This window comes from Muscardinus avellanarius (assembly GCF_963383645.1).
Source record: "Muscardinus avellanarius genome assembly, chromosome: 10".
NCBI lineage: Eukaryota > Metazoa > Chordata > Mammalia > Rodentia > Gliridae > Muscardinus > Muscardinus avellanarius.
This window is the reverse complement of record NC_137796.1, coordinates 81144369-81215733: the sequence shown is the minus strand read 5'-3', so window position 1 is coordinate 81215733 and position 71365 is coordinate 81144369. Positions and strand designations below refer to the sequence as shown.

The window sequence follows — 71365 nt, the reverse complement described above, 5'->3', positions numbered from 1 at the left end:
AGATCTCCTATCCCCACCTGCGGCAGCCACACCCCACGGTGATACAAGAATGGATGTTTTTCCATCTTGTTTCAGGTATGTTTTGTTATGGTCATCCTCTCTAATAAGGGGGTTTGTGTGTGTGGTGGAGATATTGAATCTTCCTAAGGTAAAATAAAAGGAACTTTCCATTGACTAAATAAGTAAATCAAGTAAAGACCAGAGCAGATAGTGTACAGATAGGACAAAAATGGTGACAACGGCCCCAGATGGTCTGAAGCCTGGGAAAGCTGGCCAAGGTGCCCTCTGCACTTGAGAGGCTGAGACAGGAGGATCACAGGTCCGAGCTCAGCCTCGGCCATTTAGCAAGCCCCTCAGCAACTTAGCGAGACTCTGCTTTAAAGTTAAAAATAAAAGGGCTGGGGGCTTGGAGGTAGAATGCCCTTGGTTCCATCCCCAGGATGCCCCCCATATAAAACAAGCAACCAACCAAACACTGTCATCACCTCCCGCAGTGTTCAATGAAGCGGGGCCAGGGCAGGAGGGGGCCGAAGGCCGGGGTAGAGTGAACATCTGGGAGAGGGCAGAGGGTGAAGGACGCAGAGCTGGCGCTGGCCGAGCTGGGGACAGTGGTCCTGCTCCTGGAAGAAGCATGGCCGGGCAGCTGGCCCGGTTGTCCTGTCTGGGTGAGCCATGACAGACCACCAAGCTGGGCCGATGGACAGTAGCCAAGGTGGCAAGGAGCCTCGAAGACGCCGCCTGGTTAGAAACGACCAGAAGAGGTGAGCTGACCGAGTGGACAAGAAATGCCTTCAGATGCCTCAGTGTGTGACCCAGAAAGGGCGTCTTGGGCCAGATAAGCCCCAGCCAGGGCAGAAGCAGACCAGCGGCAGAGACCTGTGATCTGAGGGTGGGAGGGACCCCTGGCTCCCTGGGACATTGCTGAGCTCCTGAGATTCCTGTCTTATCACTTATCCCCATTCCACAGGCAAGAAAACGGAAGCTTGGAGCAGACAGAAAGGGTAGAGCTGATAGGTGTGTGTGTGTGTGTGTGTGTGTGTGTGTGTGTGTGTGTGTGTGTGTTAGGGTTTTTAACCCAAGGGTGTTTTACCTTTAAGTTATTCCCTCAGCCCTATTTTTTATTTTTATTTGAAGCAGGGTCTCACTAAATTGCAGAGAGCCTCACTGAATTGCTGAGGCTGGTGCTTAACCTTGGATCCTCCTGTTTCAGCCTCCCATGTACTGGGGGGGGGGATGGAATCCAGGGGCATTTTATCTGCAAGATACACTCCCAGACCTGTGTTATTTTTTATTTAGAAACAAGGCCTTGCTAAGTTGCTGAGACTGGCTTTGAACCTGCAGTTCTCCTGTCTTAGCCTCTCAAGAACTGGGATTACAAGAGTGTACCACCACGCCCAACTAGAGCTGATATTTGAACTGTGTCCTGTCTGGATTCAGTAGCACCTTCCACAGCCCTGGAAGTCACCCCAGCCCTGAGAAGCAGCAGGACCACCCACAGCTCTGAGGTGCGGCATTAATGAGGGCGGATCTGTGGACTAATCACAAGACTGGAGCCAGGGGAGCCGGCTGGGGGCTTTCTGTGGATGTCCAGGGAAAGCATGAGGAAAGTCTGGATCTAGGGAGGGGGTAGGGAAAATCCAGTTCCATTCTTTCTGTTAGATATCCCTGAAGAACCTGCAGGAGAGGAGGATGCAGAATCTAAGGTGTCCCCGTCAAGATGCCCATCCCTACCTGCTGCAGTCTAAATGTGTCCCTCAAAGCTCATGGGTTGGAAATTACATACATACATATACATATATACATATACAAAACATATATATTACACACATCTATATGTATATGAAATTACATATATATAAATTACACACACATATGTATATATAATTGAACCTAGGGCCATTCTAACTCTGAGCTATACCCCCAGCCTTTTTATTTTTTTGAAATGGTTTGCTATGTTGTTGAAGGTCTTACTAAGCTGCCGAGGCTGGCCTAAAACCTGCTATCCTCCTGTCTCGGCCTCCCAAGTAATGGGATTACAGGTGTGCACCGCCACAACTGCTTATTGAAATTTGCTTTTATTTTGGTTTGGTTTGGGAATTGAACCCAGGGGCATTCTACCTATGAGCACACTACCAGCCCTTTTTAATTTTTTGTTTTGAAACAGGGTCTTCTTAGATTACTGAAAGTCTTGCTATATTGCTGAGGCTGTCCTCAAACCTGCAATTCACCTGTCTCAGCCTCCCAAGTACTGGGATTACAAGTATGTGCCACCATGCCCAAATTTACTATACCTTTTAAAAAACAGAAAATAACTGCCGGGCGTGGTGGCGCACGCTTGTAATCCCCGCGCTTGGGAGGCGGAGACAGGAGGATCGCGCAGGTTCAAAGTCAGCCACGCTGGCTTAAGAGACCCTGTTTCCAAATTTTAAAAAAAGTACAAAATAGGTCTGGGAGTGTAGCCCGGAGATATAAGGGCTTCCAGGAACCCCAGTACCACACACACACAAAAAAAAATAGAAAATAAGTGTGAACAAGGAAGCGGACACGTCACTTACCAATGGTGGAAACATAAATGGTACAAACACTGTGGAAATATTTGGTAGTTCCTCAAAAGCTAAACATAGAGTTACAATATGACTCAGCAATTCTGATACAAGATATATCCCCAAATAAATGGAAAACGTGCTCACACAGATATTTGCGTGCTACTATTGATAACCAAATGTGAAAATAAACTGCCAATCAACTGATAAATGGATAAACAGTGGTATATATACACAATAAAATATTATTCAGCCATAAAAAAGGAATAAAATACTGATAGATGCTACAATGTGGGTGAATTTTGAAAACATTACAGTAATTGCCAGAAGTCAGCCAGTAAAGCCACACAGTAGGCAATTCTACATGTAAGAAATGGTCAGGAGTTGGGCGTGGTGGTGCACGCTTGTAATCCCCACATTTGGGAGGCTGAGACCGGAGGATCGCGGTTCCTGGACAGCCTCAGCTACTTAGTGAGTCACTCCATAACTTAGTGAGACCCTGCTTAAAAATAAAGAATAAAAAATAGGGCAGGGGGTGTAGCTCAGAGGTCAAATGCCCCTGGGTTCCATCCCCAGACCCACAAAAGAAAGAAAGAAAGAAAGAAAGAAAGAAAGAAAGAAAGAAAGAAAGAAAGAAAGAAAGAAAGAAAGGAAAGAAGGAAGGGAGGGTCAGGATAGGCAAATCTATAGAGACTTAAGGTAGATTAGTGGTTGCCAGGGGCTAGGGGAAGGGAGGACTTGGGGACAGGCTGTCTTTTGGGGTTATGGAATTTGATCATAATATATTCACAGGTTGTGAACAGACTGCTTAATTTATACTTTAGAGGGGATAAAATGATGATTTTTTTTTTCTTTTTGCGGGTCTGGGGATGGAACCCAGGGGCATTCGACCTCTGAGCTACACTCCCTGCCCTATTTTTTATTCTTTATTTTGAAACCAGGTCTCACTGAGTTGCAGAGGGTTTCACTAGGTAGCTGAGGCTGTCTGCGAACCGTGATCCTCCAGTCTCAGCCTCCTGAATACTGGGATTACAAGTGTGCACCACCACGCCTGGCTCTAAAATGATGAATTTTGTGGATTTTTTCTCAGTTATAAAAAGAAATAGAGAAAACAGTAAAGACACAAAGGTTTTTCAAATATTGGTTCAATCAGTGGGGACATTCTGGCTTTAGTAAGAGCCATGTCCATTATCAAAGACCTGGCTCACCTCCCCCAGGTGACCTTTCATCCAACAGCCTGGTGTATCAGATGGCCACCTGGACGGCACAGGAAGGTGGGGAGCAGAGGGATTTCCCCCAGTCCTTCCCTGTGAGCTGGCGGAGGAGGAAGTTCCATCGGGGGTTCTTGCTCTAGCACCTCTCTCTCTCTCTCTCTCTCTCTCTCTCTCTCTCTCTCTCTCTCTCTCTCTCTCTCTCTCTCTCTCCCTCTCCAGTACTGGGAGCATTCTACTTCCAACCTATACCCCCAGCCCTATGTTGTTGGGTTTTTTTTAGTACTGAGGATGGAACCCAGGGGCATTTTACCTCCGAGCTACACTCCCAGCCCTATCTTTTATTTTTTATTTTGAAACAGGGTCTCACTGAGTTGCGGAGGGCCTCACTAAGTAGTAGCTGAGGCTGGCTGTGAACCAAACCATGATCCTCCTGTCTCAGGCCTCCCAGATGCTGGGATTACAAGTGTGTGCCACCACACCTGTCTTCTTTATTTTGAAACGTCATCTCACTAAGTTGTGGAGGGCCTCGCTCAGTATCTGAGGCTGGCCACGAACCCATGATCCTCTGTCTCAGCTCCCCAAGTACTGGGATTCCAGGCATGTGCCACCAGTCTCGGCTCCATTCTCTCTGTCTTGAGTCCCTGGTGAACCCCCTTACCCTCTCTGGCTCCGATATCAAAATCCACTCTGCAGAGGGGCCAGGAAAGGCACTTGCTCTTCCCATGGTGACTGATACTAGCTCTCCTCTGGTAGGCCTTTGCAAATGAGGGCACCGGGGCAGTTTTCTCACTAATGGGGAAGGGAGGATGGGGAGGGCGAACCCAGGAACGTGGGCTTGGAAGCCGAGGCATCCAGACGTACATCATGGCTGTCTACATGGCTTTTGCAGAGTAAGTCTGGAAGCAATGACCCAATAGGAAGGAGCTTGCCTGGCCAAACATTTCTCCAAAAAGAAATGGTTGAGCCAATTCTGGAGCGGGAAAAGTAGAGGTTGTGAATTGTTTCTTTTAAAGTGTGTGTGGTACTGGGGATTAAACTCAGGGCATTCTGCCTCCATGTTGCATCACTAGTCCTTTTAATTTTTAATTTTTACTCTGAAACATGACCTCACAAGATTGCTGAGCGTCTCACTAAACTGATGAGGCTGGCCTCAAAGCTGCGATCCTCCCGTCTCAGCTTCCCAAGTACCGAGATTACAGGCCTGCATCACCAGACCTGGCTGGGACATCTTTTTGTCACAGAAAGCAAGAAAGTGCTCATAGAAGATGATGTGGAGACACAGGGAGAAGATGTTCATCTGAACACCAAGGAAAGAGACCTGGACCCGACCCTTCATCTCTGCCCTTCGAAGGGACCATCACCGCCAACACCCTGAGCTCAGCCTCCTGGCCCCCAGGACTGTGAGATTTCTGGTGCTGATGCCACTCAGTTGGGGTTGCTTTGCTCTGGAAGCCCCTGTGAACTGACACAGGACAAGAGGGGAAGATCTACACTCTCAGCAGAATGCCAGCTGATAAACACAGGACATGAATTAGATTACCCGTGGGTGCTAAAATTAGGGGGTAAAAGTATGATGAGGAACAGGGTACTTACAAAGTCTCCCAGTGTCTCCCCACAAATTGCGTGTTAGTAACAAAGAGAAAATAGTACCTTAGAGCCAGGCGTGGGGGTGCATACCTGCCATCCCAGTACTTGGGAGGCTGAGACAGGAGAATTGCAGGTTCGAGGACAGAAGACCATGTTTCTTACCCAAAAAATGGGTTGGAGGTGTAGCTCAAAGGTAGAATGCCACTGGGTTCAATCCTCAGTACCACAAAAATAAATAAATAAGTAATAAGAGACTAAGAATGCAAGAACAACAACAACAACAACAACAACAACAACAAAATGTAGCCAGGCATGGTAGCACACACATATAATCCCAGTACTTGGGTGACTGAGTCAGGGGGATCACAAGCTTGAGACCAGCCTCAGCAGTTTAGAGTGACTCTCAGCATCCGAGTGAGACTTTATTTAAAAACAAAAGATAAGCCGGGCATGGTGGCGCACACCTGTCATCCCAGCGCTTGGGAGGCTGAGACAGGAGGATCGCACAGGTTCGAAGCCAGCCTCAGCTACTTAGTGAGGCTCTCAGCAACTTAGTGAGACCCTGTTTTTAAATAAAGTATAAAATAGGTCTGGGAGTATAGCCCGGAGGTAGAAAAGCCCCTGGGTTCCAACCCCAGTACCACAAAAATAAATAAATAAATAAATAAATAAATAAATAAAAACAAAAGATAAAAAGAGCTGAGGATATAGCTTGGAAGTAGGACACCCCTGGGTTCAACCCTGGTACCACATGCATGCACGCACACACAGCTACGATTTTTTGGAGTATTCCTAGTGGAGTTTGAAATTGGATTAAAGGCCAATCCACAGCCCCATAGAGACGTGTGTGTGTTGGGGGTACGACCCGCTTCAAGTGGTCTCGTGTGGTTGTGAGAATCTGAGGAAATGCTGGATGTGACACCTTTTAGTAAACTTTAAGACCAGCGCACAGGTACGTCTGCACCGCCTAGCGGAATCAGAGCCTTAAACAGAGGTGCAGATATTAAGGTCACTGGGGTCTTTCTGGGTCCCTGAAATCAGACTTTAAGTCAGTCTTCCTTACTGGCTGTGTGCATGTGCCTGTGCATGCATGTGTGCGTGCATGCGTGTGTGTGTGTGTGTGTGTGTGTGTGTGTGTGTGTGTGAAGCCGGGGATTGAACCTGTAGGTATTCTATCTCTGAGCTATACCCCTAGCTCTTCTTATTTTTTTATTTTGAAGCAGGGTCTCACCAAGTTGCTGAGGCTGGCCTCAGCCTTGTGATCCTCCTATCTCAGCCTCTCAAGTACTAGACTTACAGGCATGCACCACTGCTCCTGGCTCCTAAGTACACTTTGGGAAGGAAAATGACTTGAAGGATAGTACCAAAAATATTGGGGTTGTCCTTTTCTTGAGACTTGGGGCTGGATGGAAGAAAGCTGTCTTAAGGTCCTGCTTAGTGTAGATGAAAGTAGATATGCTTTGAGAGGTTAAAGATTTCCCCCTCCTTACCTGACTAGTCTAATACAGATAACTGACAATCACCCTTTAAATAATCCCCCTTTGTTAAAATAAAAATGTCTTTCTTAGTAGGGATAACAAATCCTACACACAAGCCAGGGACTCATACCTGTAATCCCAACTACTCAGGAGACTGAAGCAGGAGGATTGCAAGTTTGAAACCAGCTTGGGAAACTTAGCAAGATCCTTCCTCAAAGAAAATTAAATAAAAATAAATAAAAAGTAGTAGAGTACTTGCCTAGCATGCACGAAGCCCTGCATTCAGTACCCCGAAAAGAAAAAAAAAGCCCCAAGCAAACTAACAGACAGACAAAAAACAAAATCTCACACACATACCAACTAATAAAATCTAACCCAACGAATTCTTGTTCCCCCAGAAGTCCATGCTAACAGATCAGCTTCCCTTCGGCTCTTCCCTGCAAGCCCTGCCTGGCTCCTCTGACCTGGTCCTCTTATCATCCCCACTGCTCCAGGGAGGAAAATGAGGTTCGGAGGTTGCAATGGCATGCCCGAGGTCTCTAGGCCATGATGGAGCAGGCTGGGCCCCCGACTTCCCAGGGCCACGCACCGGTGGGCACACGGCTGGTGGCGCCATCCACGTCCTCGCTGGCTCTTCCATCCACCCCTTCCTTCCCACTTCCCCTACCACACTGTGGCCCAGCCTCCCCCAGCTCCCTCCTGCCCCAGCCTCCTCAGGTAGGGCGACAGACACTTCACAAAGATGCCAGGAGGGCAGCTGGGGCCGGGGCTGGAAGCAGAGGGGATTCAGAAGAGCATTCTGGGGGTGTCATGGCTAACTGTGGCATCCTCCTTCCTCACTACCAAGTGCATGCACACACACACACACACACACACACACACACACACACACACACACACTCACACTCCCAGGGTAGTCCTGGAAGCTACTTACCTAGAGGTGGCCGAGTGACGGCCTTAGCTTGGAACATAGAAACGCTCTCTCCTGACTTATCAGAACTGGGGTGGCCCGGAAGTATGGGAGGAGAGGAGGGGCCTCCCGAGGAGGGAAGGGAACCTGCTATACATCTTGCTTCCTTGGTCTGGATAGTCAGGAGCCCAAGGTTCAGGAGGACATTCAGGAGTCAGGGCTGCCTGGCAAGAGGCAGACATGGGCAGGGATGCAGGGCAGTCGATGCAGGGCAGCACAGTAAGCCATCGAGGGGATGGACTTCTGCCCACACACCCTGGGTCCTGGAAGGGGTGTGGCCCCAGGTGACGGCAGAAGGTGACAGGTGGCGGCTCTGGATCATCTCACCCTTTAGTCTCTGGATGGAAGAACTTTTGAGAGCTCAGCTGGAACAGAACGAGGGGGCAGAGATCGTGATTGAACCCAGGGTCACGGCTGGCCCCGCCGGGATGGTGAGCTGGGAGGCTGCAGCCTGAAGGGACCCAGGGGACCCTCTTGTACATCTCAGCATCACTGCTTGGTGCCTCCTCGATGCTGGGGCCCAAAGGGAACTCAAGGGAGGCAGAAGGAAGACAGTTGTGGTGGACAAAGCCATCCAGAGGCAGATCTGACCACCTCCGATGACATGGGAGCCCCGCCAAGGGAGAAAGATGTGCAGATATCCCGTAGGCAATCCAAATTGCAGATGAAGCCTGGCCATCCCTGGCTGTCTGGAACCCAGTAAGGATCCATTGTAGACTCCATGCCATAAGAGCTTAGAGTCCCCTTGGGGAAAACAAACACAGAAACAAGGCATCACAAAACAACACGAGAAGATCTGGGGAGCAGGGACTCTGGAGGCAGTTAGGCCTGGGCTCAGTTCTTGTCGCTCCTGACCTTGGCTTTGTCATCCAAGAAGTAGAGATAAAGCCCCCGACTTCCTAGAAGTGTCAAGAGGAGCTTGGACGGCTGTATATCATGTTCCTGGCTCAGCGCCTCGGTGCACTAAATGTTAATGAGGGGCAGGCATTGCTCATGCCAGATACCTGCCTGGTACAAAGGGCTGTTCAGGTGTGCTTTTGAGACGACAGGGAGGAGATCCCAGGAGTCAAAGGGGTCAAGGAATTCCAGGTCAAGGGAAAGAGAGCAGTCTGGTGAGCAGGGGATGTGGCTGAGCCTTGGAAAGTGATGAGAGAAGGTGAGGTCGGGGGACTGTGGGCAGGGAGCAGGGCGATCTATCACGAAGTGTCCCATGCCTCTTGCCCTGAATGCAGCCTCTTCTAGGTTTTTAGGATACCACCACCAATGATGGTCAGCAAGTGCCTTAGCAGGGCTCTGTTGATGGGTAAGGTTTTTTATTGTGCTGGTAAATATTTAACAAGTAATCTCTGCCGGGAAAGGTCTGATGGGTAGCGTGTGCCAATTTCCATGGTTTCAATTACAGGTGGTACACACCTGTAATCCCAGAACTTAGGAGGCTGAGACAGGAGGATCACAGGCTCAAGGCCAGCCTCCGCAACTTATCAAGACCCTCAGCAACTTGGTGAAATCCTGTTTAAAAAAAAAAAATAAGCCAGGTGTGGTGGTGCACACTTGTAATCCCAGCATTTGGGAGGCTAAGACCGGAGAATCGTGGTTTGCGGACAGCCTCAGCTATTTAGTGAGGCTCTCTGCAACTTAGTGAGACCCTGTTTCAAATTAGAAAATTTTAAAAAATAGGGCAGCGGGTGTAGCTCGGAAGTCGAATTCCCCTGGGTTCCATCCCCAGACCCACAAAAAATAAAATAAAATAAAAAAATAAATAAAAAAATAAATAAATAAATAAATGGCCTGGGGGTGTAGCTCAGAGGCAGAATGCCCCTGGGCTCAATCCCCAGTACCAAAAAAAAAAAAAAAAAAAAAGTCAATATTTCCATGCCAACTTCAACTTACCATGTTGATGTTCCTGAATTGGAGTTGAAAGACATGGGCATAGTTGGCTCTCAGACCCGTGTGAGCTGGCTCCAGAACCCCCGAGTGGTGCCTGGGATCAGGTGTTTGGGAGCTCAAGGTTCTTAAGTTCCTGGGAGGCTGAAGAACAGAACAGGAAAAGAGTGGTGTTGAGAGGGAGGTGGTAAGATAGTTGCTAGCCTGTAGCTCACGGGGGGCAGGTGGGTGCAGGAGGTGAGGAGGTGCCTACGGCTGTGCACAGGGGTCTTCCCCATGCGCCACAGCTCAGGACCCAGCCCTAAGGAGGCGAGGTGCTCCAGCACATAGCGGACGGGCGGGCAGCCCTAACTACCGCCCTTCTTTCTTCCCTAGAATCTAAGTTTCATCCGTCTCCCTGTTGAAATGGCTCCGGCTTGGAGGCCCAGGAAGGACCAGATTCTGCTGAGCCACAGATTTGGGGGCTGAGGACCTCACTAAATGGAGAAGTGAAAGGATTTTCTTCCTGAAGGACCCACACAGCTGGATTTCTTTCCTAAGATAGAAAACCTGGCGGAAGGAGCCCTGTTTGCAGAGGCCCAGCCCCCTGCTTGGCTATCCAAGACACGGAGGGCTGCATCTGGCCGCAGACACACTCCGCTCATTTGCTTGATCCCAAGACTCGTGGGATTAGTTGTCACAGTTGGGAATCTTGTGGTTCCATAGTTCCAAAAGGCAGTGTGTGTCAGGGAAGCCCTGTGCACTGGAGACCTGGCAGGAGCTGAAGCCCGCACTCCGACTCTACTCTGTGTGTGTGCAGTGGTGAGGTGTGGTGAGGTGTGGTGTGGTGTGTGTGTGTGTGTGGTGTCCTGGGGATGGAACCCAGGTGCATTCTACCTCCAAGCAATATCCCTAGCCCTTTTTATTATTTTTTTTATTTTGAAACAGGGTCTCACTGAATTGTGGAGGGCCTCACAAGTTGCTGAGGCTGGCCATGAACCTGCGATCCTCCTGTCTCAGCCTTCCCAGTACTGGGATTACAAGTATACACCACCATGCCCAGCTTGTTTGCTTGAACCCAGGGGCATTCTACCTCTGAGTTACTCCTAGCCCTTCTTTTATATTTTTATTTTGAAACACGTTCTTGTTAAATTGTTGAGGGTCTCAGTAAATTGCTGAGGCTGGCCTCGAACTTGGGATTCTCTTGTCTCAGCCTGCCAAGTACTGGGATTACAGGCGTGTGTCAGCACACCAGGCTCTGAACACTCTTCAGGAGGGTGTGAATTGAGACGGCAGTTTCCTCCCCTATGCACTGGTACTAGTGGCATCTGCTGGCCCCACCTTATTGAACTGGTGGTTGGCTCGGATGACGGAGTCACGGTGTGCTTTGTAAAGTGCAAAGCATCTTGAAGAGGTGAGCTATGGAAGGGGAGTTATGCCCTGTCCACCCAAGACTCCTGGGAGCCAGCTCCTGCTCATTTGCTCAGCAGCTCTGGCCACAAAGGAAATCACTGGGTGAGCTGGTTGGCTAAAAGTTACCCAGTAAATTTGGGCCCCTGGGGAAGGTAGAGTCCTATGAAATCTCCTCGCCTAGAATTTCTTTCTTCTCTCTCTCTCTCTCTCTCTCTCTCTCTCTCTCTCTCTCTCTCTCTCTTTTTTTTTTTCGTGGTACTGGGGGTGGAACCCAGGGGCTTTTCTACCTCCGAGTTATACTCCCAGACCTATTTCATACTTTATTTGGAAACAGGGTCTCACTAAGTTGCTGAGAGCCTCACTAAGTAGCTGAGGCTGGCTTTGAACCTGTGTGATCCTCCTGTCTCAGCCTCCCAAGCGCAGGGGTTACAAGCGTGTGCCACCACGCCTGGCTTTAGAATTTCATTTAGTTAATCTAGTGACTCTTCTGCTACATATTTTTTCATTCTCTTTTTAGTGGTTACTCTAGGGAATATAATATACATAATTTTAACGTGTGTGTGTGTGTGCGTGTGTGTCCTCACCTCCCTTTAAAATAAATATGCACATAATCCCCCCAAAAATAAGAAAGAAGACAGGGCAAATAAAGATTGCATACATTTCTGGTATACAACATAATATTTTGAAATATGTCTATATTGTGGGATGACTAAATCAAGATGATTAACACACATTGCTTCACATACTCATTTTCTTTTTCTCTCTCTTTTTTTTTTTTTTTTGGTGGTACTGGGGTTCCTGGAAGCCCTTCTACCTCCGGGCTACACTCCCAGACCTATTTTCTATTTTTGAAACAGGGTCTCTTAAGCCAGCATGGTTGGCTTCGAACCTGCGCGATCCTCCTGTCCCCGCCTCCCAAGCGCGGGGATTACAAGTGTGCGCCTCCACGCCCGGCCTCATTTTCTTTTCTTTCTTTTTTTTTTTATTGGTGCACTGTATTCATACATCATAGTGGGATACAAACTTTTGTAGACATACATGCACACATCGCCCAGTCAGCCCCCACCTGATCCCCACCCCATTCTCTCCCCATCCCTCCCTCCCATGCTTGGCTTAGTGGTTGACATCTAGTATTATAGCAATTTATCCAAAATTAAAAATGATAATCTCACATAACAGTTTCATTTGTCTGATACCAAGCTTTTGATGACTTAAAGATAACATTTCAATATTTCTTTTTACTTTCTTTCATACCAGAGAATATTTTTTTTCTATTTTTTTTTAGGTGAAACTATCAAATATTTATATATTTATTTTTCAGAAAAAAACTCTATCCTAATATGGAATATGGACTCTAGATACCCAAAACGATCTTGAAAAAGAACAAAGCTAGAAGATATATATTTTCTGATTTCAAACCATATAAAGCTACAATAATTGAAACAGTGTAGTACTGTTCTAAAGGCAGATATATAAACCATTGGAGTTAAATAAAAGCCTAGAGCTAAATTCTTCCCTATATTGTCAAGTTATTTTTGACAAGGTTTCCACGAACATTTGGTGGTAGAAATAATAATCTTTTAACTAAATATTGTTGAAACATAATAATTACATGGAAAAGAATAAAGTTGGACCCTTACCTAATCCCATATACAAATATTAACTCAAAATAGATAAAAGACCTAAATATAAATCTTAAGACTATAAACTTTTAGGAGAAAATCTGGGTCATAAAACCTCACAACACTGAAATTGGCAGTGATTTCTTGGATATGATTTAAATGGCACAGGCAACAAAAGAGTATATAAACTCCCTAAAAAAAAAAAAATATTGTATATCCAAAGACAATGTAAACAGAGTTAACAGTTACTAATAGAATGGGATAAAATATTTCCAAATGCTATATCTGAAGGTATATTAATATTCCAACTAGAAATCCTAAAAATTAACAACAATAAAGGCAAACAATACCATTTAGAGATAGGTAAAAGACTAACATAAATAATGAATCTCCACAGATAACCAATCTTAGTTGACTGTTGGATGGAAAATCTTGTTTCTCTGGTTCTGGTGTGTGTTACCTATTTCTTCTTTGTAGTTAATCTCTTTGAGTATTTTCTCTAGCGCTGGTTTTGAAGACAAAAATTCCTTCAGTTTCTGTTTGTCATGGAAGCTTCTTATTTCTCCATCTAATTTGATAGAAAGTTTTGCTGGGTAGGAAATTTTTGGCTGGAAGTTGTTTTCTTTCAGAGTTTGGAATATGTTACTCCAAGCCCTTCTGGCTCTCATGACTTGGTTTGGGAAGTCTGGAGTGATTCTAATTGGTTTGCCTCTGAATGTCACTTGGCCCTTTGTTTTTGTTGCCTTAAAGATTCTCTGCTTGGCTTCCACATTGGTCATTTTGACAATTATGTGGCGTGGGGATCCTCTTCTCCGATCCTGTCTAAAGGGAGTTCTATAAGTTTCCTGGACCTGTGTATCAACCTCTTGCTCTATGTTTGGAAAATTTTCTGCTATTACTTCCTTGAAGAGATTGTTGATCCCTTTGGTTTCACTTTCTTTTCCCTCCTCTATTCCAACTATTCTTAGGTTAGCTCTCTTAAAATGGGCCCATATTTCTTCAATATCAGATTCCTGCTGTTGGATATTTTTTCCTAGATTAGAAACTATGCGTTCATTTTTGGAATGATCATCTTCTAAGAGCGAGATTCTGTTCTCCATGTGGTCTAATCGGTTGTTTGTGCTTTGAATTGAGGCCTTTACTTCATTAATTGCATCCTTTATCTCTTTTTGGCTCTCTCTGAGTTCTTTTTGAAGCACCTCTATTATTTCTACAGTTATTTTCCTGATTTGATCTTCTAGAAATCTCTGATTTTCTGTTTTATCGGGTTCTGATGTTATGGGGTTGTGGGCATTCATTGCTCCAGTATTATTCCTCTTTCCCATGATTTCGGAAGTTTGTGCCTTCTCTGGGTTCTTCCCTTGGGTCACTATGACTTCCCTTAAGGTGTTCTGGATCTCGAGTCAGTAGTATCTCAGACCCCACTACTCCTTTACTGGGTTGTATCACAGAGTCTCCGACCCAGAGAGTCGATAGAGGCTGCTTTAGACTGTGGGGGGTGCCAGGTTGCATGTTCTCCTATGGTGTGATATCTCTGCCACTGCCCCTCCCCCACTGGGTCAAGTCCCAGGGAGTACAGTACTGGGATTTCTCCTCTGTGGCCCGAAATTTGACTCACTGTTCTTGAGTATGCAGATGTAGCTGTACTGGATTCGGTGAATTCTCTGCTGCTGCCACCGGTGGCAATATGGCGCCACTGCTACGCCCTCGGCCGTGAGGCTGGCATATTTCTCCCTGGTTTTGATTTCCACTCTGAATCCCTGCAGCGTGTGCTGAGCTCAGCCACTGGGAGCTTTAGATTTTACCTGCAGTGAGAAATCCCGCCTGGCTGTTCCGCAGCGGCTCACCTCGGCTTGCTGTAGCCGTCCGGTGAATTTGCCGCTGCCGCGTTCTCGGGCGTGAGGCCGGTGTATCTCTTCTGTGACTCTGAGCTCTGTTCTCAGTCTGCTTTCTCTCTGGAGCCTGGTGATTTTTTTGTTTCTGGTGATGGTGTTTTCTGGCTGTGCTTTGAAGGGGATATTGAGACCCTGTCCCCTTCCTGTCTCTTTGCTTCCCAGCTGCCATGGGGTGAACAGGACCCCTCTGCCACACATTCCCACCATGATGTGCTGCCTCACCAACAGGCCCAAAGCAACAGGGCCAAGTGGCGCTGGACTGAAAACTCTGTAAGTGTGAGCCCAAATAAACCCTTTCCTTTATTTTTAATTATCTATCTATCTATCTATCTATCTATTGTATGTGTGTGTGCATGTGTGTGTGTGGTATTGGGGACTGAACCCAAGGACATTATTCTTCCTAACTACACCCCCTGTTTTTGAAACAGGACCATGCTAGGTTGCTCAAAGTCTCATTATGTTGCTAAGGCTGGCCTTGAATTTGCAATCCTTCAGTCTCAGCCTCCCTAGTACTGAGATTACAGGCAAGTGCTACCACGCCCAGCTAAACTTTTTCCTTTGTTGATTATCCCTCCCGTATTTTATTAGAGTAACACAAAGCTTTGTACCTTTTGACCAATGTCTGTCTTTCCACCATCTCCTCTACTCTCAACTTCTGGCAATCGCCATTCTATTCTCCACACGTGCAAGTTCAACTCTTTTAGATTTTACATATATGTGAGATCATGCGGTGTTTTTCTGCCTGTGCCTAGTTGACTTAACACAACATCCTCCAGGTTCATCTACGCTGTTGCAAAAGACAGAATTTCCTTTTCTTTTAATGCCGCATACAGCATCGTCGCACACCCTACAATACCGCATAGTATTTCGTAGGAGCTGCACGATTTCTTCATGCATCCATCCATTGTTAGGCAGTGAGGTCGCTCCCACATCTTGGTGACTATAAACAAGGCTACAGTTTCCACACGGGAGTGCAGATGTCTGTTTGACATAATGATTTCATTTTCTTTGGATGTAGAGCCTGAAGCTAGATGTTGTCGTTTTATTTTTAACTTCAAGAACCTCCTTACTGTTTCCCATAACGATCGTACTAATGGCCGTTGCATTCCCGTCCACATCATCATATCAGAGTTCTTTTTTCCTCCACATCTCACCAACATTTGTCATTTATATCAGCACTCTACCAGGTGTGAGGTAACACCTCATTGTGCATTTTTTTTTTTTTTTGGTAATACTGGGGATGGAACCCTTCTACCTCTGGGCTACACTCCCAGACCTATTTTATATTTTATTTGGAAATCGGGTCTCCCAAGCCAGCGCGGCTGGCTTTGAACCTGCGCGATCCTCCTGTCTCCACCTCCCAAGCACGGGGATTACAAGCGTGCACCACCACGCCCAGCTCCCATTGCACTTTTAATTTACATTTCCCTAATGACTAGTGATGAAGAGCATTTTTCATATATCTGTTGGCCGTATGTAGCACATAATTTATTTGTGAGGAGAGGCCCTAACATCTACTCTCAGCAATTTTCAAGTATATAATACATTGTTGTTAACTACAGGTAACATGTAGTATCTTCGATCTTTTGGTCTTTTTAACTAGGATTTTGCATCCTTTGACTAACGTATCCCCAATCCTCTCCCAGTCCCAGCCCGTCACTTTTTCTGTAACCTTTACACTGCTCCTGAAGGGGGTCTGCTCGAGCCAGGTGTGGTAGTCCATGTCTGTAATCTCAGTAGTTGGGAGGCTGAGACAGGAGGATCGCAAGTCGCTACAAGCCTTATCAACTTACTGAGACCCTGTTTCAAGATAAAAATAAGGGGAGCGCCGGGCATGGTCGCTTGTAATCCCTGCGCTTGGGAGGTGGAGAAAGGAGGATCACGCAGGTTCGAAGCCAGCCGCCATGCTAGCTTAAGAGACCCTGTTTCCAAATAAAAATATAAAAAGTAGGTCTGGGAGTATAGCCCGGAGGTAGAAGGGCTTCCAGGAACCCCAGTACCACCACCGAAAAAAAAAAAAAATCAAAACAAGAACAAACAAAAAGCAATAAAGTGATTAAAAATCTGAGTCATAGACACCATGAAAGCGCTGCTAATGTTCCAGTTTTTAAGGTGGGCAGAAGGTTCTCAGAGACTCGTTATTTCCTGAAAATTCACATGAGCAGGATGATGGCCTTGCAGTCTAGGCTACCATCACGGCTCACTTGAAGATGGGGACGCATTCTGAGAAACATGTCCTTAGATGATTCTGAGAAACATGTCCTTAGATGGTTCTGTCCTCATGAGAGCAATGTAGAGTACCTCTGCCCACATCAGTGTCCAGGTAGACTGCCCCTGATACCAGGGGGGGGGGGAGAGGGAGATCACGCAACCATAAGCTATTCAAAGTTGATGATGGTGTCATATGGCATACTGTGTTATAGTAAACTTTTTCTTCAATAAAGAGTAATCTCTTCAAAGGCTGAGACTGGAGGATGGCAGTTCGCGGACAACCTCAGTTACTTAGTGAGGCCCTTGGCAACTCAGTGAGACCCTTTTTCAAAAATAAAGAACAATAAATAGGGCTGGGGGTGTAGCTCGGAGGTAGAATGCCCCTGGGTTCCATCCCCAGTACTGCGAAGAAAGAAAAAAGGAATAATTTCTACAATAACGATTGAAAATATAGTGTAGTAAATACATAAACCAATAACATGGTTATTATCCTGATTAAGTATTATGTAAATAACTGTATTGCTATACTTTTATATGATTGGAAGCATAGTAGGTTTGTTTACACTGGGGCCAGTATGTAGTATGTGTGGTGCTCTGGGTTCGATTCCTGGTTCCAAAAATACAAAAAAAAACAAAAAAAAAAAAACAACTCCATTAAAAAATAAGCTAAGTAGGGCCGGGCGTGGTGGTGCACGCTAGTAATCACCGCGCTTGGGAGGCAGAGACAGGAGGATCGCGCGCAGGTTTGAAGCCAGCCGTGCTGGCTTAAGAGACCCTGTTTCCAAATAAAAATATGAAAAGTTGGTCTGGGAGTGTAGCCCGGAAGTAGAAGTGTTTCCAGGAACCCCAGTACCACCAAAAAATAAAAATAAAAATAAAAATAAATAAGCTAAGTACACTAGCAGCACCACAAACACATGTGCATCAACATCAGGACAGCTGTGCTATTACCAGGCGAATAAGAATCTTTCAACTTCTTTACAATTCTTTCCTCTTTCTTTCTTTCTTTCTTTCTTTCTTTCTTTCTTTCTTCTTTCTTTCTTTCTTTCTTATTTATTTCTTTTTCCTTTGGTACTGGGGATTGAACCCAGGGCATTTTACTTCCTCTGAGCTATACTCACAGACCTTTTTATTTTGAAACAGGGTCTCACTAAGTTGCAGAAGGCCTTGCTAAATTACTGAAGCTGGCTTCAAACTTGAGATCCTCCTGTGTCAGTTCAAATACTGGCTTCCACTATAATCTCATAGAACCCCTGCGGTGGAAGCTTCATTATGCTTCATATGACTGTATCCTCACGCACAGGGGTCCAACTGACAGGGACAGGAAGAGCAGAAGAGAAACCGTTGAACGTGGGCACTTGCTGGGCTTGGTGACACACACCTGTGATCCCAGAACTTGGGAGGCTGAGACAGGAGGATCACAGGTTTGAGGTCAGCCTCAGAGGCATACTGAGGCTCTCTGTAACTTAATGAGATCCTGTGGACATGTTGGTGCACATCTGTAATCCCTGTACTTGTGAAACAGATGTTTTCCTTCCTGGAGTTCTTGTCTGTGAAGTAAGAAGAATGACACTTGAAGACAACAGAAAGGTGAGCAGGGAGTTTATTGTAAAGAGAATGGGGAAGGGAAAAAGAGGCAGATTACCCGCGCGGGCAGTGGGGAAAGTGGTGTCCGGCAGCTGCCTTCTGGACACTACCTGGGAATAGCCCAAGCCAGGCACGTCGTTTGCAAACTGCTCTCTTCCAAAGACCACACGAACTATTGAAAAGAGGTGCAGGCCCCCCTAGGGGCCTCGCCTGGCCCTGATGTCCAGCGGTGTCTTCTGGTCCCTACCCAGGAGTTGCCAAGTACTAGCAATTACACACTGCTTTCTCTCAAAGCTAAGAGAGAGGGAGAGAGGAGAGAGGAGAGGAGAGGAGAGGAGAGAGAAAGAGAGAGAGAGAGAACTGAGGGAGAAGAGAGAGGGGGAGAGGGAGAGAGAGGGAGAGAGAGAGAGGATTAGAGAGAGGATTGAGGGAGAAGAGAGAGGGGGAGAGAGGGAGAGGGAGGGAGGGAGAGAGGGAGAGAGAGAGAGAAGAAAAAGAAGGAGGAGGAGGAGGAGGAGGAGGAGGAAGAGGAGAAGGAGGAGGAGGAGGAGGAGGAGGAGGAGGAGGAGGAGGAGGAGGAGGAGGAAGGAGGTTTTCATTTAGAGTGGCTTGTTGGGGTCCAGAAGCAGATTCCTGGGACTTAGTCTCCTTTTATCCATTAGGGCCCCCGATGCTGTTTCCTGGGATCTCCCGGGATGCTTATCTGCAGGAATAATGAGAGTTTCTTAAACATCTGGTCTCTCTCAGGAGGCTTTTGATCCTGTTAGCACTTGACATTCAGGAGGTCTGGTCCTTCAGGAGTTTGGGAATTCAGTTAGCATCTGTTGCCTCCCAGGAAATCAGGTCTTCCTACCTCTAGTCCCATCTGCCTATTTCTTTCTGCCTCCTCACTTGAGAGGCTGAGACAGGAGGATAGCACAGGTCCGAAGCCAGCCTCGCTACTCAGTGAGGCTCTCAGCAACTTAGTGAGACCCTGTTTCCAAATCAAGTATAAAATAGGTCTGGGAGTGTAGCCCAGAGGTAGAAAAGCCCCTGGGTTTCATCCCCAGTACCACAAAAAAATAAAATATAATAAAAGAAATTTTAAAAATAGTGCTGGGAATGTAGCTCAGAGATAGAATCCCCCTGGGTTCAATTCCCCACACCAAAAACAACAATAACAACAAAATTAAGAACAAAACCAACAACAACAAAATGTAACATGGCAACTTAGTGAAACCCTGTCTCAAAATGAAAAACAAATAAAAGGACTGGGGATGTACCTCGATGGTAGAGCAACCCTGGGATCAGTAGTGATAGAATAATCCTGTTACCACGCACAAAAAAGTAACATGTAATTTATGAAATGAACAACAATGACAAACATAACTATTTGTATGGGAGTGTGTGTGTGTGTGTGTGTGTGTGTGTGTGTGTGTGTGTGTGTGTTACTAGGGATGGAATCCAGGGGCATTCTACCTCCAAGCTACACCTCCAGCCTGAAACGTAGAAAAATAGAGTTAGGGAGTTGGCGAAGGAGGAAAGCACCAACCAGGTCATTAACAATGGCTTTAATCAAGAACTCGGCACCTTCGGGGAGTCAGCCGGACGTGGGGGAAGTGACCGACAAGCCAACAAGCCACACGTCCGGAGAGTCGTGTGTAGTCCTGGTCGGCCAGCTGAGTCACGTGGCGGAGCGGAAGTACCGATGTTTTATAGGCATGCCGACTCTCTCACAACATCTGCAGTCTCGCGACCTCTGGAGTACGTCTCGCAACGTTTGGAGGCTCAAGGCACCTGGATTCTTGTGATATCTCTGCTTCTGGCTTCCAGGGTTCCGCCTCCTGTCCCCGCTGCGGGGTCACGTGGGGGGACCCGACCTATCACAGCCCTATTTTATTCTTTTATTTTGAAACAGGGCCTCACCAAGTTGCAGAAGGCCCGACTAGGTTGCTGAAGCTGGCTATGAATCTGTGATTCTCCTGTCTCAGCTGCCCAAGTACTGGGATTACAAGCATGTGCCACCATGCCCAGCTTGTTTTGTTTTTATACTTTTTTTTGGTGCTGAGGATTGAACCCAGGGGCATTCTACCTCCAAGATATATTCTCAGCCCTATTTTTTTATTCTTTATTTTGAAACAGGGTCTCACAAAGTTGTGGAGGGCCTCACTAAGTTGTTGAGGCTGGCCATGAACCTGTGCTCCTCCTGTCTCAGCCTCCCAAGTACTGAGATTACAGACATGTGCTACTATACCCAACTCGTTTTTCTTTGTTTTTGATGTTGGAGATTGAACCCAGGGCCTTGTCCATGCTAAGCACATAATCTGTGTGCACCGTTGAGACACACCCCTAGATACCACCACCCCTATTTAAAAAAAAATAAAAACAGTATTAACAAGGCTGTGGGAAATGGTAGCCCTCCTTACAGTCCACTGCATTGCTGGCAGCGTTACCAGTCAAAGATGGGTTCTGCTAACCATTCAAAAGCCAATATCTGAGCTGGGTGAGCGGTGCACACCTGTGATGCCAGTACTTGGGACGCTGAGACAAGTGAATCACAGGTTCAAAGCCAACCTCAGCAACTTAGTGAGACCCTCAGCACGTTAGCAAGACCCTGTTTCATAATAATAAAAAAAAAAGAGCTGAGAGTGTAGCTTGGAGGTAGACTGTTCCTAGATTTAATACCGGATACAAAAGAAAAGGCCATTATCTGGAGACATGAATTGGTGGCACTCTGAAAAATGGAGCAGGTCATTGTCCTCAAAGCCCATCCAAAGGAACTCTGGAGTGCATAGCTTTTATAGGAAGAACAGGGGATAATGGGCAGGTGGGCTACTTGCTGAGCAGGGTCTTTCTCAAGCAGGTCTTGTGTTTTCTTTTCTCCTTGACATAACAATTAACTTTCATCTCCCATGCCACTCCCTATTTTTTTCCGATAAATGTATTATTTTTCTGCAAGTTAAACATTATTCTACCTTTAATTAAGGAACAAGATTAGAAAATACTTGGGCCACACTTTGATATTATCTGAAGACCATAGAGATCTCCTGAGTTCTAAATATCTAGACAAAAGTTACTTATTAATAAGTTTTACAGCTGCTATCTTTTTAGTTTCTTTCTCTAGAAGTAGCAAACCTAACAGTTAATCATTAAGATACAAAAGAAGGAAGATACAAACGGCACCTGGGCGTGCATGGGCGTGCATGGGCGTGCATGGGCATGCATGGGGGCCCCCACACTTGTAATCCTATTACTTGGGAGGCTGAGAAAAGGATGATTGCAGGTTGAAGGACAGCCTCAGCCATTTAGCGAGACTCTGTTTCCAAATAAAAGATAAAATAGGGCTGGGAGTATAGCCCAGAAGTAGAAGGCCCCTGGGTTCTACCCCCAGAATCTCTCTCTCACACACACACACACACACACACACACACACACACACACACACACACACACAGATATAAAAGGCATGTTTTGTCAGACAACACTAGGAGATAGTGCAAAACAAACAGTGTGGCTTGCGTAGGCAAGAAAAAAAGGGAACTATGTGCCACATATGGGGACGGGGGCGGTGGAAAGGAGACAAAGGGGACGAGAGGGGCTGTAGTTTTAAGTCTAAAAATTCCATGGTCACCCTTCCCTTCACCATGAAGGCCTGTTTTCTTTCGGGCCTGAATTCTTAAAAGGTCCAGTAAACCTTAGAGCACTCTAAGTCCCATTAATTGGTACACAGATATTTTGTTAGCTACAGAATGTAACATTTATTATTTATTTATTTATTTATTTATTTATTTATTGCAGTACCAGGGGCATTCTACCTCCAAGCTACACCCCCAGCACTATTTTTTAATCTTTATTTTGAAACAGGGTCTCACTGAGTTGCAAAGGGCCTCACTAAGTAGCTGAGGCTGGCTTTGAACTGTGATCCTTCTGTCTCAGCCTCCCAAGTGCTGGGATTATAAGCGTGTGCCACCACACCTGGTTTATTTGTATTAATTAATTTATTTATTTTTCAGTACTGGGGACTGGACCCAGGGGTGCTCTGCCACTGAGCTACACCCCCAGATCTTTCTTTTTCTTTTATTTGGAGACAGGATTTCACTAAATTGAACAGGTTGGCCTTATACCAGTGATCTTTCTGCCTCAGCCGTCCAAGAAGTTGGGATTACAGGTGTGTGCCACCATGCCTGGCTCTGCTATGATGACTTTTTTTTTTTTTTTTTCCGTACTGGAGATAGAACCCAGGGTCATTCTACCTCTGAGCTACACCCCCAGCCCTATTTTTTGTTCTTAATTTTGAAATAAGGGTCTCACTGAATTGCAAAGGGCCTCACAGAGTAGCTGAGGCTGTCTTCGAACTGCGATTCTCCTGTTTCAGCCTCCCAAATGCTGGGATTACAAGCGTGTGCCACCACGCACGGCTTTTATTTTATTTTATTCATTTTTTTTGTAGTACTAGGGATTAAACCGAGGGTGATTCTACCTCCAAACTACACCCCAGCCCAATTTTATTTTTACTTAAAACATTTTTTTTTTTTTTTTACTTTAAAACAGGGTAAAGCCGGGCGTGGTGGCGCACGCTTGTAATCCCCGCACTTGGGAGGCAGAGACAGGAGGATATATGCATATCTTAGCAGTCACTAATTATATACAAGAGTGTTGCACTTTACTATATGTAGGGTCCATCTTTCTTTATTTAAAAAGTAAAAACATCTTATTAATCATATTTACGCTTTTTTTGTGTGTGGTACTGGGGTTCCTGGAAGCCCTTCTACCTCCGGGCTACACTCCCACAGGCTACACTCCCAGACCTATTTTATACTTTTTTATGTGGAAACAGGGTCTCTTAAGCCAGTACGGCTGGCTTTGAACCTGCGCGATCCTCCTGTCTCCGCCTCCCAAGCCCGGGGATTACAAGCGTGCGCCACCACGCCCGGCTACTCTTTTTTTTTTTTTTGGTACGGGGGATGGAACCCAGGGGCATTCTACCTCTGAGCTACACCGCCAGCCCTAATTTTTATTCTTTATTTTGAAACAAGGTCTCACTGACTTGCAAATAGCCTCATTAAGTAGCTGAGGCTGTCTGTGAACCGTCGTCCTCCTGTCTCAGCCTCCCAAATGCTGGAATTACAAACGTGTGCCACCCACTCCCAGCATATATTTACTCTTTTGAATAGTATTATTTGCACATGGTTCAAAATTCACAAAACAGTATAGCCTCCCAGGCCTAATCCTCAGCCACTGCTCCTCTCCCTAAAAGATTCAATATTTTTCTATACTGAATAAGCCGTTTCCTCTTCCCCGCTTTTTTGTATCATTTTATTACTTATGGTAGCATACCATACCCACTGTTACAAACCTTTCTTCTCTCACTCAAAACATTCTGAGAGCATTCCATATGAGTGCCCAGCTTCCTTGGTGGTTTTTGGTTCCTTCGGTTTTGTGTTGATGAGTGCAGAGGATTCTTTTTTGAAGGGATACACCATCATTTCTTCATCAGTCCCACACTGATGGACATCTGGGTTGTTTACAGTCATTCATTACTGCAGTAAATGCTGCTGCGGATAGCTTCTAATGAACGCGGGGTTATTTGTGAGTTAGAATCCTAGGTGTAGATTGTTGGATCAAAGATGTGAAGCCGGGCGTGGTGGCATTTGCTTGTAATACCAGTACTTGGGAGGCTGAGACAGAAGAATCACAGGTTCAAGGACAGCTTCCGCATGTAGTGAGACTCTCATCAACCTAGCGAGACCCTGTTTCAAAATGAAAAATTAAACAGGGTTAGGGGGTGGAGCTTGGAGAAAGAATGCCCATGAATGAGTTCAATCCCCTGAATGGGCCTTGTGGCTCCCAGCTTACCCTCTCTAAGCCTCCCACAGCTCTTGAAATAACAGCCACATTGCGTGTCCCGCCAGCAGGGGCTTGCCTGCGCTCCTGGACTCCTGCCTGCCTCATCTCCCGTGCCTTGCTGAAGCCACGTGCTAGGGGAGAGCCAAGAGGTTACTTGAATGCAGGCCAGGAGGAATGGAGTTCACTGTGCTGTTTCTCCTTTAGGCCAGAGGAAGTGCATGGAGCTGTCCACCAGGGGGCAGTGAGGACACGGTGTAGGTATTGCGGAACAGCTAAAATGAACATTTTTGTCTTGGACTGGTAACCACTTGCATTATATTAAACTGAATTTTAAAAATTTGCTTAATGCAAAGAAATAAAAAATAAAATAAAAAGAATTGGAATCATTCTGAAATTCCTTCTGGCTGCAAAAGCGTATTTCCTCTGTGGGTCATTTTGAGTCATGGGTTTTTAATTATTATTGGTTTAATAATGCTAATAAAACCAAATATTGTGCTTTTTACTCGTGATGTTGCAGAAATATACTTACTGATCCAGAAAGATGACCAAGACATATTGCTAATGGAATAAATCTATTATGATTCCATTAAACATTAAAAATATAGGAGGCAATGCATCAAGGTGCCAACAACGAAGATTTGGTAAGTACAGATATTGTGTACTGTACTTTTCCTTCTTCCTTTCTTATTCCCCCCCCCCCCCCCCGTACTACGAATTAAATCCAGGGCCATTCTTTTTTTTTTTTTTTTTTTTTTGGTAGTACTGGGTGTGGAACCCAGAGGATTTCTACCTCCAGGCTATACTCTCAGACCCATTTTATACTTTATTTGGAAACAGGGTCTCACTAAGTTGCTGAGAGCCTCACTAAGTAGCTGAGGCTGGTTTCGAACCTGTGCGATCCTCCTGTCTCAGCCTCCCAAGCGCAGGGATTATAAGCATGCGCCACCATGCCTGGCTAAATCCAAAGTCATTCTACCTCTGAATTACATCCCCAGCCCTATTTTATTTTGAAACAGTGTCAATAATTTGTGAAGGGTCTTGATAAATGGCTGAGGCTGACCAGGAACCTGCGATCCTCCTGCCTCAGGCTCCCAAGTACTGAGATCACAGGAGTGTGCCACCACGCCCTGCCTCCTTTTTGGTTTTCTGTTTGCTCTTATTTTCTATATGATATTCATTGCTTTGGTAATAAAAAAAAAAAACCCTTAAAAAGTAAAAGAAAATCATCAGCCTTTGGGGTTGTTTTCCTGTTAGGAAATTCTAGAGCCCCATGCTGTGGGATTATATTAGTCAGCTTTGTATCACAATGACCAAAACACTTGACAAGAAGAACTCAGAGGAGGAAAGGTTCGTTCAGGCTCATGGTTTCAGGGCCTGGTCCATGGTCAGCTGGCTCCAAGGCAGAAACTTCATGGTGACAGTGTGTGGTAAAGGGAAGTGGCTCAGCTCACGGTGGCCAGAAAGCAGGAGAGGGAGAAAAGGGGTCAGAATCAGACACCACCCCAAGGCCACACCCAGCTTCTACCTCCTCCAGCCATGACCCCTACCTACAGTTACCATCAAGTAAATCCACTGAAACTACAAATCCATCAAACGGATTTGCCTACTAGTGAGGTTAGAGCCCTCGTGATTCAGTGACTGCATCTCTGAACGTCGCTGCATTGCCACATGAGGGGGAGAGGGATTCCGTATCTAAGCCACAACAGACACACATCTGGAGATCCAGGTACTCAAGAATCTGAGGCAGGAGAATCACTTCACAGGAGTTCAAGACTAGTCTGGGCAATCTAGTGAGACCCTGTTTTAAAAACAAACAAGCGCTGGGCGTGGTGGCGCACGCTTGTAATCCCCGCGCTTGGGAGGCGGAGACAGGAGGATCGCGCAGGTTCGGGCCAGCCGGGCTGGCATAAGAGACCCTGTTTCAAAAATATAAAATAGGTCTGGGAGTGTAGCCCGGAGGTAGAAGGGCTTCCAGGAACCCCAGTACCACCAAAATAAATAAATAAATAAATAAAATAAATAAATAAATAAAATAAAAACTAACAAATTAAAGCTGGGTATGGTGGCCCACACCTGGCATCCCAGTACTTGGGAAGCTGAGACAAGAGGACCACAGGTCCACGGACAGACTCAGCAACTTAGTGAGGCACTTAGCATCAGTGAAACCCTGTTTCCAAATAAAAAATAAAATAGGACTGGGGGTATGGCTTGGAGGTAGAATGCCCCTGGGTCCCATCCCTATCACCACACACACACACACACACATATACACAAAAACAACCATAGCTCCGTGGTGCACGCCTGTAATCCCAGTACTTGGGAGGCTGAGACAGGAAGATCACAGGGTCATGACCCTGCCTCAGCGACATAGCGAAGCCTTCCACAACTTACAGAAACCCTGTTTCCAAATAAAATAGAGCTGAGGTGTAGCTCAGAGGTAGAATGCCCCTGAGTTCAATCCCCAGTACCACACACACGTGCACACATACACACACACTAAATGAGACATGTAACACAATAGTTTTTCAGAACTAGACATCAGACTAGGAAGTACAGTGATTCTGAGAGACAGAAAGCTACTGAGAAGGACATATGAAAGGTCACGTTGTTCTGATTTCCTGGGTATGACACTAAAAGCACAACCAAAAAAGGAAAAAGAATCGCTAAATTGGATTTCATTAAAATAAGACAACCAAGGGAAGGAAAAGGCACATCTTGGAGGAAAGATTTGTGAGTCATCTGTCTGACAAAAGATTTGCACTCAAAACATGTAAAGAACTCGTGTGTGTGTGTGTGTGTGTGTGTGTGTGTGTGTAGAATATATGTATATGTTTTATTTGGAAACAAGGTCTCGCGTAATTGCTGAGAGCCTCACTAAGCTGCTGAGGCTGGCTTTGAACCTGCGATCCTCCTGTCTCAGCCTCCCAAATACTGAGATTACAAGTGTGTGCTACCATGCCTGGCATAAAGAACTCTTAAAACTCAATAATAAAAAAAGTTAAAGAGTAGATAAGAGATTTGAAAAAAATTCCTTCACCAAGGAATATAGAGAGACGAAAAATAAGTGATGCGTGCATTCCTCAAGTGTTCGGTGTTAATAGTCGTTAGGAATATGCAAATTCGAGCCACACTGAGATAGCACTACCTCTCTATCAGAAAGAATAATGCATTTTTTTTTTTTTGGTACTGGGGTTGAGGCCAGGGGCATTCTATCCCTGAGCTATATCCCCATTCCTTTTTTATTTTTGGTTTTGAAACAGAGTTTCACTAAGTTCCTAAGGGTCTCACTATGCTGCGAGGCTGTCCTTGAACCCGTGATCCTCCTATCTCAGCCTCCCAAGTACCGAGATGGTTATGTGCCTCCATGCCGGGCAGAAGGAATACAATTAAAAGGACTGACTGTGCCGAATGTTGGGGAGGCTGTGAAGCAGCCAGCACTCTAATACACTGTTGGTGGGAATTCCAAGCACTGGGGTTCAACCCAGGGGGCTTTTACCTCTGAGCTATACCCTTAGCCCTGTTTATTATTTATGTTGAAGTAACAAGATCTCACTAAATTGTTGAGTTCTCACTAAATTTCTGAGGCTATCCTCCAATCTGTGACCCTCCTGTCTCAGCCTCCCAAGTACTAGGATTACAGGTATGAATAACTGCACCAGGCTTAAACCTTCTAAGAAGAAGGGTTGGATGCTTTGTAAGTATCCTAGCACTAGCCGGGCGTGGTGGTGCACACTTGTAATCCCAGCGCTTGGGGGGCTGACACAGGGGGATCGCAGGTTCAAAGCCAGCCTCAGCAGCTTAGTGAGGCTCTCAGCAACTTAGCGAGACCCTGTTTCCAAATAAAGTATAAAATAGGTCTGGGAATATCGCCCAGAGGTAGAAAAGCCCCTGGGTTCCACCCCCAGTACCACCAAAAAAAAAAAAAAAAAAAAAAAAAAAAAATCCTAGCACATATGCCCACAGATAGTAAGCTAACATTTTTGCCATCTAGATGTTCCTCTCCGGTAGCGCCGCTCTTTCTTTTACATGATAAGTTACTGATCATAGCTGGGTATGTTGGTGCTTGTAATCCTAGTACTTAAGAAGCTAAGATAGGAAGATCGCAGGTTTGCAGCCAGCCTCAGCTACTGAGGCCCTCTGCAACTTAGGGAGACTTTGTTTCAATACATAAATAAATAAATAAGAATTGCTGTTCATCATGATTTTAGTTGGTGGTAGGTAGCTTATTTTACAGCTTGTAGTGAGGTGGTTCGGGTCTTTAACTTTCCAGGAAGAACCTTAAAGACATCATAATCCAAATATAAATTGCCCCCACTCCTATTACTAAAGCAGATGTAACAGGAACTTCCACCTCCCACCTCCATTTCTGTGCTTATACTGTGACTCAGTTGTAAATGCCAAGTTCCTGCTCTAACACCCCAAGTTGAGAAGTGGAAACCTGCTGTGTAGGTGGGTCCTGGACCATGCGGGGCCACAGTCAAAGTTCATGAGCCCCTGATCTGGCGGGAAGAACCATGAACCTGCCATTAGGCGAGCAGGTGTGGTTTTTCATTTTGCTATTCAATGGTCCTGTGGCCTTGCCAAATCTCTTTGCTTGTCTGGGTTTCTCCCTCTCCTCTCCTCTTCCCTCCCCTCCCCTCCCCTCCCATTCTCTCCCCTCCTCTCCCCTCCCCATCCCCTCTCATTCTCTCTCTTTCTCTTTCCCTCCCTCCCTCCCCCCCCTCTTCTTTTTTGCAGTACTAAGGATGGAACCCAGGGGCATTCGACCTCCAAGCTACACCCCCAGCCCTATTTTTTATTCTTTATTTTGAAACAGGGTCTCACTGAGTTGCAAAGAGCCTCACTAAGTAGCTGAGGCTGTCCGCGAATCGCGATCTTCCTGTCTCAGCCTCCCAAATGCTGGGATTACAAGCGTGCGCCACCACAGCCGGCTTTGGGTTTCTCTTAAAAATGAAGTTTCCAGGGATAGTGGTGCAGGCCTCTAATCCCAGCACTTGGGAGGTTGAGACAGGAGGGTCACAAGTTCAAGGCCAGCCTCAGCAATTTAGCAAGACCCCGTTTCCTAATTAAAAAAAAAAAAAATAAGGCTGGGGGTATACCTCAGAGGTAGAATGCCTCTGGGTTTAATCTCCAGGACTACAAAAACAAAACAAACTAACAAATGGAGTTGATGATTTCAATTTTCCAGAATTATATTATTATTATTATTATTATTATTATTATTATTATTATTATTATTATTTTGGTGGTACTGGGATGGAACCCAGGGGCCTTCTACCCCCAGGCTACACTCCCAGACCTATTTTTATATTTCATTTGGAAACAGGGTCTCTTAAGCCACCTGAGGCTGGCTTCGAACCTGTGTGATCCTCCTGTCTCAGGTTCCCAAGCACAGGGATTACAAGTGTGCACCACCACGCCCAGTTTTAAACTCCTCTTTAGAGCATGTTTAATTAATTAGTTAATTAATTAATTAATTAATTGCAGTACTGGGAATAAAACCCAGAGGCATTCTACCTCCGAGCTACACCCACAGCCCTATTTTTTTTTTATTCTTTATTTTGAAACAGGGTCTCACTAAGTTGCGGAGAGCCTCACTAAGTAGCTGAGGCTGTCCATGAACCGCGATCCTCCCGTCTCAGCCTCTCAAATGCTGGGAGTACAAGTGTGCGCCAACATGCCTGGCTATAGAATGTTTAGAAAAGCAACACTCTGGAGCTTTGGACCAGGGCCGGAAGACGAGGCCACCACCCTCTCCTTCCTTCCTTCCTTCCTTCCTTCCCAGCCCCAGATATGGGTGGCAGCAATTTAACTTCCTGTGCTATTTTCAGCTGCTCTACCAAACTCCTGATTCATATTTTGCTTCCCATTGAGTAAAATCTTAGTTATTTTTCATGCAGCCCACTGCGCATCAAGAACAGAATTAAATATGACTCATGGTAGCTAAGTGTGGTGGCACATGCTTGTAATCCCAGTACATGGAACGCTGACACAGGAGGATTGAAGGTTCGAAGCCAGCATTAGCAATTTAGCAAGATCCTGTTTCTAAATTTAAAAAAAAATAGTGCTGGGTGCAGTGGTGCATACCTGTAATTCCAGTACTTGAAAAGGTGAGACAGGAGGTTGTAGGTTCACAGCCAGCCTCTATAACCTCATGAGGCCCTCCACAACTTAGCAAGACCCTGTTTCAAAATAAAAAAGTAAGGCTGGGGTTGTACCTCAGAGGTATAATGCCTTTGAGTTCAATCTCCAGTACCTTCCCCACAAATAGTGAGGGTGTAGCTCAAAGGTAGAACACCTTTAGGGTCAATTCCCAGTATTTATTTCTCTCTCTCTCTCTCTCTCTCTCTCTCTCTCTCTCTCTCACACACACACACACACACACACACACACACACCCCAATTGACCCATTTCTCTTTCTATATATACATACATATGAATACTCACACACATACATACATATATAGGTTCTATTTTTGTGTGTGTGTGGTATTGGGGATTGAACCCAGGGGCATTCTACCTCTGAGCTACACCCCCAGACCTATCTTTTATTCTTTATTTTGAAACAGGGTCTCACTGAGTTGCAGAGGGGCTCACTAAGTAGCTAAGGCTGTCCACGAACCCCGATCCTCCTGTCTCAGCCTCCTCAATGCTGTGATTACAAGCTTGCGCCACCACGCCCGGCTCATATCTATAGGTTCTAAATCGAGGGATTCAACCAACTGTGGATTAAAAATATTTGGGTAAAAAATATCGTGTTAGTATTGAACAAATGCACTTTTTTTTCTTGTCATTATTCCCTCAATATTATATAACAATGTCTCTAACATTTACATTTTACTAGCTATTATATAATCTAGAGATAATTTAAATCTAGGATGTACGTAGGCTCTATGCAAATACCGTGGCATTTCATATAAGGGACTTGAGTATCTTTGGATTTAGTATACTGGCGAGGGATCCTGGAGCCAACTCCCCATGGATACTAAGCAACGGCTGCAATTGCAGGTTGCGATTGCATAGTGTGGGCCATGTGAGTATTAGCTATCATTGTTATGACTCTTATTAAGTCAGCCATGGGTGTGGGTGTGATTACAGACGAAAATAACAGGAGCAAAAACCAAGCAATCAGAAAATGGCACATGGTCTAGTGCTACCGGAATGAAAAATGAAGAGAGTGACAAGAGGTGGAGCAGAGAGCACTGCGCTCTGTGGAAACCACAATCAAAGCTCTTTCCCAAACCGAGTGCAGTGGTGCACGCCTGTAACCCTAGTACTTGGGAAGCGTAGACAGGAGGATTGCAGGTTCGAGGCCAGCCTCAGCAACTTAGTGAGGCCCTCTGCAACTTAGTGAGACCTTGTTTCTAAATAAAAAATAAAATAGAGCTGGGAGTGTAGCTCAGAAGTCGAATGGCCCTGCTTTTAATCCCCAATACCACACACAAAAAAGGGAGGGTGTGGTATGAAAGGGCTCTGTAGACCGTAAGGCCCCGTAACCTAAGGGGCCTTAACCAGGATGGTGTTTACTGGCAACACTAGAACCAGTGAAACAGCCATTGGACACGACTCGGTCCCCAAGGCTGCCCTAGACGGAAAACCGAGAGTGCTCTTTCCGACTTCCGGGAAGAGCTAGTTAGCGCCACGGGATTGGGCAGCTCGGCGTGGGCGTGGCCTTGGGGAGGCGGGGCTTCCGGCCGGCGGCTCCGCTGTTGCCAAGGAAACGGCCGCCGGGAGGCGGAAGCTGCGGAGAGCCCGCCATCTGCGCCCAGGCGGAGCGCGGGAAGGCTGGCGGCCATGGCGGCCTCGGGACCCGGGTGTCGGAGCTGGTGCCTGTGTCCCGAGGTGCCGACCGCCACATTCTTCACGGTCCTGCTGTCGCTGCTGGTGTCCGGGCCCCGCCTGTTTGCGCCGCAGCAGCCCCCGGAGCCCTCGGGCCTGGCGCTGCGCTCCGAGGCCCTGCGCAACTGGCAAGGTGAGCAGGGCGGGGCCTCGATGGCGCGCAGAGGCTCTTCCCCGACTTCGCGCGTCCCGGGCTCGCCCGGCCGGCCTCGCCGCCTGCCCACGTGCGCATCTCCACTGGCCCCTCCGAGGTCCAGCCTCCAGCACCGTCGCTTGCTCCGCGTATTTCACGTCCTAGCAGAGCCTTACCTCGTCATCACTGTAATCCCGTCCTTACCCAGTTGTGCGCCCTTTCCTATCGCCTCCAGTTGGGTCAGGGCCCCACAACCATTCCTGGATCTCTCCCCTCCCATTTCCCGTACACACCCACATGTGCTTAAGGCTCGAGCCTCACAGAAAATGTTTTTCTCTTCGCCTTCATCACGACAATTGAGCTTTGGTCAGTTGCCACCCCTATAAAATTCTACTTGAGGTTTGGAATGGCTTCTGCTTCCTTTTTATCTTAATCCTGGATTCAATTCCCAGCTCATGGAGAGAAGCGGGGTGTCTTCTGCCTTTGGAAAGGTGTTTGCTTTTTTTTCTTCTTCTTTTGAGGGGGGGATTTTCAGACCAGTGTAGTATAAACATCCGTTAGTAAAGACCTTCCTAGTGTCCCTTTCTTCCTCATTCTTTTCTGGGAGGAATATAGGAAATTTGATTTGTCCTTGCTGTTTTTGCAAAGTACACTCACATGCATTAATCTCACATAATCCTCACAGGGATTCCATGACATAGGCCATATTAAGTGCCCATTATTTAGATAAAGTTGAGGCTTAATGTAGAGAATCGCAGAGGTATTAAGTCATAGAAGAGCAGCTATTAAGTCATGCCATTGAGATAGGAACCCAGCTTTTTGTTTTATTGTGTGATATTTTGGAACTAGAACCGTGGGATAGATAATCCCCAAGTCATATAGAATTGCTTCTAGCATCTTTCCACATTGACACTTGGGATTGAGATAGGAGCTCAGCTTTTTGTTTTTATCTGTGGGATGTTTTGGAGCTAGAGTCTTGGAATATAGAATCCCCAAATCATACAGAGTTGTTTCTAGAATCTTTTCACGTTTATACTTGGAATTTCAGTTATGGAAGTACTCAACAAATAATGAAGTACTCTTCAGATATTGAAGCCTTCCGGAGTCTGCCTGACTGAGGTATATGGTTCCAAAGCCTGCTCCTTGCGCACATCTAAGACTGTACGGTCCCACCCTTCACCCTGGATGCCGCCTCCTCAGACAGAAGCAAAGGGCTGACTTAAGCCGAGGCCCCCTTTTTTCTTGAGTTCTCAGCTTCCCTGGGTGTGGGGTTCATGGACGTATGAGCATTAGCTATAATAAGATCCTTTGAAGACCTCACATCCGACCTTGTTACTTTGCAATGGTGAAGCAAAAGTCTAGAGGACCTGGGCCTTGCACTCAACTGAACTCAGCCAGTGTAACTGTGATCAAGCCAAGATTCTGCTCCAAGACTCTCGACGCCTGTCCAATATTACTATCATTTCATCGGTCTCCCTTCTCTAGGGTAGTGTTTGGCCTGCAGAGATATAAAATACATTTAGCGATAACTGCATTTAGAAAAATAAAAGTATGATTCTTTGCTGTCTTGTTACACATAAACCATTAATTATTTCTACCTGTAAGACCAGAAAGACCAGATCAGCACTTTTAAGGAAAACTTCTGATTTCTATATATTAATGATAGCATTATAATTCTCATAGCTGCAAAATAATTCATGGTCCCTTTTTTCTTCCTCTGAACAGCCACTATGGAAGGAGAGGTCAGGATTACAGCTGAGGAGACTGGCATACAGAGTGTTAAGTGACACCCACTCAATTCACCCTGAAGCTGTTACAATTAATTAACCCTCAGACTGCCCAGTGAGGTAGGTCAGTATTAAAAATCTCAAAAAAAGGATTATAAAGCACTTTGAAAATTTAGATACCACTTCATAACAAAAAGTATGTTTTCCACACGTAGAAATTGGTTGCTGACTTGCTCCAGGTCTGGGAAAGAGCAGGGATTAGACATCCATGCCTCCACTCTAAGTCTTGGGTCCTTCGTTGTTACCCCATATGACTGTCAGTAGCTCTCAGTTCTCTCTCATGAGACTACTCTCTTAAATGGCTTAGAACCTGGCTTTCCCTCCTTGGAGCAACCCCCTTCAGCCTCTAACCCAGCTCCCTCTTCAGTTTACAGGCTGGTGACCTACATCTTTGTCTATGAGAACCCAGTCTCCCTGCTGTGCGGTGCTATCATCATCTGGCGTTTTGCTGGCAATTTTGAGAGAACTGTGGGTACCGTCCGCCACTGCTTCTTCACCTTGATCTTCGCCGTCTTCTCCGCCATCATCTTCCTGTTGTTTGAGACTGTGTCATCGCTCTCAAGGCTAGGGGAGGTGGAGGATGCCAGAGGTTTCACCCCAGTGGCTTTCGCCATGCTGGGAGTCACCTCTGTCCGCTCTCGGATGAAGCGGGCCCTGGTGTTTGGGGTGGTGGTGCCCTCGGTACTGGTGCCATGGCTGCTGCTGGGTGTCTCTTGGCCCATCCCCCAGACCTCTTTCCTGAGTAACATCTGTGGCCTTTTGGTTGGGCTAACTTGTATCCTTGCTAAAAGAGGACTGTGCAGTAATGCCGAGGGGTATGTCGGGTGGGAAAGGCTGGGTGGGGATCAGGTAGAGAGTCCTGGGCTCAGATGTGGGCAGCCTAGGTTCTAGCTTCAGCTTTGAAAACCAGGGATCCTTGGGCAGTTCACCTCCCCAGTCTGGACCAGAATTTCCTTATTTGAAAAATATCAACAGTTATCTTCTTGTTTCAGCTTAGCACTGCCAGTTGGTTGCTTTTGTTTTTGTTTTTGTTTTTTGTAAACTGAGGTATAAATCTACATTTGAATAATTATAATAAGAGTCTTCATTGCCAGAGTCTGAGATGTCCATAAGCTGGAGGTGCTATTCATGAAAATGATAGGAAGCAGATTTGTTTGAGTTTTGTATTTTGTTTCTTTGCAATGCCGGAATTGAACCCAAAGCCTTACACATGCTGGACAAGCATTTAATACTGAGCTACACCCCCAGCCCCAGATGTGTTTGGGTTTTGTTACTGTTTTTTTGAGTTGGTTTTTTTTCTCAGGGAAAACAAATGAAAGAAGACTTACCATATGGTGATTAAAAATTTAGGATGAGAGCCACTGGGCGTGGTGGTGCACGCTTGTAATCCCAGCACTGGGGAGGCGGAGACTGGAGGATCATGGTTTGCGGACAGCTTCAGCTACATAGGCTCTTTGCAACTCAGTGAGACCCTGTTTCAAAATAAAGAATTAAAGCCGGGCATGGTGGCGCACGCTTGTAATCCCCGCCCTTGGGAGGCTGAGACAGGAGGATCGCACAGGTTCAAAGCTAACCTTAGCTACTTAGTGAGGCTCTCAGCAACTTAGTGAGACCCTGTTTCCAAATAAAATATAAAATAGGTCTGGGAATATAGCTCGGAGGTAGAAAGCCTCTGGGTTCCACCCCCAGTACCACCAAAAAAAAAAAAAAAATAGGGCTAGTGGTGTAGCTCGGAGGTAGAATGTTCCTGGGTTCCATCCCCAGTACCACACGCAAAAAATAAAATTAGGATAAGCTTTCCAGCCTTTGTGTTCTGACAATCAGAAGGAAAAAAAAAATCTAAATTACAAAGTGGGGTTGCTTAAACATGAGAATTATAGCGCTGGGGATTAGATAGCAGATATAATCATAGGCGGAGTGTGGTGGCATATGCTTGTCATCTCAGTACTTGAGAGACTGAGACGAGAATTGCAGGCTTATAGACAGCCTCAGCAATTTAGGGAGTTCTTCAGCAACTTAGTGAGACCATGTTTCAAAATAAAAAATAAAATAGGGCTGGAGGTATAGTTCAGAGGTAGCCCCGGGTTCAATCCCCAGTACAATGCACACACACACACAAGATATACTCATAAAATATGTTCTAATTTGTGGTTTTTTAATTGTTTTTGTTTTTTGTGGTACTAGAAATTGAACCCAGGGGCATTCTACCATTGAGCTACACCCCCTAGTCCAATTTTAGTTTTTGTTTTGAAACAGGGTTTTGCTAGAGTGCTGAGACTCTCACTTGCTGAGGTTGTCCTCTAACCTGCAATCCTCCTGTCTCAGGATTACTTGGGAGGCTGTGCCACCACACCCAGCTCCAATTTATAATTCTATACACTATTAGGAGAGGTTTCATATAATACTGGTCATTGATAACATAGCTATTTTTATTTTATTTATTTATTTATTTTTGGCGGGTCGTCTGGGGATGAAAGCCAGGGGCATTTGACCTCTGAGCTACACCCCCTGCCCTAGTTTTTATTCTTTTATTTTGAAACCGGGTCTCACTGAGTTGCAGAGGGCCTCACTAAGTAGCTGAGGCTGTCCCCGAACCGCGATCCTCTGGTTTCAGCCTTCTGAATGCTGGGATTACAAGTGTGTGTCACCACACCTGGCACATAGCTATTATTTTTAAATTTCATTTATTTCAAACTTCTAATAGAAATATCTGAAGCTATACACTCTCCTGCAATTACTACTTTAGCTATATTCTGTAGCTTCAATGTGGTTTCTTTTCTTTTTTGTACTGGGCATTAAACCCACGAGCACTCTGCCACTGAGCTACATTCCCATACCTTTTAATTTTTTTACTTTGAGACAGTGTCTTGCTAAGTTGCCCAGGGTGGCCTTGGGGTGTGTGTGTGTGTGTGTGTGTGTGTGTGTGTGTGTGTGTTTACTGTGGATTCAACTCAGGGGAATTCTACCTCTGAGCTACACCCCCAGCCCTATTTTTTTCTTCATTTTGAAACAGGGTCTTGCTAAGTTGATGAGAGTCTCACTACTTGTCCTCGAACCTGCGATCCTGCTTTCTCAGCCTCCCAAGTACTGAGATTATAAACATATACCACCAGCTTTGACCTTGATCTTTCAATCTTCCTATCTCAGCCTCCTGAGTAGCTGGGATTACCACCATGCCCAAAAATATTTTTTAATATCCCTTGCTATTTTTTCTTCGATTCAAAAGTTATTTATATGTGAGTCGCTTAATTTTAAATAGTTGGTAATTTTTCCAGATTCTTTTTGTTATTTCTAATTAATGTTATGTGGGCAGAGAACATTGTGGGGGGGTGAGGGAGGGAGAGAGATTGAGAGAGCCATTGGGGATTGAACTTGGTGGCATTCTACCTCTGAGCTGCACCCTCAACTCAATTTTATTTTTTATTTTGAAAAAGGGTCTTGCTAAAGTGCTGAGGCTGGTCTCAAACCGCAAGTCTCCTGTTTCAGTCTCCAGAGTACTGGGATTATAAGTGTGTGCCCCCACGCCTGTTTGGAGACCATTCTTTGTATGACTGCAGTTCTTTCTGTGTGAGTGTATATGTGGTACTGGGGATGGAACCCAGGGGAATGCTACCTCTGAGCTACAGCTCAGCCCAGTGTTTTGAAACAGGGTATCACTAAGTTGTGGCGGGCCTCACCAGATTGTTGAGGCTGGCCGTGCCTAGGATCCTCCTGTCTCAGCCTCCCAAGCACTGGGATTACAAGCTTGCACCACCATGCCCGGCATATTCTTTATCTTGAAACAGGGTCTCACTAAGTTGCTGAGGCTTGTGATCCTCCTGCCTCCACCTCCCAAGTACTGGGATTACAAGGGTCTGCCACTATGCCTGGTAGATTGCAGTTTTTTTAAATTGTTTCTGGCCTAACATTTGGTTTATCTTGATGACTTTTTTTTTTTTTTTTTTTTGGTAGTGAACTCAGCAGCTTTTTACCTCCAAGCTACACCCCAGTCCTATTTTATTTTTATTTTGAGATAGGGTCTCACTTAATTACAGAAGGCCTCACTAATTTGCTGAGACTAGCCTCAAACCTGAGCTCCTCCTTCTCAGCCTCCCAAGTACTGGAATTACAGGCATGCGCCACCACACCCAACTGTTAGCTTTAAAAAAAAAGTCTTTGTAGTAGTGCATGCTTGTGCACACATGTAATTTCAATAGAGTGTAATTTCAGTACTTGGAAGGCTGAGATAGAAGAATCACGGATTCAAGGAAGAGTCTCCACAACTTAGCACTTAATGAGACCCTGTTTCAAAATAAAAATTAAGGTTGGGGGGTAAAGCTCGGAGGTAGAATGTCCCTGGGTTCGCTCCCACGTAAAGTAGATCTGCTGGTGACAGATGATCTTTTCATTGTCTATAAAGCTTTCATTTCACTAAATAGAGAATTCTAGCTGCCTCTGATCTCCCTGGACTGCTTTAAGTTTTTGGGGAGGGAGGGTATTGAGGATTGACTTGAACCCAGGGGCATTCTATCTCCAGGATATACCCTCAGCACCCCCTCCCCTTTTAATTTTGAAACAGGGTCTCGCCAAATTGCTGAGGGTTTTTTTAAGTTCCTGAGGCTGGCCCCAAATCTGTGATCCTCATGTTTCAGCCTTCCAAGTACTGGGATTACATATATGAGCCACAGTGCCTAGCTCCACTTTAACTTAATGAAGTCCTTGCATTATTTTCTGGCCTATATTGTTTCTGATGAGGAATTATTAATAATTTTTGTTGTTCTCCTTTATGTGATCATGGGTTCTTCTTTCATGGTTTTATCTTTATCATTGGTTTTCAGCCCTTTTTTTATACAGGGGGTTGAATCCAAAGCCTTTCTACTTTTGAGCTATACCTGCAGTCTGATTTTGTTTGTTTGTTTGTTTACTTTTGGAGAGATCTGGGGCATTCGACCTCCGAGCTACATCCCCTGCCCTATTTTTTATTCTTTATTTTGAAACAGGGTCTCACTAAGTTGTGGAGGGCCTCACTGAGTTGCTGAAACTGTCCCTGAACCGAAAATCCTCTGGTTTCAGCCTCCCAGATGCTGGGATTACAAGTATGCGCCACCATACCCAGCTCTGATTTTATTTTTTATTTTGAAACAAGGTTTCACTAAATCGCTGAGGGTCTTGTTAATAAGGCTAGCCTGAACCTGTGATCCTGCTATCTAGCCTCCCAAGTACTGGAATTGTAGGTTGCATCACCACGCCCAGCCTTAGCTATCCTTTTCTTAAAATCAATACATGTTAATTGTAGGTATTAATAGATATTAGTGTGATGGTCCCCTCCATGCACGTAGCATGCACTGACCTCCCTTCCCCACCTTTCCTCTAAGCACACCCACAGCTATTGAATTCATCAAATCTTTAAAAATTTGTAGACATTATTTCTTAAAATTTTCTCTATCTCAATTTTTCCTTTCAATGAAGCTTAGTTAAAAGACTTGATAATGTTCCGTGGGCCCCTAAAGTGCTACTTATTTCTTTTTTTTTTCCAGCCTTATTTCTTATTTCTTACTTATTTTTACTTATATTTATTTTTATTATATTTATTTATTATATTTTATGTATATTTACTTATTTCATACTTAGTTTCAGCCTTATTTCTTTTTCCCTTACTTCACTGTGGATAGGTTTATTGCCCTGCATTCAGGTCGAGTGACCTTCTGTAGTGTTCAATCTGCTGGTAAACCTATTTCACATATTGTGTGTTTCATCTCACTTTTTATTTTTATTTTTATTTTTGGTGGTACTGGGGTTCCTGGAAACCCTTTTATTACCTCCGGGCTACACTTCCAAACCTATTTTATACTCTTTTATTTGGTAACAGGGTGTCTTAAGCCAGAGTGGCTGGCTTCGAACTTGCGCGATCCTCCTGTCTCCACCTCCCAAGCGCAGAGATTACAAGCGTGCACCACCACGCCCGACCATCTCACATGTTTTTAAGTTCAAAAAGTTCCATTTGGTTCTGTTTTCCATTTTCATTTCTGTATGGAGATTTATGTTTCTTTACTATGTTTATGTTTTAACTACTGTGCATGTGGGAGTGTGTGTGGGGGTACTGGACACTGACTTGAGTCCAAGGACATTTTACTTCTGAGCTGTACCCCAGCCATATTTTATATTTTATTTCAAAATATGGTCTCCTGAGCTGAGCGTGGTGGCGCACATTTGTAATCCCAGCATTTGGGAGGCTGAGACTGGAGGATCATGGTTTGAGGACAGCCTCAGCTACTTAGTGAGGCCCTTTGCAACTCAGTGAGACCCTGTTTCAAAATAAAGAATAAAAAATAGGGCTGGGGGTGTCGTTTGGAGGTAGAATGCTCCTGGGTTCCATCCCCAGTACTGCAAAAAAAAAAAAAAAAAAAAGTCTCCCTGCATTAACAAATTGGCTTTGGCCTTGAACCCGCAATCCTCTTGTCTCAGCCTCCCAAGTACTGTACCACCACATCTGCCTTAAATACTTTTTTATAAGGACATCTCTATAATAGCTATTTTGTATGTGTATGTGGTGCTGGGGATTAAACCCAAGGGCATTCTATCTCCAAGCTACATCACATGCCCATTCTATTTTTTATTTGGAAACAAGGTCTCACCAAGTTCCTGAGAGCCTCATGAAGTTGCTGAGGCTCGCTTCGAACATATGATCCTCCTGTTTCAGCCCCTCAAAATACTGGGACAGATGTATACCACCACGCTCAGCTTAATAGCTAGTTTGTTTTTTGTTTTTTTTTTTAATAGAAAAGAGCATTTTAATTCTTGTTCTTAGAAACTATAAAGACTATACATGATTTGAAATTGAGACTATACCAAACAACGGCCAAAGAACTGTCCATTCTATGCCTTTTCTTTTGGCTGGTCACTCAGAAATATAATGTTATCAGCAATTATGGTTGTCGCCTGTTGCCTCACGTTGTTTTTATCCATGTATTCACCATAGTCGACTTTCCCTTCCACATAAATCCGAGACCCCTTTTTCACATACTGATATGCCACATCTCTAAGGCCTGGCCGGAACACTGATATTCTGTGCCATGTTGTCTTTTGACTAACATCACCCATTTGATATACTTCATTGTCCCCTGACCGTCACATCTCATTTGTCGCTAGGGAAAATATTGTGACTGGATTTTTTCCTTCCGCCTGTCTCATGACAGGGTCCTGACCCACTCGCCCAAGTAACTGTACACGATTCAGAGATCTTTCAAGAACCAAACTGCTGGCTACTTCAGATTCATGCCTTACAAACTTATGAAATACCTGTATTACAGGTCTTCGAAACATGGCTTCTATTTTCTTACAACCTAATCTTTAGTCTTTTCAGCCAGCCCAGGACGTGTGCCCTTCCTTCTTCCTTCTCTCGCCTGACGCACCAATAGCTAGTTTTTGTTTTTTGTTTTGTTTTGTTCTTTGCAGCACTGGGGATTAAACGCAGGGGCATTCTATTTCCGAGCTACACCCCCAGCCCTATTTTCTGCTCTTTATTTTGAATCAGGGCCTTACTAAGTTCCAGAGGGTCTCACTAAGTAGTTGAGGATGTCTGCGAACCTGCGGTTGATCCTCCTGTCTCAGCCTGCCAAGTGCTGGGATTACAAGTGTGCACCACCATGCCCAGCTAGTAGCTAGTTTTAAATCCTTGTCTCTGCCATTCTGGATCTAGTTATTTCTGTTGATTTTCCTTCTGATTATGGGTCCCATTTTCCTGCTCCTTTGCATGCCTGGCCATGTTTTGTTTTATGCTACGCACTGTGAATGCTAGATTGTCATGGGCTGGGTTTTGTTGTTTTCCTTTAAAGAGTGTTGATTTTTGTTCTGATAGGTGGTGAATTGTCTTGAAGATTAACATAAAACTTGAGATTTGTTTATAAGCTTTTAGGAAAAACCTAGAGTAGCCTTTATTCAGTGACTAGTTTAGCCTTATTGTTAGGGCATTGTCCTCCCTTCTGAATGTCTTAGGTGTTCAGTGAGCTCTTTACCCTGTTCCGCTGGAACTTGAGCATGTCCTTACCCTGGGAGCTTTTGCTAGGCTCTCAGCTTCCTGGTATTTGTTGTTTCCCCAGTAGCTCTTCCTAATTGACTTGAGGAAACTCAGCCTAGGTGTGTGCACCTTAGTAGTCAGCTGAAATCTCAGGGAACTCCTACGTAGATTTCTAGAGCCTCTTCTCTCAGCAGTGCGCTCTTACTCTGCCCTGAGAATCCTACCTGTCATCCTTCCCAAATTACGTCTGTGTCTTTGGTCTGGAAGCAGGTGCTCTACCTGTGCTGCAGTTTGAAAAGCACCTCTCGTCAAAAAATTCACATGTTCTTGGGGCTCACACCAATTGCTCCCCTTTTCTCAGGGGTCTTAACCCAGTAATGTTTGCCCAAAGTCTGAGAACAGTTGTTTAATACATTGTGTCCAAACTGGGTGTGGATACCTGTACTTAGGAGGCTAAGCAGAATGATTATAGGTTCAAGACTAACCTCAGCAACTTAGTGAGACTCTCAGCAACCTAGCAAGACCCTGTTTCAAAAATATAAGAAGTAAGCCGGGTATGGTGGTGCATACCTGTAATCTCAGTACTTGGGCGGCTGACTCAGGAGGATTGTAGATTTGAGGGCAGCCGTGGCAGCTTAGTGAATCCCTCAGGAATGTAGTGATACCCTGCCTCAGAACAAAAAAAGGGTTGGGGTGTGGTTTGGAGGTAGAATGCTCCTGGGTTCAATCCCCAGTACCATGAAAGAATGGGGGAGGGAGGGAGGGAGAAAGAAAGAAAAGAAAAAAAATATAGTGTTTATAGTTAGGATGGAAGTTCTAGTAGTATCACTTTATTGGAGTCAGAAGCAGAGTAGATTCCTGAGCCAGGTGTTGCGGGGCACGCCTGTAATCCCAGTACCTGGGAGTCTTAACACAAGAGGATCCCAGGTTTAAGGATAGCCTCAGCAAGTAGTGAGATTCTTATCAACCTAGTGAGACTCTGTTTCAAAATAAAAATAAAGTAGGGCTGGGGGTGTAGCTTGGAGGTAGAACCCCCCCCGAGTTCAGTCCACAGCACCACAAAACAGAAGAATAGATTCTTGAGATCATCCCAAATTCGTCAGCCAGGACCACTCTTGACTTCTTTGGCTCTCACTGGGAATCAGCGTTTGCAAATACACTGTTCTCCCTGATTGAGTTTACGAATTTGCGGAAACATATTCGTGGTTATCGCCGTCAGTGAGTGAGTCCTACTGCCACTCCGTGGCCAGCGACAAGGGATGCTGCGCCTCCTCTAAGGAGCGGCCTGGCCGCCCAGCAAAGAATTGCCTTGCTCAGTGCCGCTGGCTCTCCTCTAAGAACCCGCCCCAGGGAGCACCTTTTTGTTGGCGGGGCTTTTGTGCAGCCTTCTCTCTTTCTCCGGGCTGTTTCAGCTCATGTCGGGGCTCAGCATTCACATCACTTCCTTGGGGAGGCCTTCTCCGCTCCCAGTGAGGCTAGCTCTCCAGCGTGCCTTCAGCTTTTGCTGATCTCTACTGATCTACTCCAGCTACTCATTCCTTGTTTGGCACTCGATACGGATTGAGCATCCCTAGTCCCAAAGTATGGGATCCAGAGTCTGACTCCCCACACGTGGAAAGTATCACATCTGATCTTATAGAATGGGTCTCAGTCAAAACACAGGTGCGGTAAAAATACTGTTTAAAATAACCTTCAAGCCGGGCGTGGTGGCGCACGCTTGTAATCCCAGCATTTGGGAGGCTGAGACGGGAGGATCGCGGTTCACGGACAGCCTCAGCTACTTAATGAGGCCCTCCGCAACTCAGTGAGACCCCGTTTCAGAAAGAAAAAAGAAATAGGGCTGGGGGTATAGCTTGGAGGTAGAATGCCCCTGGGTTCCATCCCCAGTACCACAAAAAATAAATAAAAATAAAATAACCTTCAGTCAACATGTATAGGGTGAAGATAAACAGTTTTTGTGTTGAAACTGGGGTCCCATTCCCAAGATATCTTGTTATATATTATATAGGCAAATATTCCAAAATCTGAAATACTTCCAACCATTTTGAATAAAGGACACTCAGCCTGTCCTTATTCCTTTGTCAGGTGTATACTAGGTGTTTAATGTTCGTTGAAAGGAAATATGAACAAATGCAGGTTGACTGGCTGTGTAGACCTCGGCAGGCTGATGCAGGGTAGATGACGGGGCTGTCGGGGACAGTGATGGTACGCCAAGAAGCTCCTGTGAAGCCCACTTGGTCACATTGAAGTAGGGTGCTTTCTTTTTTGGGGAAAAGTACAAAAAGGTGGCAACCCCTTGGGGGATATTAGGACAGCCTGTGTCTCCTCCCTCTACTAGGACAGGCCTGGGGATGGGCTGGCATGGTGAGGGTGACGTGCTGACCCCCGTGTGCCCACCTCTGTTGCTGGGCCGTGCTCCCTGTGAGGTACAGTGAGTGGCAGCTCTGAGTCTGGGTTTCCCTTGCCCTTGAAACTCCGGTTTGGTGGGATAAGCTTGGACGCCTCTGTAGATAGCGTGGGAGCCCTTGTCCTTCCACGGGGGCGTTCACGCCTCCCTTTGGCTGCCTCTAGTTTGACTTAATACGCCCACCTCAGATGGCCTCACGTACTGCCATTCCATTGACCTCTCGGAGCGAGTCGCACTGAAGCTGGACCAGAAGTTCCCCTTCAGCCTCCTGCGGAGAATGTCTGTGTTCAAGTATGTCTCCGGGTCTACAGCTGAAAGAAGGGCAGCCCAGAGCCGGAAGTAAGTTACAGAACTCATCGGTCTTATTCTTAAAGCAACGCCAGGGCCTGGGTAGGGTGTACCGGGTTCACCATGGTTCATAAAGGAATGAGAAGGGGACAAGTTGAAAAGCTACATGCAGTGGCTGGGCGTGGGGGCGCAGGCTTGTAATCCCCGCACTTGGGAGGCTGAGACAGGAGAATCGCACAGGTTTGAAGCCAGCCTCAGCTATTTAGTGAGGCTCTCAGCTGGGAGTATAACCCGGAGGTAGAAAGCCCCTGGGTTCCACCCCCAGTACCACCAAAAAAAGAAAAGCTACATGCAGCTAGGGACTGGGGTACAGCTCAGTGGAGGGACACTTGCATACATGAGGTTTCATCCCCAGCACTCAAAAAATAAAAGGTGTGTGCAAATGTTTTCCAAGTGCTCTGGCTGCTGCACCACTGTCAAAAGAAGGGACTGAGCTGGGTGTGGTGGCACACACCTATAATGCCAGTACTTGGGAGCCTGAGCCTGAGACAGAAAACTTGTAGATTCGAAGCCAGTCTCAGCAATTTACTGAGGCTTTGCTTTTTTTTTTTTTTTTTTTTTTCTTGCGGTACTGGGGATGGAACCCAGGGGCATTCTACCTTGAGCGACACCCCCAGCCCTATATTTTGTTCTTTATTTTGAAACATGGTCTCACTGAGTTGCAAAAGGATTCACAAAGTAGCTGAGGCTAGCGGCTAACCATGATCCTGTCTTAGCCTCTCAGATGCTGGGATTATAAGTGTGTGCCACCACACTTGGCTATTTTTTTACTTTAATTTGAAATACTGAGGATTTAACCCAAGGGCCCTCTACCACTGAGCTACACACCCAACCCCTTTTATTTTTTCTTTTGAGAACAGGGTCTTGCTAAGTTGCCTAGGCTGGCCTTTAACTTGTGTCCTCCTGTCTGATCTCCCAAGTTGCTGAGATCATAATCATTCTGCCATTCTGCATGACTCTTTTTTTACTTTGGATTGAACCCCGGGGCATTCTACCTCAGAGCTATACCCTTAGCCTTATGTATGTTTTATTTTTATTTGGAAACAAGGTCTGACTAGGTTCATGAGAGTCTCACTACTTGCTGAGGCTATACTTGAACCTGCAATCTTCCTGTATTCGCTTCTCAAGTACAGGGATTATAGGTGTGTACCATCACACCCAGCTCTTGAGCATTTTTTAAAGGCAGGAATGGGGACTGGGAAAAACAGAAATGTAAACCTACCTGTTTTGTTTCAGGCAAAAAATCCCAGGGTCTCAATATGGGAGAGGCTATTTAAATTTAAAGTGAGATATTTCGTGGTTTTTAAGGGCTCTCATAGAATCCCTTCCCCTGTATTTGGCATTGAACCCAGGGGCATTCTACCTCTGAGCAAACCCCAGCCCTTTTATTTTTTCTTTGGAAACAAGGTCTTGCCAAGTTGCTGACAATCTCACTATGTTGTTGAAGATCCTCAAACTTGTGATCCTCTGGTCTCAGCCTCCCAAATACTGGGATTGTAGGCAAACGCACCACCACCATGTCCAGCTTCCATAGACTCTTGAAAGGGCTGTAGGGCCATGGGGTGTAAACTTTACCCTGGGAGAGCATCCCCTCTGTGATAGCTGATACTGGTCACCGGCCACAGCTCACATGTCCCTACTGAATGGACTATTCTCCTAGGTAACCCTAAAGAGAAAGTTCTTCCCTCCTGAATGACACTCGGCCTCTCTGAAGCATGGCCCTGGTGCCAGGTCTGGTCCTGCTTCAGCGTGGCAGCAGATGGGGCGGGGGAGATGATGGCCCCTTCTCTTCCTCCTGAGTTCCTCACATGGCTGGTGTCCAATCCTTCCTTGCCAGGGCATGCTGCAGGTGCCGGAACAGAACGTTGTGTTTCGGGTAGCCTAACAGTGGGTCAAAGGTGGCATTATGATGCACATGTTTATTTTGGGGATGAGACAGCCATTGGACCAGTTTTGTCTCCCTGATTGTTTTTGTTAAGGAACTCGTTTTGTTTTTGCAGTGCTGGGGGTGGAACCCTGGGCTCATACTTGCCAGGGAAGTGTTCTGCCACTGAGCCACATCCCCAGTCCCAAGGGAAAACAAGTGTTATTTTTCTTTGTTTTTGGTGTGTGTGTGTGTGTGTGTGTGTGTGTGTGTATGTGTGTGTGTTACGAGGGATGGAACCAAGGGGCATTCTACCTCCGAGTTCTACCCTCAACCCTATTTTTTATTCTTTATTTTGAAACAGGGTCTCACTGAGTTGCAAAGAGCCTCACTTCACTAAGTAGCTGAGGCTGTCCGCGAACTGTGCAGCCTCCCGAATGCTGGGATTACAAGCGTGCGCCGCCATGTTTTTAATGGCATGAGAAGTGGTACTTGAAGTTCCTTGTGTCTGAGCTTGCAGCTGTAAGGCCAGGTTTTCACTGAGACGTGTACAGATTCAGTCCAGTCATCCGCCACAAACATCAGTGGCATTGATGCTCATTCTCCACATCTGAAATTTTGCTCAAGAGTTCAGAAGATAAAAGTCTTGGAGTGTGTCTCCCTGTGTTGTTCCAGCCATATAGTCCGTGGTGGCGCCTTTAGTCTCAGTTGAGAAAGCTCTAAGCTACGCTCGCAAACTTTTTTTACTTTTTGTTTTGAAACAAGGTCCCGCTTGGTTGCCGAGTCTCGCGACATTGCTGATGTGATCCTCTTGTCTCGGCCTCCCGAGTACTGGGATTATAGGTTTGAGCCACCAGCCTGCCGGGGCTGGGTCTTTACTCCTAAGGCCACAGAAATCCCACAGCAGGTGGTCCGGGCCCCAGCCCCATGATGCTCCTTTAGCGCCCACGTGGTGGAGCCCTTTAGGTGGAACTGCCAGCCACCACTAGGCCTGCGGGGACCCGGCCCCTCCCTCCGGGTAGGTGAGCAGCCGCGAGGAGGCCGCACGCAAATGGTCGCTGTCACAGCCCCACGAGCCTTCCTACCGTTGACTTGCTGTCTAGGCATCTGTTTCCAGAGTTGAATTTTTTCCCCACTTGGTCCCTAGCACTAGTCCCAGAGCTCGCCATAATGGAGTAGCACAGTAGCTCCCTCTCGTGTGTGAAGTGACAGGCGTACACTTGTCACTGCAACTGAATGACCATCTTGTCTCTTATTCCCTCTCCAGGCTGAACCCTGTGCCCGGCTCCTACCCCACACAGAGCTGCCATCCTCATCTGTCCCCCAGCCACCCTGTCACCCAGATACAGCACGCCACTGGCCAGAAACTGGCTTCCTGGCCAACCTGTGCTCCTGGACAGATGCCCAGCCTGCCTCCCTACCAGCCCACCTCCGGCCTCTGTTACGTGCAGAACCATTTCGGGCCAAGCCCCAACTCCTCCAGTGTCTACCCAGCTTCTGTGGGGACCTCCCTGGGGGTTCAGCCCCCCGTGCCCGTCAGCTGCCCTGGCACGGTGTATTCTGGGGCCCCAAGTACTCCAGCAGCCGCAGGCTCCAAGGAGTCCTCCGAGACCCCAGTGCCCTGAGAATTTCTTGGGAAGTGATCTCACATCTTGGCCTTCTGAGAAAGTTCCTCTCTGAGCTAAATGTTCTTGACTATTTATTGAATACCTCTGTGTGCCAAGCTGTGTCTAGTACTTTGATAAACGTCCTATTTCCATCTCACTGCTGGCCCTGTCCACTCTGTGAGGTACAGTTCATTGACTCGGCTTACATATACAGAGAGTAAGCCATTCTGTGCTTGTCTGAACTCACAGGCCCTCCTGGATGGACGGCTGGAATCTGAGCGCCAGGATCAGGAGCCTCCTGGAGGACATGGAGGAGAGGGCAGGGCCCTTCCAGCCCCACTTTCCTTCCTGTCACTGTATGTGTGCTCTGGCTTCTGTCTGTGGTTTGTGCTGGAGCCCCTGGGCCTGTGCAGTGTCTCCCCCGACAGCTGTCCCCTCCCCAGACTCTGCTGTCCAGCAGTGCAACCTGCAGCCGATGCCTGTGGTCCATGGTGTCGATGGCCTTTGTATAAAGAACTTGCCTCCATCCTGTCCCGGTGTGTGTCGTCTTTGTGGTCTCGTGGGGGAAGATTGCACGGAGATTGGGGCAGTGGCAGCACATGGTATGGTGGCCCAGAGGGGATGGACGGGGCCACGTTGGTACAGCATCCCATGAGGAGGGTGGGAATGGCAGAGGTGTCAGGAGAGCTAGAGACAAGACAGGAGGGGTGGATGGCCGCAGGAGGCCTCCACTGCCGCCAGCAAGGAGGGGTACCAGCAGGACGAAGGCCCAGAAGTTACAGTGCTGGCAGTGATGTCACCGGAAGCAAGAGGGTGGGGAAATGCGCTGGCTCTGTGTGTTGGTTGGTTGGCCATCACTGTCTTCCACAGCCAGATCGCCCAGGAGCTAGTTGGCAGGTGAGCCCAGCCCAGATGTTCAGGGCCAGGGAAGGAAGTGTGGCTGAGGTGATGGCCTGGCTTCCCCGGGGGAGCACGTGGCTTCTGGCTGGGCGTCAGCGGGGGCTGCTCATGGTGGGCCCACGTGAGGGCGTGCCAGCTGCAGGTGTTGTCCCCTGTTTGCTTTGCTTGTTCAGGAGCCTGACAGCCCACTCTGGCTTTCAGAGGTCCTACATATCCGGGGGATGAGACACCTCACCCCAAACCTACCCTTCCTGGTGAAGGGGGCCATTGACACACACCCGGATGGTCACTAGGGCCTTGCAAGGAGGTGGGGGCTGACCTGGATGGGAAATGGGGCTCGCAGCCGAGGAGCTGGTGCTCGGATGTAGCTGGGCTGTACCTGCGGCACTGGGCAAGTCTGTCAGGGCCCAGCCTGGGGATGTTGACTCCAGCCACACCCAGCACTTTAGCCACAGTGGCGCTTTGTGAGCTCAGACAGCTGCAAGTCTTAGACATCTTCCCTCCACCCTGGACCTGCACCAAAAGCAGGTGAGAAGGACACCTGCTCTCAGTACAGCAGGGTCACGTCCCTTGTTTTTGTGGCCTTTCTACATGGATGGTCTGGCTAGAGTTGCAGAAGCCTTGGAACTTGGGGGTGGCCAGGCTTGGGTGGAGGGGCTCACCAGTCCCCTAGTAGCAGAGCAGTGAGCATCCTTGGTTCCTTTGGCCCAGCTGTCCCCGCCCACCCTGGCTTTACAGCTGGGGCACCAGGGAAGCAGCTGTAGATGGAGCAGCCAACTGCAGAGCCTGGCCCTGGTCTGTCACGCCTGCTGCTGCCCTGAGACTGGCTACCCCTAGGTCTCTTGCCCCGGACTTCCTCTTGTTCTGGCAGCCTGGAGCCAGGTCAGAGTGGAGCCATCTCTTGACCCCATTTGTTTTTGAGAACCTGGAGGGGCCCCAAGCTCCTCCCCCATATGCTTGTCAGTGATATGCCCCTTGTCTGCAAACTCACTGACTGCCCAGCCCCAGGCTGAGGCCAGAGGTAGGCCATGAAGATAGGCCATGTGCCCACAAGGAACCCCAGCACAGGGCTGCCATTCACTAAATATTTGCCCAACAAAGGAGTGAACAGGTGATCTCTGCCCTGGGGGAGCTCAGACTAGTGGGGAAATGGACAAGCAAGAATTGTTATTACCAAGCCAGGCATGGTAGCACACACCTGTAATCCCAGTACTTGGAAGGCTGAGATTGGAGGGTCAGATGGAGAACAGCCTTAGCAAGTAGTGAGACTCTCAAAAACCTAGCAAGACCCTGTTTCAAAACAAAAAATAAAAGGGCTGGGGGTGGAGTTCAAAGGTAGAATGTCCCTGGGTTTGGTCCCCAGTACCACAAAAATAAAAATAAAATAAAATAAAAAGAATTGTCATGGCCAGGCACTGGTACACACCTCTAATCCCAGTATTTTGGAGGCTGAGATAGGAGAATTACAGGTTCAAGTCCAGCATGAAGTAACTTAATACCTTGTTTCAAAATAAAGGATGTGGTGTCGCTCAGAAGTAGAATCCCCCTGGATTCAATCCCCAGTAACACACAACACACACACACACACACACACACACACACACACACACACACGCCAGGCATAGTGGCAAATGCCTGTAATATCAGTACTTGGGTGGCTGACACAGGAGGATTGCAGATATGAGACCAGCATCATCAATTTAGTGAAACCCTGTTTCAAGATAAAAAGCTTAAAAAAGGGTGGAGGTGTGGCTCAGAGGTAGAATGCTCCTGGGTTCAGTCCCCAGCAACAATAACAAAAAAAAAACCAGGGCGGGGGAGAGGGGTAGAATGTCATGGCCCATGCTGGATATCTGTGATGGAAAATGGAGACCAGGAACACATCAGGAGCTGAGGGAGCCCCCATCCCAGTGTGGGCCAGCAAGCAGGGGAGGTGAGGGTCAGTCACACACTGAGCTGTAACCCTTCCGGGGAAGGAGGGAAATGCTCTCTTTGACCTCTGCTCAGTCAGCATAAGGGAAAGCCATTATTCCCTGCAGGCCAGGAACCTCTCCCCCAACCCAGTCCCCAGGCAAGGCAGCGCTCAGGGGCCGAGAAGCTTCCAGACCTTCTCAGTTTTCCGGCTTGGGCAGCTGGGGGCAGCAAAGACGCGGAATCACACCTTGTGCTCTGCTACAGCTCTCTGTTGTGCTCCAGGGAACTCAGGGCTGCAGGGAAGCTGATTTGCAGATGGTGACAGAGCACGATGATAAGTCCTGAGAGAGCCAGGTGCACACAACCCCGAGGTATGATCCTTTGCAATCTGTCCATTCACACTTTGATTTAACAAACCCTCCGAGCAAATACTTGAGTTCTAGACCTATGCTAGGCCCCAGAGAAGAGATCAAAAGGAGTGAGCCCCCGCAGGATGGGGTTCCTGCAAGCGTGGAAGGTGAGCAGATGGGGTGGCCTTGGAGCTGGGTGCTGGGACCCAAAGGGGCACCTCCCCAGCTCTGTGCCTGCACACCTGCCAGCTGCAATATAGCACCCCAAGCTGGAACCGAAGCCTGGCTCCTGGGGGACCCCACACCATGACCAGAACAGAGGAGAGGTTACCTGGGACCTGCTCCACAGTCCCATTTTAAGCTTTGGCCGAGAGCTTTTGAAAAGTTCTCTCGCCGGGCATGGCGGTGCACGCTTGTAATCCCAGCATTCGGGAGGCTGAGACCGGAGGATCGTGGCCAGCCTCAGCTACTTAGGCCCTTTGCTACTTAGTGAGGCCCTTTGCAACTCAGTGAGACCCTGTTTCGAAACAAAGAAGTAAAAAAAAAAAAAAATAGGTCTGGGGGTGTAGCTCAGAGGTGAATGCCCCTGGGTTCAATCCCCAGTACCCCCCCCAAAAAGTACAATTGCAAATATGTGTACTCCCACACACACACATGCACATTCACTCACCCTACATAGGCACCTTTGAGCATAGACTTGACCGTTTGACCTCACAAGTCTGGGAAATTCATGTTCAAACAGGTTGCTACTCACCTGAGATGGTCCACCCTAAGAACAGGGCAAATATACTCCTGAGCCTTAACTCAGAGCTCCTTAGCTCTTCAAAGCTTGGCATGTGCTTGTCAACTTTAAAGACCTGGTGCGAGCCAGGCCTGGTGGCACACACCTGTACCAGTGCTTGAGAAGCTGAGACAGGAGGACCGCAAGTTCGAGGACAATCTCAGCAGCTTAGTGAGACTCTTAGCAACCCAGTGAGATCCTGTTTCAGAAAATAAACAAACAAACAAATAAATGGCTGGGAGTGTAGCTTAGAGGTAGAATGTCCCTGGATACAATCTCCAGTAAACCCCCCGCCCCCAAATCAGGTGCCTCATTAGGACCAGGATGCTAAATACTAGAAATTAACAAAGGATAAAACTTTTGTGGAGTCACCAGAAACAGCCAGTTTCCCGGCTGTGACTCAGTTGCTAGGATTTGTGTTCTTTTCTAGTCCCCAGGGCTCTCTTAACAGCTGCAGAAGGCATCCTTGTCCCAAAGCAGAGATGTTCCTAGAGAAGTGCTATATATATGAAAAACTCGTTTGGCTCCAGGCTAACAAACTGGCCTTGCCTCTCTCAGAAGCTCAAGTGACCTCACAAAGAAGAAAAAAAACAGCGATACTTTCTGAGAGATACTTAAAGCCAATTAACATTCATAAGCCCTTAGCCCCCCTTGCTAACAGCCCTGATCACGGGAATAAAAACCAGTTCTCTCCTTTGTCCTGGGAACCAGCCTGACACTCTCCTGGGCGGGTTCAGGCCTCTCTTCTGTTCACATAAAAACCCCCAATAAATAAAGTGGTTTTGTTCCCATTGTTGTTGTGCCTCTGTCTGATTTTTCTGATGGAGAGCACAAGAACCTACCAGTCTGGTATCACACCCACAAAAATGCAATTAAAGCATGCATCTCCATGAATTTATTATACACAGAAAACACGTATAAGCTTGTCTAAACCTAAATACATGCCAAACGTATACACACGTATAAATGTGGCCGCCGAGCCCGGCTGGCCCTGGTCTCATTCCCCAGTCTCATCTCCCATCACCCTCTTGCATTCTCCTAAGCTGGCACTGTGGCGAGGACTCAACGGCTGGCCCTAGTTTGGGGCGGGGGTGGGGCTGGGTGACATCTCCAGGAGTGGGTGTGGCCCCTGATGGGCAGGGCAGCAGGGCAGCAGGACAGCCCTCCCCTTCCAACCGCCCGTCACACAATGCCAACCCCACCACTGGGGGTCAGGGCCATTGGCGGAGGAATTTGTCAACAATAAGATAACAACCGTGAGCTTATCCTGAGCCAAATTATGAGTGGCCCTGCTGATGTGTTGCTATGTGGAATAAGTACATGAACTGAATTCAGAACAAAAACCATAAACCCATAAACTAACACATTTGCCAAACATAGCAGATTGGTGGGCTTCAGCAAAGTGGAGACAACTTTTTTTTTTTTTTTTTTTTTTTTTTGGTACTGGGAATGGAATCCAGGGGCATTCTATCTCCAAGCTACACCCCAGCCCTATTTTTTATTCTTTATTTTGAAACAGGTTCTCACTAAGTTGCAGAGGGCCTCACTAAGTAGCTGAAGCTATCCGCATAACCGCAATCCTCCTGTCTCAGCCTCCCAAGTACTGAGATTGCAAGTGTGCACCACCACGCCTGGCTGGAGGGAGCCATCTTTGCTATTGGTTTCACCTGCTTAGCTTTGGGGACGGTGGAGGCTACAGATCTGTAAGCTCAGCAATAAGGTCGTAGAGTTGGGTTTGTTGTTGTTTTTGGTGGTATGAGGGGGGAGGTTTAAATCCAGGAACAGTCTACCTCTGAGCTATATCCCCAGCCCTATATTTTGAGTTTTAGTTTAAAACAGGGTTTTGCTAGGTTGATGAGAGTCTTATACTTGCTGAGGCTGTCCTTGAACCTGCAATCCTCCTATCTCAGCCTCCCAAGTAGTGGGATTACAGGTGTATGCCACCACACCCAGCTATGGTGCCAGAGTTTTACCTAATATAGGCACAATGATGTTAGCTCCCACACAGAGGTTGAGAGTAAAAGGGCTATTAAAGGGACTAAGATAGCCCACAATAATTTTGGCTGTGTAAGTGTGAGAAGTAGTAGTAATAGTAGGGAGTGAACCCTGGGTGCTCTACTACTGTGTTTTGAAGCAGGGTCTCACTAAGTTGCTGAGGCTGGCCTTGAGCCTGCAATCCTCCCATCTCAGCCTCCCAGGTACTTGGATTACAGGCATGCACCACCATGCCCGGCAATAATTTAGGCCCTTGATCAGCAACATTCCATCTCTCTGCAATCGCCACGTTCTACACAGCCAGCCTGCAAGATCTTAAAGAGAGCCGGATCGTCTTCAAAGGACTTTGGTTCCATAGATCACACTTGCCAAATATGGAGAAAAAAATGGGAAGAGATCCTCAGACCAACCCCATGCTGCACAGGGAGCCCGAGGCCCCGAGGTGGGAAGTGACTAGGCTAAGGTCACACAGCACAGAGCCCAAGTCCCCTGATCTGCACCCTTGGAAAGCATCAGCTGGTTGACAGCTGGGGTCACAAGGAGGCCTGTGCAGAGGATCCTAGTGGGCCCACTTGAGCCCACTCAGGTGAGCCCACTCCAGGAGCCCTTGCATCCATCCTGGCCACTGGGGATCCCCAGGCCCCTCTCAGCCACATCAGTGGGGCCATCATGAGCCCCCTCCAGTCTAACCCTCCACCCTCCAGCCACCCAGCCCATCTTTAGCTCCCATGCTGGGGACATCCCTTCCCACACCTAAGTCCTCGCATACAGGGCCCTCCACCTCCACCTTCCTCCTTCCTGCTGCCCCCTGGCCCTCACCACCTCTCCACTGCAGCCTTTCTTCCTCCTTCTTGACCTTATACCCCTCAACACACACACACACACACACACACACACACACACACACACACACACACACACACACCTTAAGGCCCAGCCCTCGCTCTGCTGTTTCTGTGAGACATTTCCCCATTTTCCAACTCTGGAGCAGATGACTGGACACTTGGGAAGAGACCCCTGGTCTCTGGGAACTGGCTTGAGGCTCATGAAGGAGGCGCCAGGACCTGAACAGCTGAGAGTGGGAAGGAAAGTCCAAAAGACCAGCAGGACCCAGAGGAAAAACAAAGCTTTGATCTTGGTGACTACTGGGAACGGGAGGCCCAGGCAGGGCCTGCTCTGTGGGCAGTCCAGAGGGGCGCACAGGCAGAGATGGCCTAGGGCATCGGAGGAGGCTCGAGCTGAGCCTCAGACCTTGGAAGACAGAAGCAGAGGCCTCAGCCGCCCACCAGCAGGCCTGTGCCCGAGTCAGCGCGCCTGCTGGAGACATCAGAGGAGGGCCTGGGGTTGGTGACACCGCAGAAGCCCAAGGAAGAGGAGTTTGAGGGAGGCCTCCAAGGGGTCAGTGGCCTCTCCCTGATTGTGAGAGGCCTCTCTGAGCCTTTGGTCCTCAGACTTCAGGACAGACAATGCCTGCCTAGCTCTGCGTAGAGGTTATATATGAAAAGGGGGTGGAGGAATTGCAGATGTGGTGGCACAAACCTGTAATCCAAGTACTTGGGAAGCTGAGACAGGAGGATCACAGGTTCAAGGCCAGCCTTAGCAACCTAACGATAGCTTCAGCAACTTAACGAGCTCTTGTCTCAAAAATAAAAAATAAACCAGGGCTGGGGTGTAGCTCAGAGGTAGAATACTCCTGGGTCAATCCCCACTACCAAGAAAGGGTGGGGTGATAAAATTCAATGCTGCTCTCTAGTGTCTACCTCAGGGGCAAGTTCCCCAGGAGCACAGACCTTCCATTTCTTGGCCTGTAGGATGGAAATAAGAATCCCAATTTTTAAGCTGGGCATGGTGGCACATACCTGTAATTCCAGTATTTTTTAAATTTATTTTTATTGGTGCATTGTAATCATATATCACATTGGAATACAAGACTTGAGAGGATATACAAGCACACGTCATCCAATTATCCCTCATCCAATCCCCATCCCATTCCCTCCCCCTCCCTCGATCCCATGCTGGAATAGGGGAAGATGGAGCCTCTTTAAAAGGCAGGAGGCACGTAATTCCAGTATTTTGAAAGTTGAGACGAGAGGATTAAAAGTCTAAGGCCAGCCAGCCTCAGCAACTTAGGCCCTCAGCAACTTAGTGAGACCCTGTTTCAAAATTAAAAAATAAGCCAGGCATAGTGGTACACACTTGTAATACCAGTAGTTGAGAGGCTGAGACAGGAGCATCGCAGCTTCAAAGGACAGCCTCAGCAGCCTAGTGAAACCCTATTTTCAAACAAACAAACAAACAAACAAACAAACAAACAAACAAACAAACAAAAATAGAAAGGATTTAGCCGGGTGTGGTGGGGCACGCTTGTAATCCCAGCATTCAGGAGGCTGAGAACAGAGGATCGCGGTTCGCGGACAGCCTCAGCTACTTAGTGAGGCCCTCTGCAACTCAGTGAGACCCGGTTTCAAAATAAAGAATAAAAAATAGGGCAGGGGTGATAAGTAAAATAAAAAATTAAATGCGAGTAAAATAAAAATGAGTACGGCGGAGTGTGAAAAACACGAGAGAGGTCCGGTACACATAGCATGTAAAGTTTTAATGGCACGGCTCTCCCGGGGATCAGGGCGAGGCACCGTGGGGCCCGCGCGCCTGTCCGAAGCTTGAGGACGCGGGCTCTCCTTTTAAAGGCATGCATCTCGCGAGATGAGGGTTTACTCGCGGGAACGCCCAATTCTCGCGGGGGTTTCAGCCCCTCCCTTGCCCTGCAGAGGTCATGTGACACAAAGTCACATGAGTGCAGGACCCAACTTAACATTCCGGCCTTTTGATGGTAGGGATAATGGATGACGATTGGACCCTCTAGCTTCTTCCTGCTGTCAAGGGGCGTCGTCAGGGGCCCCAGGCCGGGAGGAGTCGGGAGTTCAGTCCCCCAGAAGGGGGTGCAGGTGGGTGCATAGCTGCAGTGCGAATTGGAGGTTACCCTGGACAGCTTAGTGATGTGCGCTTGAGGAGGCTTGAACAGGCAAGGGCTATTAAAGAAAAAAACAAATCATGAGATTGAGCAGGCGACCAAAAAGGAGACTGGCTTACTCAGTACCTGGAGAGCTACCCTGAGCTGGCAAAGAGGATGGAGGTTGAGGGATCCAGGAGCCATCAGTCTTCAGCCAGGCTGAGTAGGGCCAGCGGCGGGGCCTGGTCTGGAAAGGTGCTCCCCCTGTGTTGAGGCACCTGGGGCTCACCCTTTTCCAAGGGCACTGTTCCAGTGGCCCTCCTGGCCACATGCCGAGCAGTCTGATTGGTAGGCGTGGCTTTGCCCCACTTGAGGCAGGCTCCTGGAGGTAGTTGTTGTTGCAGTCCTCCACACCTAGGTGGCGCTCCAGGGGGCTGAGCCGCCACCGCCAGCCGAAGGGCAGCTACCAGGGATCTGCTTTTTGGCAAAGTCGGAGTGTATGCTCCATTTCTGCCTGTTTCTCTCTGGAACTAAAACTTAGATGCTATGTTAAGGTTCTGTCAGCTGCGACGGACCTATACTCACAAAGAGCACGTCCCGAGACGGGTGTCCAGCAAGAATGGCAACGCGGACTCCGCACGGGCAGACAGAGAGTGTCGCCCCAGCCCCGGCCCGGCGTTTCCCACAGCACCTAGGGCACGCCCACGCGAGCCACCCAGCAAAATTGCAGTCTTTCGCGGGCCAAGATGGCGACTGTGACATCACCAGGCAGCGACTATGCGCCATCACAAAATGGCAGCTGGCGGGAAAATAAATGGAAGCTGATGGGGGAGAGCATTTGGAAGGATACCAGACCGCTTATAAAAGTTCCTAACTATTCCTGGGCCACCGCAACCTATTTCCCAACTCGTATCAAGGCAGACAGGCTCTCAGGGCATCTGCTAGTATAAAGGTTCGACTCCCCATAAATGGTTCGCGGGCGGAAACGAAGAACAGGAAATGGGCGTCCCCGATTTCCCTGCTCAATCGTTCGGAAACAGAGGTTAAGAGATAGGGAAGAACGTCTTCATTCCTTCTCAAAACCGGAGGATGACCTGGTCATCCGCAGCGTGGTCCCAGTGGACCGGGGGACAATGGGTCACCAAGCGCTTGGATTTTTGGGTCCCAGTGGACCGGAAGACCCAAGTCCGGAACCCGCTAACCAAGGGAAGGAGGCAGTTTACCAGAGTGAAGTGTTGCCAGCCAGCGCTGGCTGCGACAGAAGCGCTGAGAAGCTGCTGGGGGCGTGGTGGAGCCAGGGCGCGCGGATGCCGGTGGCTGGTGTGGACGGCACTGGCGGCTGGCGGGATCAGTGGGGGCGCGCAGGCGGCGTGGCTTGCCGGGCCCGCGGCGTGGAGACAAAATGGCTTCCAGGCACACACCAGAGGCTGAGGCTGGGCCCCGAGGAGCACCGCCAGTGAGCCTGGCTCGGGGCGGGTGGGGCAAACCGGCCAGAGGTCCCGGCGGTGACCGGAGAACCAAGCTGGAACAGTGCTTTAGGAGGTCCAAGCGGCAGGCAGAGGTCCTGGCCCGCGCAGGCGGTTGGCAGGCAGAGCAAGTGCCAAGCTGCCTGGCTCGGGCCGGAAAGATGGCTGCCGACTCCTAGGATTGGTTAGGAGTGGAAAGTGGGAGGGATTAAAGATTGTGAGGCCTCCAGTGAGGCCATGAGGTGGGAGGGGTTAAGGATGGCAAGGCCTCCAGTGAGGCCATGAGGTGGGAGGGGTTAAAGATGGTGAGGCCTCCAGTGAGGCCATGAGGTGGGAGGGGTTAAGGATGGCGAGGCCTCCAGTGAGGCCATGAGGTGGGAGGGGTTAAAGATGGTGAGGCCTCCAGTGAGGCCATGAGGTGGGAGGGGTTAAGGATGGCGAGGCCTCCAGTGAGGCCATGAGGTGGGAGGGGTTAAGGATGGCGAGGCCTCCAGTGAGGCCATGAGGTGGGAGGGGTTAAGGATGGCGAGGCCTCCAGTGAGGCCATGAGGTGGGAGGGGTTAAAGATGGTGAGGCCTCCAGTGAGGCCATGAGGTGGGAGGGGTTAAGGATGGCGAGGCCTCCAGTGAGGCCATGAGGTGGGAGGGGTAAAAGATGGCGAGGCCTCCAGTGAGGCCATGAGGTGGGAGGGGTTAAGGATGGCGAGGCCTCCAGTGAGGCCATGAGGTGGGAGGGGTTAAAGATGGTGAGGCCTCCAGTGAGGCCATGAGGTGGGAGGGGTTAAGGATGGCGAGGCCTCCAGTGAGGCCATGAGGTGGGAGGGGTTAAGGATGGCGAGGCCTCCAGTGAGGCCATGAGGTGGGAGGGGTTAAGGATGGCGAGGCCTCCAGTGAGGCCATGAGGTGGGAGGGGTTAAAGATGGTGAGGCCTCCAGTGAGGCCATGAGGTGGGAGGGGTTAAGGATGGCGAGGCCTCCAGTGAGGCCATGAGGTGGGAGGGGTAAAAGATGGCGAGGCCTCCAGTGAGGCCATGAGGTGGGAGGGGTTAAGGATGGCGAGGCCTCCAGTGAGGCCATGAGGTGGGAGGGGTTAAGGATGGCGAGGCCTCCAGTGAGGCCATGAGGTGGGAGGGGTTAAGGATGGCGAGGCCTCCAGTGAGGCCATGGGTGGGAGGGGTTAAAGATGGTGGGGCCAAGATGGCGGCCCCCCAGTGATTCCACGTGTTCAAGATGGCGGGCCAAAGCTGGCGACCCCCCCCCCCAGTAATCCCATGTGGCTGCTTACCGGAATGACCAGGCCCAGGCAGCAGGGGTGGGCAGGCACAGGGTGAAGGGCGCCAGGGCGCGAGTCCGAGTGGAGGAACCAGCTGGAGCGCGGGCTGGGGGCTGTTTAGCAGAGTGGTGGCCGCCTAGATGGAGGAGGCAGGCGGCCCCGGCAGGCGGGTCTAAGCAACGCCAGGCGCGGAGAAGACATAGGCGCGCGGTGTGGCGCAGTCCGCGGGCGGCGCGGTCCCATTCCAGCGGCGGGCGGCGTGGGCAGGCGGGAACGGCGGTTTTAGGAAGTCCAAGCGGCAGTGGTGGGAGCAACGCCTGCAAACGGAGCGCTGATGTGGGACCTCACAGTCAGCTGCTGGCGGGTCGGAGAGTCCGGGGCTCAAAAAGAGAGTAAAAATAAAAAGAGAAAACAGAAAAAAAAAAAAAAAGGAAAAAAAAATGGGGAGGGACCCAAGAGTTCTCCCGGTTCGGCACCAAATGATAAGTAAAATAAAAAATTAAATGCGAGTAAAATAAAAATGAGTACGGCGGAGTGTGAAAAACACGAGAGAGGTCCGGTACACATAGCATGTAAAGTTTTAATGGCACGGCTCTCCCGGGGATCAGGGCGAGGCACCGTGGGGCCCGCGCGCCTGTCCGAAGCTTGAGGACGCGGGCTCTCCTTTTAAAGGCATGCATCTCGCGAGATGAGGGTTTACTCGCGGGAACGCCCAATTCTCGCGGGGGTTTCAGCCCCTCCCTTGCCCTGCAGAGGTCATGTGACACAAAGTCACATGAGTGCAGGACCCAACTTAACAAGGGGGTGTAGCTCAGAGGTCAAATGCCCCTGGATTCCATCCCCAGACCCGCCAAAAAAAAAAAAAAAAGGATTTGAGATGTAGTTTTGAGGTAAAATGCCTCAAGCTCAATCCCCAATACCTAAAAATAAAATAAAAATAAATGTAAATAAATAAAATAGAATATCCCTGGGTTCAAACCTCCAGTGTGCCCCCCTAACTCTTAGAAGAGGTGAGCCTCAGAGCAAGGGACAGTGACTCCTATCAGTGCACACATCAAGGCAGCTCTTATGGGTGGTGAGAAGTCGTTCACCAACTGTGGCGCATTCTCCCCGTTTATGCTGGCCTCCTGGGCAGGTCTCTGTCCACTGCACTGCAGATTTCTTGAGCTGTGACATGGACTGTCTGGCTCAGGTCCTCAGCTATGGAGACTGGTGTTCACTTATTCTCTGAATACTACCAAGCAAGTAGGATGTGCCAGGCCATGTGCTAGGTGCCGGGTGTCAAGCAAGAAACAGTAAGCAAGGGGGCCAAATGCCTACCTTGAAAAACCTGGAAAGAGCCAGGCGAGGTGGCACGCACCTGTAATCCCAGTACTTGGGAGGTTGAGATATGAGGATTGCATGTTTGAGGCCAGTCTCAGCAACTTAGCAGAATCCTGTTTCAAAATTTAAAAAAAAAAAAAAAGGCTGAGAGTGTAGTTTGGAGGTAAAATACCCCTGGGTAAAATCCCCAGTACCCACCACACACACACACACACACACACACACACACACACACACACACACACGAAATTAAGAAAGAAAGGAAGAAAAGAAAGAAGGATAAGCTGGAGAGGAAGGAGGAGACAAAGAAAAACTGTGATTTGAGATAAGAGCTGCAATGTGAGGGATAAACTCAGTGCAGACCATTAAAAATAAGACAAAGGACGGGGCGTGGTGGTGCAGCTTGGGAGGCTGAGATAGGAGATCGCTGGTTCACAGCCAGTCTCAGCAACTTAGTGAGGCTCTCTCCAACCATAGTAAGACTCCGTTTCAAAATAAGAAAAAAATAAAATACGGCTGGAGGTGTAGCTCAGGGGTAGAATGCCCTTGGGTTCAATCCCCAGTGCCCAAACAAACAAAAACACGACAAGGGAGACATAGAAGGTAGAGATTACAAATTAGGTGGTCAAGGAAGGCTTCCCTGAGGTGTGGCTGCAGGAACCCAAGAAGCAGCCATGAAAGAGGCAGGGCAAAAGGCATTCCAGTTAGATGCAGGACAGGAAGGAGCTGAGAGCCTGGAACAGACTGGGCATGTTGGCCAAACCCAATGAAGTGGCTGAGTGAGAATGGCACTGGGATGCACACAGCAGGTGCTCACTAAGTGTTTATTATCCTGGGTATCAGCACAGGGTGACTGGGTTTGGAAGCCATGGCCATGATCGGGACTTGGTGCTCTGAGCCTCCATACCCATTTGATCCACAAAGGACTCACAGTCAAGGGCCACAGAGCCCTGAAGCCTGAGCCCTGGCCACACTCTTCTCCCTTTTCACTCACACAGTCACTCATTCATTCATTCATTCATTCACTCATTCCCTCATTGAATAATTACTGAACACCTGCTGCATGCCGACCTTACCCCAGGGGCTGGAGACACAGAGATAACCAGTGAAGTAGAGGAGGATGCTTGGGGAGTGGACGGCAGTGCCTGGAGCAGATGTGTACAGCTTGGCTTGACCATGGGGGCCCGGGGGAGATTACGCAGGGCCAGCAAGGAGAGACGGGCGTGAAGAGGCCACAGGGAGAGCATTGAAGGCCGACTCAAGGAACTGGACTGGGTCCATATATGGCAAAGGTCACTGTAAAGCTTCTCTGTTTGTTTCACTGAACACAGCTGGAGGCCAGAGACTCTGCGTGGAGATTGTCCAAGGCCTCTCCAGAGCCTGCCTCCATGCACACGACAGGCAGATCTGGATTTTACTCAATTGGTGTCTCTTCCCCCGGCTGAGCAGGGCCTCACTACGTCTCCTGGCCTGCCATGTGACAGGCCGCTCCTCCAACCTGGGCCTGCCCAGGGGCATTCCTGTGGCTGGCCAGGCCCCTGAGCCTTCTGTTTGTTCTTCAATGTCCTTCATGCCCAAGTGTGGCCTGTTCTGCTACCGCCCAGAGCTCCAGGTGCACAGAGAATATAGCATTCCTGCCGCTGGAGGTGGGTCAGGGCTGCCCACGCTCCACGCTGCAAGGGCAGAGCCCAGGTGTCCTGGACTCTGCCCCTCTCTGCCCTCTTGAGAAGCAGCAGACAGGACGAAGGCCTGCCCCCCGCCCCGACTTCTCCAGGGCCTGCCAGGGGAGGAGAGCTCTCTGTGGTTTTGGCCCATGAGTTCATGTGTGAGCCTGTAACCTCCTATCCTGGAAGAGAAGGCAGAGGCCCAAACTGCAGGCATTCAACCTGCCCATCTTGTAGCCCCTTTCCTACCTGGTGGCTTGTGAGGAGGGAGGGGCGGAGGGGACAGGACCTCCCAGAACCTGGGGAGAGGGACAGAGGTCCTGATGATGGCGCCGGCACATCAGCCTTCCTTCCCTGGGAGAGCCAGGAACTCACACACAGAGTGAATGAGTGTGTGAGTGGCGACTGGGGAGGCCAGGGTGCTGCGCCACTGCATGCGTTCAATGTGGGAGCAGGTGGCCGTGTTTAAAGCAGAGGGTGATGTAGCACAAGGGACCTGCGACTTGGAAACCACGTCTGCAGTGGAGGACGCCCCTCTGTGGGCAGGCTCGGCCAGGGGAGCCCATGGCTGTGCGGGAAGGCCCTGCGAGGAAGGGGGCTTCCTCAGGGCTGTGCACTCCCACGGTGCACACTGCCCTAGCCAGACTGGGCCCTGCCTCAGCCTCCCCTCAGGCCTCCAGCCAATATGGCTCAGCCCCCTCTTGGGGCCCAGAGATCCCTTCTGGATGATTTTAGGATAGAAATGTTCACTTAGAGTCCAGCCTCCATTCCTGCAGTACAATCCCAGTCCCAGTGGAAGGGCCCAAGCATCTCTGCAGGCCTGTGGTCCCTCCCTTCCCAAGAACACCCCGGGAAGCTTCTGCACCTGGGAAAGTCTCCCCTTTCCTGAGAACCAAGGGCTGGCGGAGTCAGGTTGCAGTGGCAGCAGGAGGAGGCTGGCACTCAGGTGGCAGTTCGCCCTGGGAGGCTCTGACCTGCCAGCTTAGGTAACTGTACCCGTCCTTGCCAGCCTGGGGAGCCTGCCCCGGCCCCCCTCCTGGCCCTGGACCTGTGGTGCAGCCCTGGGATGCAGGCACTCTTGTGTCCATTTTAAGATAAACCTACTAAAGCTCAGGGAAGGAAGGGACTTGGCTGGTAAAAGCGGAGGCTTGAGGTACATCCAGGTCTACAGAGTAGGTTCACATGCCCGTCCATCACCCAGGAATGCCCCTGGGTTCAGTCCCCAGCACGACAGACAGACAGACAGACAGACAGACAGACAGACAGACAGACAGACAGACAGACGTGAGGACTGAACCCAGGTGGGAGAACACAGAACTCTGGCTCTGGGCAACTCTGCCAGCCTGCGGGGGGATGACTAGGATTCATTCCACAGCTCCATAGATGGCCTGGCAGATTGTTGTCGTCAGCTACGAACACAGTTCCTGGGCCCACAGGTAGGACAGGCCTGGCCAGTGCCCAGCCATCCCATGTCTCCCATAGAGGTCACTGGCCTAGAGTGGACAGGGGCTGGACAGAAGCCCTTGGGGAAAGTTGCACAGGGCCCTAGGGCAGCTGTCTAGAACAGGACAGGGAGAGCAAGAGGATCAGTCAGGGATCCGGATAAGCGAGGACCTTCCCCAGGCAGACCTTGGTGCAGGGATGTGTGTGCACACACGTGCATGCTTGTGGCTTCATACAGTCCAGTCCTTGGACCTGAGCAAAGGGCTCCCTGGTGCTGGCACTTCTCAGGGTCAAGGGGGAATGCCAGCCTGGAACCCAAGTTCTTCCCTTCTAGACCCCAGCCCAGGACTGGAATTCCCAGCCCAAAGGGTCCCCAGCTTGGACATTGGAGCCATGTGGACTTTTCCCCAGTCTAAGATGGACTGTGTGCCAGGGGCAGCTATTGGCAGAGGGAGTGCCCAGAGCATGGCCATGGGGCAGGACAGCTACACAGGGCTGCAGGAGGTTCCCCTGGTGCAGGCTGAGCAGGGGGTGGGAAGAGAAGCAGAACAAGTGGCCTCCAGGGTCAGGGAGTTGAAAATGGCAACACTACGCACTGAAATAGGGAATTCTGGGAACTCTGGATATGAACTTAGCATTCCAGTTTGTCACGAAAGCCTAGTGTTCTATTTCACAATTTGATGTAATGCATTGGCTTCATTTTCCACTTTTAAATATTTGGTCATATGGTATGAAAGACTCCATTTGAACTATTGCCCCAGGCACTGCAAATATCAGGAACTGGCCTGCTCCTGTGTGTGTGCACATGCACATGCACGTGTGTGTCTTCTGTTGAGGGGAGTAGGCAGACCCTGGGATGGCGAAATAAGGAGGTGTTTATTGATCAGGTGTTGCTAGCATAACAAATACTTGAGGCAGGCTAATTTATAGAGAAAAGAGGTTTATTTAGCTTACAGTTATGCAGGTTAGAAGTCCAAAGACCACGCTGCAGGTTCTAGCAAGACTCCCCACCTCCAAGCTACATCACCTCATGGTGGGAGCCTGTGCAAATACCTCTTGTCTGTGTAGTCCTCTCTGCCTCTCATTACCAAGCAACCAGGATTAAATCCAGGCACATTCATGGCTTTATCTAATCTAATCAGTCCCTACAGCTCCCACCTCTAAACACCATAGTTGGACCAAGTTTCTTCAAACTGCTGAATGAGTTTTGCAGGGGTGGGGGTTGGGAGAGACAAAGCTGCTGTCCTTGTATGATGGAAGACACTGGTGCAGGCGTCAGGAAGCCTGCCTTAATCATGTGACCTTGTGCAAGTCATGGCCTCCCAGCTGAGTTTGCTCAGCTGCACAGCAGAGCCCCAGCTGCCCACCTGGGAGGTCTTTTTCTGGGACCTGGGTGGGCTGGTGCGGGTACACAGTACGGACTGTCTGCAGATGAATGGGCTGATTGGGAGATGGCGGGGGCCCATCAGTGAGGCGAGGACAACTGTGGAGGGTGGGATTTGATGAGCTCTCGGGTCCCTTTCAGACCAGGCATTTTGGTCTTTTCTGCCCTGGTGTCAGGGAAGAGAAGGCCAAGATTCCCTGGGCGCCTTTGAGTCCCCTGCAGGCTGAGGGGGTCAGGGCTGCTTGATTGCCAGATAGAAGTGAGACTGTCCTGCCACACTCAGCCCAAGTTCCTGGGCTTGGCCATCAGTGGAGATGACCTGAATCCTTTTCTCAAGGACTTCAAGGTCTGGACATTAGTTCTAGGGAAGGAGAGCAAGATGAGACCTTGGAAAATATAATCCAGGCTGGCCTTTCAAAAATCACTATAAATGCCAAGGCTACCATCTCACTACAGAACCATCCCCAAAAGGTCACAGCCTACAGCCACTTCCAGGAGGTGTTCACATGGAGACTCTGGTAGCTGGCTGGGAGGCCGGGCAGTCCCCCCTTTCATGCTGCTCCCGGCCATGAAGGCCCAGGCTGTGCTGGGGGGTCTACTGTGTGCTCCGCGGCCCTACCACTGACAACCTGCAGACCTCCCTCCACCTCTCAGACCCTACCTTGGTTTCTCCATTTGAAGAACAGGGATTATAACTGTCTTCCAGGTTTGGCTGAAGCAACAAGAAGTCGGGCCCACGCACTTGTAATTCTAGTACTTGGGAGGCTGAGACAGAAGGATCGGGTTAGTGGCCAGCCTCAGCTACTTAGGCCCTCTGCAGCTTTGTGAGACCCTGTTTCAAAATAAAGAATAAAAAATTGGGCTAAGAAGCCAGGCGTGGTGGCGCACGCTTGTAATCCCTGCGCTTGGGAGGCCGAGACAGGAGGATCCACTGGTTCAAAGCCAGCCCCACTGGTTCAAAGCCAGCCGCGCTGGCTTAAGAGACCCTGTTTCCAAATAAAAATATGAAATAGGTCTGGGAGTGTAGCCCTGAGGTAGAAGGGCTTCCAGGAACCCCAGTACCACCAAAAAATAAAAATAAAAAATTGGGCTAAGGGTGTTGCTCAAAAGTAGAATGCTCCTGGGTTCCATCCCCAGCACCAAAGGGGGGGGAAAAAAAAAAGTGGGGCCTGTGGCGTGGCTGGTGTTGTTTGCAGAGTTATGGAGAAATGAGAGACTGGAGAGTCCAAGGGAAATGTGCCAATTGAAGCCTTTATCAGCTGGCCAGCGGCAGAGCCCTCAGTCTAAAATCAAACCAGAGGGGCACCCCGGCTGGCCGAGGTGGGGGACTTGTAAGGAATAAGCAAGCAGGTTTACAGAAGCGGAAACTTGCAAGTTAGTGTGTCTAGGGGGTCAGGTGCTGGGTGTCTAGGGGGTCAGGTGCTAGGTCAGGCTCCACCCAAGGTCAGAGGGTGGAGGAGAGGGACACAGGAATTTCAGGTGGGAGATAAACCATTAGGACAGGGCAGGGGAGTGGTCCTCCAGCTGCAATTAGTTCCTAGAGGTGCAAGATTAAATTTTAGATTAGGGCCTTGAAACCGGAGGGGGTTGTGTCGGGGAGGCAAAATGGAGTCTCCTCTGCTTCCACACTGGGAGCTCCCATCTTAGTACTAATCATAATCGTTCCTTACACTGGAAGTTATAAAGATCTCCCAGAATGAGCTCACAGTTTGGGGCCAGAACCCAGGGTCATTCATGTTCTAGGCAAATGTATACCAAGCTACAGCCCCAGCTCAGCTCTGACTTGAACACATTCTTTCTGTCTGTCTGCAAAATTCCTGGCATCCTTCAAATGCTACCTTCCAGAACCCTGCTTGGAGGCCCAAGATAGTCTGTCTCTCCCCAGATGTCCTCAGCCTTTATTTACAAACTTATAACCATCTAATTACCTGTCCATCCCTTCCCAAGCAGGCACAGAGCTTGGCTCATCTTCAGGTCCTTAGAGCACCTCTGGGGGCTGGGCACCTCTGGGTAGGCATTCTGTTGCCTGGTAACGGGCAGCTGTGCATTGAGGTTATCAGGTCAGATAGGCTCAGCTACAAGTAACAAGTGTGACTAGCAGTTTAAGTAGGCGCCTTTCGGGAGCACTGTACTTTCTAGGCCACACCATTGCCTTCATCCTCACCCATTTCCCTTGTTTCTGCAAAATGACAACACAAGTTCCCGGCATCTCATCAGGACGTGACACTGTCTAGAGGCAGAAAGCAGGCCATTTCTTCTCCTATCTTTCTCATGGAGCCAGGAACCCTTTTCTCTGCAGCCTCTAGATAGCCTTCCCTCCTGTTCATTAGCCAGAATCTGTCCACGTGGTCCCTCCGAACCCGGCATCACCATGGATGAGAAGCGGACCCCATCATCTGAGCTCAGTGGGAGTCGCAGCTTGACAATGGCGGCTCAAGGGCACTGGCGATTCTGGGTGAGGCAAGTTGAGACACTGAGGAAATAAAGTTGCTGATTAATTTGTGCTGGTTTCCATACCCCTTGCCATACTGGTTACCTTTCTGTTCCTTCGGTCATTCATTCATTCATTCATTCATTCATTTAAATACAGTGGTCTTCCTCATCTGTGGGAGAATACGGATAATATGGGTGTGTGTGTGTGTGTGTGTGTGTGTGTGTGTGGTGCTGGGGATTGAGCCCAGGGGCATTCTACCTCTGAGCTACACCCCCAGCCCTATTTTATTTTTATTTTGAAACAAGGTTTCCCTGGGTCAATGAGAATCTCATTACATGCTGAGGCTCTTTAAACCTGAGATCCTCCTGTTTCAGCCTCCCAAGTACTGGATTTATAGGTGTGAGCCACCACACCTGGCTATACTATGTTTTTTACTATATATGCATGCCTATGATAAAGCTTAATTTTTATTATATATTTATTTATTTATTGTGGGGCTGGGGATGGAACCCAGGGGCATTCCATCCTCCGAGCTATATCCCCTGCCCTATATTTTATTCTTCTTATTTTGAAACCGGACCTCACTAAGTAGCTGAGGCTGTCCGTGAACCACGATCCTCCAGTCTCAGCCTCCTGAATGCTGGGATTACAAGTGTGCGCCACCACACGCGGCCTTAATTTTTAAATTAGGCAGTTCTCCTTTCTCCTCCTCTTCTTACTCCTCCCTCCCCCTCCTCCTTCTTTTCTCTTCTTCTTCAACTGGGGATGGAACCTAGAGGCATTTGCCTCTGAATTTCACTCTCAGCCCTATTTCATTTTTTATTTTTTTGCGGGTCTGAGGATGAAACCTAGGGCCATTTGACCTCTGAGCTACACCTCCTGCCCTTTATTTTATTCTGTAGTTTGAAACAGGGTCTCACTGAGTTGCAGAGGGCCTCACTAAGTAGCTGAGGCTGTCCGCGAACCACGATCCTCCAGTCTCAGTCTCCCAAATGCTGGGATTACAAGCCTGCACCACCACGCCCAGCTTCACCTTTTATTTTGAAACAGAGTCTCCCTAAGTTTCTGAAGCTGGCCTTGAACATGTGATCCTCCTGTCTCAGCCTCCCAAGTATTGGGATTACAGGTGTATATCATCATGTCTGGCTTTGTTATTTCTATGTTGGACATGAAAAAAAAAACCCTGAGGTTCATAGGTCTTTTCTGCCCTGGTGTCAGGGAAGAGAAGGCCAAGATTCCCTGGGCGCCTTTGAGTCCCCTGCAGGCTGAGGGGGTCAGGTCTGAAGCCCCAGGGTAAGTGGGAACTGTGGGGTCTCTGGCTGGCTGCAGAGGTTCCTGCCCCTGACATAGGGGTCTGAGCCCCCCAAAAAAGCCTGCAGCAAGCTAGGAGGTTATTTGTCCCCTGTGGGCTTCCCTCCAACCCCATGGAAAGCTTGAACTCGGCTAGGTGAGGCCTCTGTGCTTTCCTGTGGGGGTGGAGGGCCTCAGTCAGGGCCAGGCTGTTCCAGCACCACACGCGGCCAAAGCTGCTGCCAGTGGAGCCTGGCAGGGACACTCAGGGTGGGGGCACGGCTCAGGTTCAGGTGCCATGTGTTACACCCCTAATCCCTCTCGCCCATAAAGGGCCACTGTGGGATTTAAGTGCTTAGAATGGGATCTGCCCTGACTGGTTGGCCCTGCCTGGAGTGCCCACACCCCAGCTGCCCAGGTGGGTGCTAGCATACCATGGGGACAGGGCAGGATGGATGGTGGAGGCCAGCAGCTGAGCCCTAGGCGCTCATATACACCTACCCTCCAGGTGCCTCCTAGGAAAGCTTGGTTGGGGAGGGAAGGTACACAGCTGGCTGTCCCTTGTGCTCAATTGGAACTGAGATGAGATACAGCTAGGGAAAGGATGGGCGGGATCTGGCCCTTAGGGAGAAGGCAGAGCCCTACCTCACATGCACACTGGGGGTCGGGGAGGGGCAAGAGCTGGCGCAGGTCTCATCCTCCACCTGGGCCCAGGCCTGGGTAGTAAGTGGGGAAAGCCCTGGATAGGGATGCTGAGCCAAGAATTCTAGTCCCAGCCCTGCCATTGATTTTCTGTGTGACCTTGGACACGTGCTTCAACCTCTCCACTCTTTTCTTGTCTGTAAAATGAGGATCCAGGTGTGGTAGCACACACTGGTAATCCCAGAACTTGGGAGGCTGAGACAGGAGGATTGCAGGTTCACAACTAGTCTCGGCAACTTAGTGAGGCCACTCCTCCACAACATAGTAAGACCCTGATTCAAAATAAAGAATAAAAAATAGGGCTAGGGGTGTAGCTCAGAGGTAGATGCCCCTGGGTTCAATCCCCAGCACCGCAAGAAAGAAGAAAGAAAAAGAAAGAAAGAAAGAAAGAAAGAAAGAAAGAAAGAAAGAAAGAAAGTAAAAAAAGGTCTTGAGGAGTTCTTGGGAGAGACCCAGCAGGGTCCTTGGCATATGTAATGAAAAGACATTCAGCTTGCACCAGTGAGAGACATAGAAAGAGATTTACTTAGGAAAGCAAGAAATACACATCTGAGGGAGAATACAAGCCATCTTATGAGAGAAACAGCTCCAGGGGAAGTGAGGAGCACACGTTCAAGGGAGAAAGCGGGCCATCTCGAGCGTGGGAGACGTGTTTTGGAGGTTCCCCGATTCTCTTAAAAGAAACTGGTGAAGGGTGGGTACGGGAAGGTGTGTAAGGATGGCATCGGTCCAGCAATCTCAAGACAAGATGTGGCGGTCTGGCTACTTTTAAGACCCTTAGTCTGACCTGGCTTACATTGTTTGACCAATAGAAAGCACTGTAAAGTCCCTTTACTTATAGGGTTTTCAAGATAAGGTATTTCTCTTTGCTTAGACTATTTATTGAAGGGCTAATTAGCAGTGCCTGAGGTAATTATCATGAGTGAGTTTTTGGTTAACTTTCAGATTTACAGATTTCACAGGCATTTGCAAGTGACAGGCCTGGGAGAGCAGAGAGGGACTGGCCTGGACAAGTAGGTGGAACTTCTGAATGAAGATATTTCCTTTCTTTCTTTCTTTCTTTCTTTCTTTCTTTCTTTCTTTTTTTTTTTTTGTGGTACTGGGTGTTGAACCCAGGGGCTTTCTACCTCTAGGCTATACTCCCAGACCTATTTTATACTTTATTTGGAAACAAGGTCTCACTAAGTTGCCGAGAGCCTCACTAAGTAGCTGAGGCTGGCTTCGAACCTGTGTGATCCTCCTGTCTCAGCCTCCCAAGCGCGGAGATTACAAGCGGGCGCCACCACGCCTGGCTGAAGATATTTTCTG

The 71365-nt window shown here is 48.3% G+C and overlaps 1 protein-coding gene and 1 pseudogene across 3 annotated transcripts; one reads left to right on the top strand and one right to left on the bottom strand.

Moving 5' to 3' along the window:
- Positions 1-31991: 31991 nt before the first annotated feature.
- On the top strand, positions 31992-48208 carry RHBDD2 (rhomboid domain containing 2; the record flags this gene model as incomplete). 2 transcript variants are annotated; one of them, XM_080704204.1, is made up of 4 exons in its annotated part: positions 31992-32181; positions 34336-34743; positions 44560-44710; positions 47851-48208. In XM_080704204.1, the coding sequence occupies 4 exons, from the start codon at positions 32004-32006 to the stop codon at positions 48206-48208; spliced, it is 1095 nt and encodes a 364-aa protein (XP_080560330.1). The 2 variants fall into 2 exon arrangements, with proteins under 2 accessions (XP_080560330.1, XP_080560329.1); XM_080704203.1 differs by lacking the exon at positions 34336-34743 and having other exon boundaries at positions 32004-32181.
- Positions 40824-41270, bottom strand: LOC308269058 (single-stranded DNA-binding protein, mitochondrial-like; annotated as a pseudogene). Its single transcript has one exon. The product of its transcript is annotated as a single-stranded DNA-binding protein, mitochondrial-like (transcript).
- Positions 48209-71365: the final 23157 nt, after the last annotated feature.